The 71,456-nt window shown below is 39.0% G+C and overlaps 4 protein-coding genes, 1 long non-coding RNA gene and 3 other non-coding genes across 10 annotated transcripts; 7 read left to right on the forward strand and 1 right to left on the reverse strand.

Moving 5' to 3' along the window:
- The first annotated feature begins 8,589 nt into the window (after positions 1-8,589).
- LOC119886903 (rano class II histocompatibility antigen, A beta chain-like) lies at positions 8,590-11,728 on the forward strand. 2 transcript variants are annotated; one of them, XM_038697880.1, is made up of 4 exons: positions 8,590-8,701; positions 10,049-10,339; positions 10,827-11,102; positions 11,218-11,728. In XM_038697880.1, the coding sequence occupies exons 1-4, from the start codon at positions 8,647-8,649 to the stop codon at positions 11,355-11,357; spliced, it is 762 nt and encodes a 253-aa protein (XP_038553808.1). In that variant the 5' UTR covers positions 8,590-8,646; the 3' UTR covers positions 11,358-11,728. The 2 variants fall into 2 exon arrangements, with proteins under 2 accessions (XP_038553808.1, XP_038553809.1); XM_038697881.1 differs by having other exon boundaries at positions 8,595-8,697.
- Positions 11,729-13,303: 1,575 nt separating this feature from the next.
- On the forward strand, positions 13,304-15,564 carry LOC119886764 (uncharacterized protein C20orf85-like). 2 transcript variants are annotated; one of them, XM_038697708.1, is made up of 4 exons: positions 13,304-13,369; positions 14,415-14,496; positions 14,936-15,034; positions 15,120-15,564. In XM_038697708.1, the coding sequence occupies exons 1-4, from the start codon at positions 13,311-13,313 to the stop codon at positions 15,273-15,275; spliced, it is 396 nt and encodes a 131-aa protein (XP_038553636.1). In that variant the 5' UTR covers positions 13,304-13,310; the 3' UTR covers positions 15,276-15,564. The 2 variants fall into 2 exon arrangements, with proteins under 2 accessions (XP_038553636.1, XP_038553637.1); XM_038697709.1 differs by having other exon boundaries at positions 14,415-14,484.
- Positions 15,565-16,110: 546 nt separating this feature from the next.
- Positions 16,111-26,194, forward strand: chmp4ba (charged multivesicular body protein 4Ba). The gene is made up of 5 exons (XM_038696533.1): positions 16,111-16,472; positions 22,853-23,030; positions 23,172-23,286; positions 23,927-24,053; positions 24,187-26,194. Exons 1-5 carry the CDS (start codon positions 16,289-16,291, stop codon positions 24,249-24,251), a joined length of 669 nt encoding a protein of 222 aa, XP_038552461.1. The 5' UTR covers positions 16,111-16,288; the 3' UTR covers positions 24,252-26,194.
- A 5,018-nt stretch (positions 26,195-31,212) lies between these two features.
- ahcy (adenosylhomocysteinase) lies at positions 31,213-46,761 on the forward strand. Its single transcript, XM_038696201.1, has 11 exons — positions 31,213-31,368; positions 34,129-34,319; positions 36,569-36,644; positions 37,382-37,534; positions 38,718-38,830; positions 39,295-39,502; positions 41,636-41,723; positions 41,874-41,991; positions 42,199-42,321; positions 43,484-43,555; positions 45,406-46,761. The coding sequence occupies exons 1-11, from the start codon at positions 31,341-31,343 to the stop codon at positions 45,535-45,537; spliced, it is 1,302 nt and encodes a 433-aa protein (XP_038552129.1). The 5' UTR covers positions 31,213-31,340; the 3' UTR covers positions 45,538-46,761.
- LOC119887019 lies at positions 35,655-35,790 on the forward strand. The gene has a single exon (XR_005441600.1). It is a non-coding gene; the product is annotated as a small nucleolar RNA SNORA17 (small nucleolar RNA).
- LOC119887020 lies at positions 37,171-37,306 on the forward strand. Its single transcript, XR_005441601.1, has one exon. It is a non-coding gene; the product is annotated as a small nucleolar RNA SNORA17 (small nucleolar RNA).
- Positions 38,325-38,460, forward strand: LOC119887021. The gene has a single exon (XR_005441602.1). It is a non-coding gene; the product is annotated as a small nucleolar RNA SNORA17 (small nucleolar RNA).
- A 19,995-nt stretch (positions 46,762-66,756) lies between the features above and the next one.
- LOC119886480 lies at positions 66,757-67,076 on the reverse strand. Its single transcript, XR_005441491.1, has 2 exons — positions 67,042-67,076; positions 66,757-66,886 (listed from the first exon to the last, which is right to left on the reverse strand). It is a non-coding gene; the product is annotated as an uncharacterized LOC119886480 (long non-coding RNA).
- Between the last annotated feature and the right edge of the window lie 4,380 nt (positions 67,077-71,456).

Below are 71,456 nucleotides of genomic sequence, written 5' to 3' on the forward strand. Positions count from 1 at the left end.
AATTTTATGACAGAAAGACTCTGATTATTTCCTTTAGTGTGAAAAACAAACAAACTGTGACTGAATTTGAGCAGAAACCCACAATAGCTAATGAGAGCGAACTGACCGGGAAGCGTCACCAATCGTATGTTGTGTACTTACATAAAATGTATAAGGGGTAAATGATTTTTCTATGGAAAACAATACCAACACACAAGTGCAACCAGTTGATGAGGACAGTCTGTCTCCATGCTTTATTTCTCAAGTCACGTTTGATCACTCAAGTTACTGTGAGATCCCAATTCCCTGAAACTGCCACTCTGAAATAATTTAGTAAACGCCAAGTGTATGTGGGCCTGCGTCTTGACTGAATCATCTGGTGTATGGTCCTAACAATTAAAATATTTAAAACATTTAAATCTGTTTATCTGTCATTATTTCTGTGGTATCCCGCAGTTTTTAAAATTGGTTAAGATTTGAAAGTTCTCTAGTGTGCACCAGGCAGTGGACATTTCACCTTGGTTTCCATTGTGTCATTGGTTGACTAGTGACCTACATTATGCACTGTGCATGTCCCACAGTGTCAGATGTGGTATTTTTTGACAGTTGAAAACAACATTGTGTTTGTGTGTCTGTTTACAAGCCTTCTGGGACAAAAACACTGATAGAGCAAAGCCGACTGAACAACTTACATCAATAGAATCAATAGCGCTTGCTCAACAACAACTGATCGTGTTATTTCATGAGCTACGTTTGTGTTTTCCACTCTCCTCAACTCACGTTTCATCATCAGTCTTTTCAACTTACATTTTTGAAATCACGAATCAATGAGACAGTGATGAGAAGAACATTGTAACACAATGAAATGTTACAATGTGATGAAAAACATTTTCTCTTTCTGTAATCTGTCACCATCAACATGACCTGGCTGTGTCTGAAAGCAGATGTCCATAGCAGTACAAAATGTTTCTAAGCATTTATGACATCCTCTGATATGGTTTATGTCTGTCCTGTTTAGGAGTAACATGAGCTTATATGTTGTAAACTTCCACTACCTGACAGTGTCAAACACAAGCCAGGGTATTGTGTTAACAAGATAGAGATGTAGTGTCTCCAGTCTTTCCCGTTGTTTTGTAAGTTTGCAGCTGATGTGGCTCTAGTGAAGCAATTCACACATATCCTACAAAAACTATCATTATAATACAACGGTCAAAATTACAAGACATTAGTGATTTGGATATATATATATATATATATATATCAGATATATTTTTAGTCTTTAAGATCCTGTAGCTCTTTACTGTAGCTACTCTTGGAAAACCTAAACTTGTTTAGCAACAGTGACTTTTAAATCAGGGATGACACAGAGTTTCTGCAGTACACAATCTATATCATATCTTGAGATAATCATAAATGACTGTTTTATGGTCGGTGGAAGAAAGAGTTTGATAAGCTGGCCATATGATAAAAACATATGAAGTACAGACAGGCAATTGAATGAAAACACTATGTTTGTAAGTTCATAAAAAAGAAATGCAACACAGGGTGAATGAACTACAGCAGACCAAAATGAAAAAGGTTGATTATTTGAAAACCTACTTTTAAACAATAATGGATAGCAAAAACATAATCAATCCTTGTACATCTATTTTAATTTTACAAATGAATACTGAAGAATGGTGTGACTTTATTTTTTATTTTTTGCTAGCTGCAGAGATGATGAATGAGGATTACAAGTAGAGTTTGGCTGAGAATAAAGCCAAGTTTAAAATGAATTTATTATTGTTATTATTTAATTTAGCTGTGGTGATCATTCAGTTTCAGTTTGATTTGGATACTTTTACACCCAGACTCAACTGCACATGCCCAAGTCTTCTCAAGTCTTCACTGCAGGGAGGTCACAGAGTCCTGTGAACGTTTCTTGGTTGCTGCACCATATTAAAGTATACATTTTTGCTACTAGTTAAGCAACAGATTGCTGTGGGATTTGGGATGATAAAGTAATTGTTCACCAACTCCTGGGATTTAGCAATGAACATCATGACCAAAGAGTGAACCCAATGAAGCACAATGGGGAAAGTTGAAGGTCAGTCTTGTAACTGCCATTTTGATTTGATTAGCCTGCAGTAGGGTTGCAAGTTATAATTATTTTTATTCTGTATAAATTGGCCAGTTATTTTCTCAATTAATATTTTTGATTAATATGTTAACCCAGTCACCCATTAACTCCATTTCACACATAAAAACTACCATTATCTGTATCATGTGTTCTGCCACAAGAAGAGACTGAGCTTGGAGAACAGACAATTCAACTGTCAAAATTACAAGATGTCAGTGATTTGGATGCATTTATCTATGAACAAAAATATATTTTAGACTTTAAGATCTTTTTGCTCTGTGCTGTAGCTTCTGAGGGAGAACCCAAACTTGTTTAACAGCAGTGACTTTTCATTCAGGGATGGCAGACGGCTATCAACGCACTGTCCTTGTTTTGAAGAGGAGGTTGCATAGTTTGATGGGCTAAGGTGAGGTGCAATATTGGCAGATGAATTTATCAAACTGTGCTCACTAAAAGTCTGATCAGGTAGATTTGTTTACAGATTGTGACGCAGAGAACTTTCTTTACCTTCAGTGTCTGTGCTGCTCGAGTTAGCCAGTTAACTAACTAGCATGCTCATTTAAAAAATAAACCAGTCTCAATGCTAAAGGTAGCTTCAGTTACGACATAGACCTATAGTTTAGCTAGTATGCTAATCATATAATCATATACTCTATAAACCACCATCGTTCAGATTGAAATATCTGAACAATTATTGGATGGATTGCCATGAAATTTAGTACAGCCATTCATGTCCCCATTGGGACATTTACTTTACTTCTAGAACCACCACCATGTCAAAATTTTGAGTACATACAGTACAAAATCTACCATACTGTATCATATCTAGAAACAATTTTATTTGACTGGTTTATGGTCAGAGGAAGAAAGAATTTGCACAGTTGTGTCTGTAAACAGAGAAGGCCCAGAAAAGACAGGGTGGTCATATAAAATAAACAGGCAATTAAATGAAAACACAGGTGGTTGTAAGTTCATAAAATCCCTTGAAGTAATGCAACACAGTTGTATTGCAGGATGAATGAACTATGCCAGAAAATGAACAGGGGCTGGGACCAACATGAAAAAGGTGCACTATTTGGACACCTACATTTAAACAATAATGGATAGCAATCTACATAATCAATCCTTGTGCAAATCTTTACAGATTTACAGATACTGAAGAATGTCAGGTGTGACTTTATTCTATTTTTTTTCAAATAATACAGATTATGGATGAGAATTACCAGTAGAGTTTGGCTGAGAATAAGGTTTAAAATGAAATGTGGTTATTATTTAATTAAGCTGTGGTGATCATTTAGTTTTGATCTGGATACCTTCAAACACAGATTAACAATCAATCAATCCATCCATCCATCCATCCATTGTCAACTGCTTATCCTGCATACAGGGTCACAGGGGGCTGGAGCCAATCCCAGCTGTCATTGGGCAAAAGGCGGGGTACACCCTGGACAGGTCGCCAGTCCATCGTAGGGCCTGACTCACCTGGGTCAAGAAAAACTGCACATGCTCAACTCTAATCAAATCTTCACTGCAGGGAGGCCACAGAGTCCTTAAAAATTTTACAAAAAAGTTTCTTGGTTGCTGCACCATCTTAAAATATACATTCCTTCAGATGTTAAAGTCATTGTTCAAAAACTCCTGGGACTTCAGCAATGAACATCACACATCAACACGTTGATGAGTGAACCCAATGAAGCACAATGGGGAAACTTGAGTCTTTGTAACTACCATTTCAATTAATAATATCAAAACCTGAAAAGTAAGGTCTATGAGGTTTTTAGCGTGCTGCAAGTAACAATTATTTTCATTCTGAATTAATTAATTATTTTCTAAAATTAGAGATCAATCCAAAGCCTAATTCTACTGAGTGAAATCTTCTTATTGTTTGTTTTGTCCAACCAACAGTCCAAAAGCCAAAGATATTCAACTAATTAGTGAAGTGACGACAGCAGCAGGTACAAACCAGACTATCATTCAGCCTCGGTCCTATCCAGATCCTATAACAAACAACAGCTGCAGTAGAAGAGGTTAAAGTACCAAGTACACTGACTACTAACAATACAGGGTCTTCAGTGAAAGACCCTTTTTATCATGAGAGGAATACTGTAATACAGGGTGCAATTTGTGGTCATTAGTGACAATCTGGACTGACATCGCCAGGGAAATCTTGGAAAAATTGTGAAAACTGAATGGCTATTGTCTAGGCCTGGAAATGTTTACGAACACTGTACATTATCTCTTTATGTTTGGAAAAAACTCATTTCATCCCTCTGTCACTCCATCACTGGCTCTCATCCTTGCACCACATGCCTTTTGTTTGGTTGGTTATCACCTTGGTTACACTATATAACACTTGTCATTTCATACATTGAGTTTATATATTTTGTTGTAATAATAATTAAAATACATAGGATTGTTTGGTTTCCCAGTTTGAACATGTGTCTTTCCTTTCCTTTGTAATGGCCTAAGAACTAGGCCGTGACACTAAGAAGTCAAAATTATGTTTTTAGCAATACACAAAAACTTTTGTTGTATCATTTTCAAAATAAGCCAACACTTTTAGTAGGGCAGTGGCAAAGACTGTTGCGCTCTGGACTAGATTACAGTATCCTGCAGGTCTTCGGAGTGTGGGAGCAGTGAAAACCCATGCAGACACAGGGAGAACATGCACACTCCATGCAGAGAGCTCTAACCCCTGTTCAGATGCACAGCATAGAGAAATATACAAGGTTTATATTTCAGAGAGGCAGCTGAGCTGCTTCTTCTGGGTTATACCATGTTCATGGTGGCTGGGGAGACTCTGAGGACCCTAAAACCAGGAGGTACCTGTTCAGAGCAAAAATCCAGTAAACAAGTCCTATGGAAGAAGAGAAACAAAGCTCAGAATGAACAGGTTAGTGTCCATGTTGGAAAGACCGACAGTGACACCTAGTGGACATAAAGAGGAGTGAAACATTTACGAGAATGTGTTGCTGCTCAGGAATCACCAGAGGAGTTCAGAACAAGTCCTGTTGGAGCCATTCATAGAGTTAATTGACTCAATGTAGCAGCTAAGCCTAATGTTGCAGCCAGTTTGTATCTCATTAGCTTCTTAACTGACATCATTCTGCCATTATTAATTCCATAACATTTATCATAACAATAACAATTGTCAGTGACAAATCAATAATGAATGAGTCATGTAGTTCTTTAGATTATTGCTGTATTGAATCTTGCTTTCAAAATGACTTAAACAATTAATCAATTATCAAAATAGTTTAGTCAATAATTTATGTCTAATGATTTATTTTTTTGGCACCAGTCAAAACACACACAAATGCACACTATGCAACATGGGCTATACATACAGGCCTTTTGTGGAGACAGACCTGTGCAATACCCATGTTGTCTGATCAGCATCTTGATATGCCACACCTGTGAGGTGGATGGATTATCTCTGCAAAGGAGAAGTGCCCACTAACACAGATTATGACAGATTTGTGAACAATATTTGAGATAAATAGGCCTTTTGTGTACACAGAGAAAGTCTTAGATCTTTGGGTTCAGCTCCTGATCAATGGGGTCCAAAAAAAAAAGTGCTGCGTTTATAATTTTGTAAAAATGTGTATGTATATATAGAAACTTAAAACAAATATACTCAAAAGATAATACATAAAATAATTTGTCTGACATGGTTTGTCCACAAAAAAACTTAATTTACCTATTAAAAATTACAAGTTACATCTATTTCTTCACCCTCATTGAATCCAGAATCTATGAATAAGCAAATATTGTTTGTTCCAGTAGTAGTAATTGCTGAACACAAGATGTCTCCTACTTTAATAGACAAAAGTCTATTCTCAGTGTATGTACACTTAAGGTTTCATGTTTTCACATCACTTCTAAACTAATTATGATATCACAATCTCACGCTTGTACGTTACGGCTGACAGGTCACGATGGTTCAGTGAAGCTGGTGTATGAAAGATGAGTGTGCTCAGAGAGGACACGAGTCCAGATTTGTTTTGTTTTTTGAGTTAAAGAATGTGTGAAGCTTTGTCAGGACATGTCCTGTACCATAAATGATCAACCATACTGGGTGGCAGGGACGTGCACAGGAATTTTGAAGGGCAGTTGCTCTGACCTGAAAAAAGGCACTAAACACAGTATCCAAATGTATTAACAATATAAATGTCACCAAAATACATATGAGAAAAAGAGTTCCTTATATTATTGTTTATTGTTTTTTTTAATCATTATTATTTTTTATTTTTTTTCCTTTTTTTTTTTATTTGAAAATAAATAATCTAGATTGAATTGACAGATGGGGAAAACTCGCTTCTAATAAAATATTAAATAAAAAAACGCTTAGATTTCGGAAAAAATACAATCCTTTTTTAACCTTTTGGCTTCCCGTACATTCAGTTGCGCTTCTAGCTGGTATTCACTTCTGTTGGTACGTATCACGTATGGTAACTGGGCAAAACTACGCATGATTTGTTGTAGTATGATTGCATAAAGGAAGGAAACAGGAATTCCGGTAGGGAACAGAATCGACTGACGTGCAGGCAGCGCTGCAGCAGTGCAGCCACTTAAACAGAGTTTGCCTTTCCCCTACTGACTTTCACTTTCGGTGCCCGAATGGAAGTGAATGAGGCTTTGCGATCGCGATTATGTTTTTATTTTATTTTTTTTTCTCGGAAGGGCGAGTCGGAAGGGCAACTTGAGTCAGGAAAGGCAAACGGGCAGTTGCCCGGGCAACCAGAGCAACCCCCCTGTGCACGTCCCTGCTGGGTGGAACCACAAAGCACAAGAATTTTACACTGGGGACAAAGATTCTTTGCCGGCCTAATGTGTTGCATTCAGATACATCTAATTGGCCTCGGATAGCACATTTTGGAGTTATAATTTCATCAAGTTGGTATAATGTTCACATTAAAAATATTAAAGGTTTATGTCAACTGTTCCCCACAATATCAGTTTTTAGATTAGAGTAGATTAGATTGACTTTATTGTCCACCTCAGTGGAAATTTGTCTTTGGCGATGCACATAAACAGCTCATCATTAAAACAGAATATAAAGTATACATATTAGTATTACACATAGTGCAAATTAGCAGGTAGCAGCAAATTATAAAATTAATCTATACATTTTCAAAGCCAACAAAATAAATTAACACTTAAAAAATCTCACTACACTACATTACATTAATATTTTAAATTCAAGTTCAGTGAGTGTATTAAATCTGAACAGTTTGGCCTTTAAACCCTGTTTTATCTCTAATTTATCTTTGAAAACTGATGCTCAGAGGGGAGACACTCTCAGATGTCATGTTTGTAGCCAAATGTACTGCAGGAACAGTTATAATTTCCAATAAATCTGCAATAGAAAAAACTTTTTTCATTAACTAATGCAAATATTAGGAGTTGGGCAGATTGAGACAACATTGGTGATGCTAATTCTTCAGCTGGGTGCTGTTGTTAAAACATTACAGAAGAGGACACAACGAGATGACATAATTAAAAGAACGTCAGTCAAACCTCAAATGATGGAAAATGATGTAAAAGACATGATGGTAATATGGCACTTATGTTTGTTCGATGTAGTAATTTGCAAATTAGAGTCCTAGTGCAGACGGAACTTGGTGGTGTGGCAGTTTCATACATGAACTCTAATTTGTCAGTGATGGTCTTATATGCACAATGAAGATCTGATGGTTTGTGATGAGAATCCAAGGTTGTAAATAAAGTAGTAACATTTGCAACTTGTAATACTGTAAATAGAGTATATGTGAACACAGAGAGGCTGTCTTGCCACCAGAGGGACACTGTGGCCCAAAGATGTAGTATACAGTGAGGCTGAGACCAAAACTTTAAATTATGAACCCACATTTCTGCGACTGGCTTTTATCTGTGACTTTTTTCCTTTTTCCTTTTTCCTTTTTGTCTGTAATCTCCACTTTGACCTCCACAACATTAAAAAAATTTAAAGCCCACACAAACTGTACAGTTGACGTCTTTGCCATCTGTGAGAGTTTTGAAAGAGTTAAAGAGGAATCAGTCTCCGCCTCAGCTTCTACTTTCGGTCTCTCATTAGTGTTTGGTTTCAGCTTCCTGTGTGAAGTTAAACATATTTTTATGATCCAGAGTTTTGGAACTTGTTCATGAAAGCTGTCATTCATGATGAAATTACCAAACTTTATATTCATTGTCTTAACTCAACAAAGATTCCCTAAGAGCGCCTAAACATTTGTATGTTTTATTGTTAAATATAACAATAAAAATGCTTTAGTCCCCATGAACATATGTTATAGAAAAAACACATAAAAAACATTGACAGTTTTTTAGATGCATTCACAAAAAATGTTTTCTAATTATGTTGTGGTTGTTTAAAAATGCATTTACTGTTGCAAATTAGAGTTTTTAAGCTAAAGGTTTGACTAAATAGGAAAAAAAGGGTTGGGGTGGCTGGTTACAGGAAGTGTACTTGAAAGAAATGAATCATTTGTGAACTGCACAGCAAGGGTTGAGTGTCCACACTCTGGTCTCAGTCTCATTCTGGCTTCAACATGAAACGCTTCATGTACCTGCTGTTTCCATGTCTTTTCTCTCTGTTTTTGGTGGGTGAGTAATTCCACTGTTATCCATTGTTATGTGTCCATTGGTTTTGTATGGTCACACAGCATGTTGAGGTTAAAATAATGACGTTGATATACCAGAAGGTAATTTAGATTAGGTTATTATATATTAGCTGTATATCCAGGACTGTATGTCTCAAGCCCTTTTATACCAAATAGCCTTTACAATGTGATTCATGGGAAAAACATACATGCATACTTTATTAGAACATAATTCTATGTTACAATTAAATTTTAATGTGAAAGTGAAGGAAACACAACTGTTGTGCTGGTATGCTGGTAGTAACCTTCATTACATATTTAAATAATTGTTATGTTCAAATAAAACTTTTTGACAAGCCACAAACTATAATGCATTCACCTCCATTGTATTTGTAGTATTTTGGGGGGTTGGCATACCTTTGCAAATCTTCAAACCACAGTAGATTAAACTTAAACTATCTGCATGACTAGATACCACCAATAGTAGTGTGTGTGTGTGTGTGTGTGTGTGTGTGTGTGTGTGTGTGAGTGTGTGAGTGTAGTGGGTTCAGTGAACTGGGCAATCCAAGGTGTTGTCTTTCTGATGTCTGTAGCGTGTGAACAGATCTCTGCAGATTAAGTGTGTCTAGTTTCTCCTTTTGTATTTTAATTTTTGTGTACACTCCAGTGATCTGAATGAGGAACTTGAACTCTATAGCAACTGAGCCACAGAGTCACATGATAAGTTTTTTGCCCAGTTTAGGTACATCTCTGTGGACTGTTATAGCAATTAACTGACTGTTTTGAAGGGCATGTTTACAAATATTTAAGTCACTTAAACCTTGAAACAAGGTTTGCTTACTGTAATTATTCCTCCTGTTCATACTGGACATTACCTCCCTGCTTAATACGCTTTCAATGTAATGTAACATGCTCACACTGACAATGCTAACGTACTAATGTTTAGCAGCCAGTTATAATCTTTTATATTTTCATGTATCATTAATGTCTGTGTAACATTTTATGGCAATGCAGTCAATAGTTGTTGGGATTTTTCAGTCTGGATGAAAGTGGTTGGCTGACCGACAGACCGACAGACAGACAGACAGACAGACATTGCCACCCATGAGGAACCATGCTGCTAACTTGGCTAAAAATTACTTTGATAGAAAACAGCAATATATCTAACAGGTAAAAGTTGAAAAAAAAATGACAGGAAAAACACTTAATTGTTGTACTATTGTAGCAAAGTTCTTGCATGTAGGCCTAAACAAACCATGTATTAAATACTAATGGACGTACTGTATCTGCACATTAAAACAATCATATTAAAAAACACAGTACAATTTGTGCCTTCTCCTTTACCTGTCAGATTGTGCTGCTGATGGAAATGGATACTTCATGTATGCTGACTTCTGGTGTGCAGTGTACTCCAGAGAGCAGGCGCAGGTGGAGTATCTGGTTGACTGGTATTTTAACAAAGAGTTTATGATGCAGTATAACAGCACGGTCGGGAACTGGACGGGCTTCACTCCAGCTGGATTAAACACTGCATCAATGTTAAATGGGGACAAGTACGACATTCTACAGAGAAAAATTGAGAGGCAGCTTATTTGTGTCAACAACGTTGGTTTGGTTTTGAACATAACTGAGGAAAACAGGGGTAAATATTCAAATACTGATTACATGATCTATATTCAATCTTGTGTCTGTTTTAAGTAGGTACAGAGGTGCGGTCAGGATTCAAAAATACACCTACCAACAACTATAGCTCACCAATTAACACGTTGTATCTTGTTAATTTAAACCATACTCAAATCTGTAAAAACAACAGTGTGTGGTAAAGAGAAGCTTTGGAACAATTCTTCCACAACTTGAGTGCAGCTCTCAAGCTCTGTGTAAGTTGCCAGATAGGGTTTGTGAGCACAGGTACGATATACAGGCTTTCCAAGCCTGATGTGTCAAACCTGGCAACCTCCTTTTCACGATAAGACTTGGGGGAGCTGCACACACTCACTATTCACCAAGATATAGTTCCACCATTTAATTCTACCTAAAACTCCTATTTCATCATGCCAGACATGTGCTGTTGCTTCACAGATGGTGGATATGTCATCTTTCAGTAAAAACCTTTCATCTTCTGATTTCAGCTGAACCCAGTGTTACTCTTGTAGAGACCACCAGCTCCAGTCATGAAACCATGCTGGTGTGCAGTGCTTACGACTTCTACCCTAAATATATCAAGGTTGCATGGCACCAGAATGGACAGGAAGTGACCTCGGGCGTGACAGTAAGCGATGTAATGACAAACGGAGACTGGACCTATCAGGTCCACTCTTACTTGGAGTACACACCTGGCCGGCAGGACAGGGTCAGCTGTGTAGTGGAGCACGCCAGCCTCAGCGAGCCCAAGATATTAGACTGGGGTGAGGATTACAACAGTAAAATATCCCTTCTGTATGTTAAGTGCAGCATTATTTTGTCAATAACATGCATTGTGTGTTCTGCACTTACATGTTTCTCTTATCATTTTTGTTGCAGACCCTTCCTTGAATCACTCTGAGAGGAGCTACCTGATTGGTGGAGTTTGTGCTCTGCTGTTGGGAGCAGTGTTTCTGTCCTTGGGACTGATCCAGTACAAGCGGAAAAGCTGTGATCCACGATTTTCAAACACTTTATAATTATTTTTTAAATGTATTTCTTTTTACCTGATAACCTCTTTTTTTATAAAATAAAGCTTTATTTATGAAGCATATTTCACACAAAAAGATGCAACACAATATGCTGTGGGAGTAATTTGAAAATGATCAGAAGCACCTTGAAATCAGTTGCATAGCTTACAGGCCCATGGTGAGATTTTGGGGGGGAATTGTGTAATTAAATTACAATTAGGCTAACTAAGAAAATGTTCATGATTACATTGTAGATTACATTTGATACATTTCTGAAAAAAGCTAGGCTATGTTAATATTCATTTTGTTGCTTTACCTGTTTTTCATGTCACATGTCTTCTCCAGTTAAGCCGTTTAATAAAGTTTGATGCTATAATGATGCTTTTGATTGGTTCCTGTTTGAATTTGCAGCGTGTAAGAGCAAATGCATTTTTATTTAAGAAAATGTTTTATTCTTGTTTTATTGAATAGGTTCTTACAGTCTCATTGGTCAGTTGGTACGGGTCACTTAACCTTAAAAACAAAAAATGATTGCAAGGCATTGTGCGTTCAAAAGTATTATCATATCATCATTTTATATCTGTGGCTAGCATACGCTTCCAATAAGTTAGCATCGTTAGCACAACTTGGTGATCCTCAAAGCTGACTAATTGGCAAGTTGTGAGCTAAGCAAACAAGCCATGTATGTTGAGCACAGACACTGATATGTGCTAAATATTGCTAGCATAAATAAAATACTAGAATTTCACTCACCGAATAAACTGAAGAAAAAAAACTCCAAAAGGCACAAACATAGAGGGCTTGGAAGGAGGCTCTTGGCACACTTCCCGGCTGACTCTGGTGCAGTTTGCTTGTAATGTGAAAGCAAAAGAACCAACCACAGGATTTTATGATAGCAGATATGCATTATTTCAAAAGCTAAACTAGTAAATCAATCTGCTGATCGTGAAATATTTTCAGGAAACTATCTTATAAATAAATTATCCATAAATATGCACATCAGAAGCATTAAAGTCACCAGAATTTAATTTCCCCACATGGGTCCTGATGATGGCAGACGATGAAGGACGAGAATCACCAAAACTGTCCAATCAAAGTGTTACCTGTCATTCTGTATAACTTACTTACTTACTCCTCTTGGTTCCTTTAAAAGATCAGTGTGAACATTAACCAGAACAGAACTAAAATACAACAACGTATAATTCTTCCCCCTTGGTCCAAACCAAATGAACCAGGTGTGAAGCAGTTGTTGTGAAAGTAGCTCGCAGCCTGTCTGCTGTATTTTTGTTTCCCTCGCTGTTTAAATTCGTAACAATAGAAGTGTGAAAAAAGTGCCCAATGTATATAAGGCCCACTAGAGGTCCTCACCCCTTCTGCAATTAGCCACCAGCTCCTCCCTTGCATTGATTGATTGACATCTGAGCTGGCATAAATTTCTGACCAACATGTTCGTTGCCTTATGATTTTTGAGCCAAACAAGGAATGGGAAAACACTATATTTTAAGTAAATCTTTCACCGCTTATGTCACGTGGGATGGAAGAAACACAACAATACACATTTAAATTGACCAAAGCTTTGGACGCCACAACAGTGACTGAAAACACAGACATGTCTGAGCTCCTAGTGACCCTCCAGTGGTTTCATCCCAGCGTCACCACGGTTTCACACACAGAAGCTAGAGAAGAGATATGTGTCAGGGAACGCCATCTCCATGACGACAGTAAACAGGTCTGTCAGTGTGACTTACACACAGGTGAAACATTAGCCAGAAAGAAAGAAAGAAACCTCACACACACACTCCCTCTGCCTCACACACACACACACTCCCTCTGCCTCACACACACACACACTCCCTCTGCCTCACACACACACACACCTCTCCCTCATACACACACACACACACACACACACACACTCCCTCTGCCTCACACACACACACACACACACACTGGTCAGGACAGATGGCGGATTCACAGCGAACATCTGAACCCATCAACTTTGTGCATCAAGATGAAATCTGGTAAACTGCTTATTGTCATTAGCGCTTACTAGTATTTATTGCTGCTTTTATTAATATGTATTGTCTGTTGTAGATCTCGTGCTGTGTTTGATGCTCTGTTGATGATTGTATGTTGTTGCTCAAATGTAAGTCGCTTTGGATAAAAGCGTCTGCCAAATGTGGAAATGTAATGTATTGCTACTTTTTTTCAGTGTTGTGTGTTAGTGTTTTGTTTCAATCAGTCTTTATATAAAGGGCTGAGCATTCTTACTCAGTGTTGGTGAGATTATTAATATTTTAAAATTCTGATCTTTTTAAGAAAACATTTAACATACAATACATCATTTGTGCTTGAATGAATTATTACAATTATTGTTATTATGGTAAGTATTTTCAACATTCTCATATTTTTTTCCCCCCTCTTTCTTCCCATGGCTTTTTTCCCTTGTGTTTTCCCCTTACTTTTTATGTATAATGCCTTGTTTTTTCCCTGGGTCTGCAACATGCTATTTACTATAATAAATTAAGCTTACTAATTTATCATGTTATAACGCAAAAAGTTCCTTGTTTTAATGAGATTCAGTTTATCAATATAATGAAAGCATTATTTGTTTTAATGAGATAAGTTGATGTTGTGTAATAACGAGAGTTTAAAGATATTTACGATGATTGCAGCAATATACTGGCGTGGGGGACAGAGCAATCAGCCTTATACATTTACTCACAGCTATTGCTATTGCTGATATTGAGGTTTTCGGTCATGTCATAGCCTAATTTTAACTAAGAAACGTAATTTATTACTTTCTTTGCATTCGACAGATAGTTCCCATGTGTCTTGCTGGAAAATGATCTTCAGCTTTCTATGGGTTAAAATAAATGTAAGATGATGAGGAGGTTTTTGAGATCTGTTTGTAGAAAAGCAAGCAGTGCTACAAGTGGAACACTGGTTTCATTTCCATTTCAGTGCTCTATGAAGCAATATGTCACATATAATACAAAACCTAAACTTACTGCATGTGTGTGTGTGTGTGTGTGTGTGTGCGCGCGCGTGTGTGTGTGTGTGTAGGAAAGCACATGTGAAAGTTGAGAAGGATTCAGCTGACGTCTGGCCCAACAAGTGGGGCTTCTTGACCAAGGTCTATAAGGAGGTATCCACGCAAACACACACACAGGCACACATACATGCACGCACACATAGTTTTTCACATCAAAAATCTCTCAACTGACACAAATTAGACCATTTGGTAAGATATTGTCACAGCGTCCCCCATCTGAAGGGATTTTTGCTTTTAGATGTTTTATTACAGAAAGTGTGTGAACGCCATGACCGACATTCTGTCATTTTGTTACTTATGGATGGAATTATGGTGAAAATAAATTGTTCCCCTTTTTGCTGGGGACCCCCTGGGGATCCCCCGACCCCACTCTGAGAACCATTGCTGTAGAGGGATGTCATACACGCCCTCTACTGTTGAAAACGTACCACAGCAAGTGCATTTATTTCAAGTCTTTGCATTCACACAAATGTGATCACACATTAGTGGCCATCACTCAAGCACACAACTTCCTCTGTTATATGTATTTCAGTACATGAGTGAGAGTGTGAAGCTGAAGGAGGCGGTCAGAGTGGAGCTTCCTCATCACCTAGCAGCACGACCTCCGACCCCTCCGGAAAAATACATCAAAGTATGATTTCTATCTATCTATCTATCTATCTATGCGTCTGTCTGTCTGTCTGTCTGTCTACATCGCCATTGTTTCTTTCCTCCAGGTTGACCCCTCTCCTCCAGTTCCTCAGACAACTCAGGCCCTGATTGGTTGGCGTTCAGGTCACTCACATCTTCAGCTGGAAAAGTATGGCGTGGTGCATCACGGGAGGCGTAGTTTTCTGAAGGAGCTGGGCTGGCCTCTAGATGCTTGCAGCTGACTATAAGCAACCATTCTTCTTGGCTAGTCACTAACTCAGTGTTGTGGAGGAAAATCAGAGGGATTATGACCATATAAAGTATTGAAGTGAGCAACTATGTAGCATTAAATAAAAAAATTATATATATTTATATATATATATATATATATTTAGAAATATGTAGGCTATGTAAATATTGCTAATATTAACCATAACTTAATAAGCAGTGTTGGGAAGGTTACTTTTGAAATGTCATTGAATGTTACCCTGTATAAAATGTAAGCAACAAAATGAACATTACTCAACATAATAGCCTGGCGTTTTATTAAAAACAAATCAGATGTAACCCTCATTGCAATCATGAACATTTTCATGAGGAACTGTAATTCAATTGCACATTGTCCCAGTAGTAGTCTATATTATATAAAGACATTAAAAGAGTACCATATATTAGGACCATATATTGACAGTTTTTACTGCCTTTTTGTTGTTGGATTTAGAAATAAATTGAATTAATGCTCAACCTCATTATTTTTTACTGCTGAATTTACATTTATAAATAGGGGATTTTGCCCTTAGAATTAATACCTTTATTATAAAGTACTTATTTTACTTTATTTTAACTATTGTAAAAGTGAAATATCACATACTCCCACATCAGTGCAACATCTCAATGGTCAATGATGATTCTGCTTAAGTTTTGGAAGAGTTTTCTGGTGTAAACAAAGCCAAAAGAGGTGCAATTTTAGTACTAAAAAAACACACTGATTGCTCTTTTGTGAAATTCCCCCGTGTCTCACGCACTTTGTTCACGCATGAGTCACGTATTTGCGCTGACGTAATGACATCACGAGGCCTGAAACGCGGAAGAAGAGCGAAAAACAACAACAGCGGCAGCAGCAGACCTCTGGCTCGTGACGGTAGTTGACGAGAAGACAACAGAGCAGTTTAACGATTAACTGTTCGGTATCAGAAAGTACCAGCTGTTTGTGAACAGTTAATCCACCCGTTCTTGTTTACATTTATTAACAAAAATGTCGTTGTTTGGTAAGTTATTCGGCGGCGGGGGTAAGGGAGGGAAAGCGCCGACACCCCAGGAGGCTGTCCAGCGACTCAGAGAAACCGAGGAAATGTTGGCAAAAAAGCAGGATTTTTTGGAGAAGAAAATTGAACAGGAGCTCCTGACGGCGAAGAAGAACGGCACGAAAAACAAACGAGGTGAGGAAAAGCTCCGCAACTTCGTGGTTTGACGGGCTAGTTGGTCAAACCGCTGGTTAGTTTGGTGGTTAGCCCGCAGGCTAACGAAAAGAGGAAGTTAACAGGGAAGTTGACAGGTTGGCTAACTTACCTGAACACAGGTCTGTCCACACGGCCGCCGGACTCCATTTTTAAATGTCTCTTTAATTAAAGGAAGCACCGTTTTAATACTAATGGCACATTGTACAACAATTGAGTTTCAATCTACAACTGCCTTTGATTTTCTAAACAATTATTCAAATTGACAGGTCTAGACCGTATTCTTTGTAATATTATTTACAGAGAACCAACAATTCCCAACATGAGCAAGCACTTGGCAACATAGGCAAGGAAAAACTTTCTTTATAGAGGCAGAAACCGGAGAAGAACCATGGCTCAGGGTGGGAGACCATCTGCTTCGACCTGTTGGGTGGTGAGAGAGAGAGAGAGAAGGGGGAGCCAGCACAATATCCATACAGAAAATACAAACAGTAAAAGTAGCATTGGTACAGAAAATCAATAATTGTGCTAATAATTATAGGAATATTAATAATAGGACTCTTAATAGTTGTAGCAATGGATGTTGTGCATGAACAGGAAGGGAGCAGGTGACACACAGCCAGAGATCCAGACCCCAGAGCTAAGTTAAGGCCTATAGTTAATGTGCTTAGTCAGAGCACTATTCAGAAGATGAAATATAATCCAGCAAGTTCAGTTTAAGGCCTATGAAACACTCGTAAAGTGGTAATATTATGCTCATTTTCAAGGCAAGGCAAGTTTATATGTATAGCACATTTCAACAACAAGGTAATTCAAAGTGCTTTAAAAGCAACATAGGGAAATTGAAAAAATACAGGTTCCGTCCAGTGCAGTGTACAATCACGGTTAAAAGAGTTAAATGGAAAATAAAAACAGGCTGAGGGGTTGAGCTAATAATTGAGTTACAATTATTTTGAAAAGAGAATAAACAGAGAAGTACACTTAATCTACTCTCTCTAACTAGTCTGTACTCGGGTCCACAGCAATCTTTGGGTCCACTGAAACTCCAAAAACCCTTGGACACTACAGAGAAACCAGGACATGTCTGTCAGCAGGCGACTTTGATCCAGTTATACTCTAGACCCACCTGCGCGTTTACAGGTGGACAGAGGTTCCTGCAAATCACTCAGGCGTGAGATTTAAGACCACTTCCTTCACTCTGTTCAATCTCACTCTCATTATCTTTTCACTCAATTACCTACTCATTTCTCACTGTGTAAATATTTAATTAACAGCAATGGTAAAAAGATAAAAAAAAAAGAAAACAGGACTGTAAAAGTTACAGTGCAGTGTAAGTTATCAATACTACTTAAAGGCAGTGGTAAAAAGAAAAATCTTAAATATTTAATTAAAAGCAATGGTAAAAAGAAAAGTCTTCAGTCTTATTTTAAAATAACTGACAGTTTCAGCAGACCTGCAGTTTTCTGGGAGTTTGTTCCAAATATACGGAGCATAATAACTAAACGCTGCTTCTCCTTGTTTAGTTTTGACTCTGGGGACAGAAAGCAGACCTTCCCCAGATGACCTGAGAGGTCTGGATGGTTCGTAACGAAGCAGAAGATCAGAAATGTATTTTGGCCCTAAACCATTTAGTGCTTCCCTTAAACTGAGATGTGCCATGTTAGTTCTTCCAACATAATTTGTGTGCGTAGGATTAAGATAATGAGAATGCATATTAATACCAGGTAGAAATATAAAAGGTCAATTGTATTGAAACCTTGTACATGTGTGTTGAAGCATGTGTCTACATTGACAGCAGTGCAGTCAATGTTTTGCAGAAAACTTGTATTAGTTTGGAACCGGTTCCAAGTCAGAAACGATTCTCAATACAAGCACTTGTTAGCCTGATGATGTTCTGGGAAGCAGTACATGATGTACACTGCTTCTCAGCCAATGCATGCTGGTACAGGCTCCAGGCGTTCCTAACCATGAACAAGATAATCAGGTATAGGAAATGGATACATGATCAAATAAAAACAAAATATGAGGAAATGATTGGCTTCTTTAGCTTTCTGCAAATATAACAGCAGCATTTCTAGTTTTCCAAACACTCAAAGATGGCACAGCCTTCAGGAGCAATTTGGGATTCAGTATCATGGCTCTGGACACTTCCACATTGCGGGCTGGGGAGCAGACAGGACATGAACAACCAATCTTCCAATTCGTGGAAGACCCGCTTAACTGAGGTGACACTGTTTGAAAAGGAGACTAGAGCTTAAGACAACACTGTCATGTTAACTTTTAGTCAGAAAAAAACAACCCTTAGAAGGTTTATATTGATTGACAATGTTAGTGTTAGGTGTTAGAGATTATTAGTTGAGTACATTCAGGTGTGCTAGTATACAGCTTTTGTATATGGTGACTAGTACTAAAGATAATAACACCACCAACAATTCCTTTTACTGTGACTACTTCAGCTACCGTGTACTTGGCTTTCTATGCCAACATTAGATAGTCAACCTTCTAAAGCACGAGCAGCAGGTATTGCACTTGACTGACAAAGAGAGAACTGGTTCCCTCAACATCACACGTTATGTTCTTCGTGCTTCAACTCTAGCTGTGGTGATGGTTTTATTTCAGCTTTTGGAGAATGTGACAAACAACACATTTGTTGCATTTGCTTAGTGCAGAGGGTTGGGTGGTGTAAGTGACTTGTAAGAGCACAGTATAAATGTGCTACGGCTCATCACTGTTGCGTTCTATGTGCATTTACACAGGTTCTGCCTTTTAAAAGAAAATAAGGGCTTTTGCAGAGTCCAACAAAGTTGCATCATACAGTTCACCAGTGTAGGTTGGATAAAATCCAAGGCAAACATGGTGTGAAGTAATTTTACTATTATTTACTTAATAGTGTGTTTCAGGAGAGTTAAAAAAAAATATATATTGTGATAGCACAATTCACTTTGAGAGTTATGGCCACAATAATTGTGGCTGAGAATATACGATATGACACAAACATGTAAACACAAAGCCGTTATGGGGAAAAATACTAACACTCAGACCACTACCACTGTTAGCTCATTTACTGCTGGTTTTAAAAGTCCCTTTCTGCATTACATGGTATAGCTTCCAAACCTGAAACCTGATTTTCAACATAGTTCATCCTGTCACTTAGCCTCCCTCTAGCTGGGGGCTGAGCAACAATTCAAACAGTCGATAAATTCCTCCTACCAAAAATACCATGATAACTGCATCTGCATGGTGGATCTCACAGGTTTAACTTTGTGTTTCCATGTTTTCTGCCTATACTTCACTTTAATCTCCATGTTTGACATCACATATTTTAATAATTGTCTTTTGCTTTAATTAGCATTTTCCTAATAGGTGCATCTCACAAAATTTGAATATCATGAAAAGTTTTTTTTCCCCGTAATTTAAGTCAGAAAGTGAAACTTTCATATATACTAGATTCATTACACTTAAAGTGAAATATTTCAGGCATTTTTTTGTTTAAATCTTGATGATTACGGCTTACAGCTCAAAGAAATCAAAAATCGATATCTCAAAATATTAGAATAAAGAATGTATAATACAGAAATGTTGACCTTCTGAAAAGTTGAAAACTTCTGACAAAGGTTAATTTATGCACTCTTTGTCGGGTCTCCTTTCACACAAATTACTGCATCACTGTGACATAGCCTGGAGACAATCAGCCCGTAGAGCATTATTAAGATATCGGCTGTCAAGCAGGGAGGAGGTGAAGTATAGTCAGAAAATGTCACCACACGACAGACAAAATGGACTTCACCTGTGATTCAGACTTGAAACATAGGAACTGTCACTACTGTAAAAGAGCGGCACAAAAGGAAAAACAAAGGATCACAGAATTAAATTAGCCATATGAAATTCAAGTGGGCGGTCTGAATACAGCTGTGCCACCCAGATAATCTAATAATCATTTTTGAGATGTTGGGTAACAATGTTATCAGTCCAGGAATAGGGTCGGGTGCTAATATAATCTTATGAAACTGGAACTTTCAGCTGCCGTCTGGCTCTTGATGGACCAGACCAACCGCATACAGTAGATTTGTGTGTGTGTGTGTGTGTGTGTGTGTCTTTGTGTCTGTGATAAAGCCATCAGATTGATGTGTTTAAACCATCAGATTCTAATTACAAGTTGGGTTATCTGTCAAGACATGTTGTGACTTTTTATTTTTTTATTTCAAGTTCTTGTACAGCTGCACATAAACCAAATTATTGAACACATTAAAATGTTCAGTCTTGACTAAAGTGGAGGGCCAGTTGAGCTACAGTGCCATAAAAATAATGTGGTATAAAACACAATTATCTCATTGGCACTAAAATTGAACATTTAAATGATACCCATTCCTTTTCATGGCATTGTCCATAGTATACCACAAAATGAATTCATCTTTGAGGTTTGTGTTTACATGCAGGCAGAGATCACATTTCAGGAAAATCCATGTTAACCGGAAACCTGGTGGCCTTTTTCAGTTTAAGGGATTAAGAATAACCAGGTTAATACAGGAAGATGTTTGCTAGATGTATACTCTTACGTGTGTTTCTAAAACAACTTTTTGTGAATGTTTGTGTGACACAGTGGCAACCTCAAAGCAGGATGAATGCAAATATTATCTCTTAGAGCTGTGCAACTTTCTATAAAAAAAAAAGCATTTTCAAATGTAAAATATGCACGTCTAACTGGCTCTTTGTTTTGAAGTGTCTGAATCTGATAACAGCAGCCTGCCTTGAACTGAATTTTCCACCACGTCATTACTATTCAGAAATAATTTCAGTTACCTGTTCCTGCTCAAGAGGGCGGCAGCAAGTAGAAAGTATGACTAGCTATGTTTACTTCATCATTACCCCCTCTCTCCTCACATATGACTCAGCAGATTTAGGTCACAAGATCCCTTGATGAGGTGATTTCCCATGACAGCACCAAAGGGGAATTCCCTGTGTTAAGGTGTAGATTTTCTTTAATGTGTATTTAAATTTACACAGAGGAAGGCAAGTGCCAAACCATACTGTGGCACAGATCACAGAGAGATGCTGAATCAATTAGTGAATTAATCAATCGGTTAATTGACTGAATGTATTTGGCAACAATTTTGAGACTCGAGATTGTTTAAGCAGCACAATTCACTTGTTCCAGCTTAAAATGTGAATGTAAATAAAAATATCTTTGGATTTTAGACAGTTGGTCGGACAATAAGGTTCTTAGAACTGTTTTGTCTATTTTTTTTAATGGGCCAAACAATCATTTTATTCATAAAAAAAACAAAAATTGTTGATGAAATATATGCTATATGAAACTGTGTTACATAGGGCTGCAACTAAGTATTTTCATCAATTATTTTGTCAATTAATTAAAAGTCAGAATATACTGAAAAGGGCCAATCAACTTTTCCAAAGCTCTTCTTTAATTGCTTGTTTTGTCTGACCTACAGTTTACAATCGGTGTATTAAATCTATTTTCAAAATAGTTGTCAATTAATTTCGCTGATGATTGAGTATCAATGAATCAACTAATTGTTTTAGCACTAATGTAATGGCAATCCACCAAAGCAAGTCAGAGGTGTCCCTTCCAGTGGTTCAAATCCAAATCCAACAGTTGCCTCAGGTTTTCAAAATATTATAATCCCACTCATTTTAGACCAGACCAGACCTCTGTGAGCTTGATGAGATGCCGGTCTCGTTCCAAAGAGAAATGTTGAGGGGCCAAATTTAAAACCTCTTGACTGAAGCAAACTGCATCTGCAGGGAGAGACAGGATTTTAACAGATGAACAGAGTCCTGCTCCATTAGGACAAATACTGTAATTCAAGCATGCAAACAGTTCACTGCAGCTCATCTTACAGCAGCAAAGCCTCTTTGTGCTACTGGGTTAGCTTGCTGAACAAGTCTGTTGCTGTGCAGCGACAGCTTTAAATTAGCAAAATAAAATAACTAAACTAAAAGAAATTGGCCAAAAAAACAGCTGACTATCGACTCCAAACCTAGCTCCTTCTCCTGCTTTCTACACTTGCACAAAGCGAGCTGCTGCATTGTCGCGTAGCGCCTGTGGTCCCCTGGTCATGGCTTCTTCTTGTGGTTGTACTGTGATTCATTGCTACTTCTTCTCTGTCTGGTTGTCTCTCTCTGTTTCACCCTTCAGGCTTTACATTTTAAACACTAATTTATCCCTGAAAGAAAAAAGCCTTCTTCAAATAATAATCCTCATCAACACCCACTGGCTTGTTTTTTAGATTGAGAACATTGGCAGGAATTGTAAACAAGACTGAGAGACTACAGTTACTTAAAAAACAAGTTGTAGATGTCTCCTGAACTAACGTTGTCTCACCCTTTCTCTTCCTGTCCAGCGGCTCTACAGGCTTTGAAGAGGAAAAAGCGTTATGAGAAGCAGCTGGCTCAGATTGACGGGACATTGTCTACCATTGAGTTCCAGAGGGAGGCACTAGAAAACGCCAACACCAACACAGAAGTGCTCAAGAATATGGGCTTCGCCGCCAAGGCAATGAAGGCTGCACATGAAAATATGTAAGAGACACTTAGTTACAAGTTAGTTACAACAGGTTAGATGATTTTGTGGGTGCTGAGGATATTATAGGTAGTTATTGTAAGTATTATGAAATCTGCAGTAACTCCAAATCCCATCGTGTGTGTCCTATTGTATCACAGGGACATTGACAAAGTAGATGATCTGATGGCGGACATCACAGAACAACAGGAAGTGGCTCAAGAAATCTCAGATGTAATTTCCAGACCGATCGGATTCGGAGACGAGTTTGACGAGGTGAGAACATAGACCAGAACCATTTTTGTAACTCGGGAACCTTACATGTGTTGCATTCAGTGGAACCAGGCTTTACATTTTGTTCATCGGCCATAGTTCTGACCTGCTATGGGGGCTAATAAGTTGATGGCCCTGGAACAGTCAGGGGGAATTTGTAGAGCTAAACATCGCCAACTGCTCGGACACAAACCTCATAGCTGCTACAACTTGTGTACATCTCCTTTCACTCACCAAGTATGCACAACAAGCACCAGTAAAAAATAATAACAATAGACACAGATAAATATGGTATAAAATACCACAGCAAATGATGCATAATACATAAGGGTGGAAAAAGTAATACAGAAAATTAGAAATATCAATCGATAAAATAAAACTACACTAACATTAGTATCAATATTAGGACTCCTGCAAGTCCCATTTTCATCCAATCATTAGTCTTAGTTGTTTGGTAACTTAGGAGTAAGATGATTAGAGAAGACACTGCAATACATGTGCTGTATTATTTATCTGTGCTGAGCTGCAGACTTGAGACGTGAAGGTAAAAAGCTGAGGAGACAAATTAATTAGTCTATGTCTGTGTTGTGTTCCTACACAAATCTGATTGCTTGATTACTTGCGTATGTGTATGTGTGTTCAGGATGACCTTATGGCTGAGCTGGAGGAGCTGGAACAGGAAGAGCTCGATCAAAATCTTCTGGAAATCAAAGGAGCTGAGGATGTTCCATTACCCAGTGTACCATCTACATCGCTACCATCTAGACCAGGTATCAGACACTTTCACAAAACTTATTTTTAATTCACTAACGAACAACACTATGCAGCATACCATCCACATCACTATCTACTAATCTACACAATAAGCGTCATTCTTTATTTCTGTTTCTTCCTTTCTTTTAGCCAAGAAGAAGGAGGAAGAAGACGAAGACGACATGGCAGACCTCGAGGCCTGGGCGGCTAACTAAGCTAGCTTGCCCTGCTAGCTAGCCAGTGCCCCTCTCCTGTTTGTCTCTGTGCTACCAGGCCGGTCCCAGACATCTTGAAGAGAGACAGGGACTCTGGGCTGCTGAGCTGGCTCCTGGCATCCTGCTCTGTCTCAAAGCATACATCCCAATATCTAACCGTACCCCAGCCCGAAAGTATACACTTGTGCACATATTCACTGACTTAAAATTAAATGAACCCAGGCTTTTCTTCTTCAATTAATGTAACAGTAAGAATATCTTTGCCCCACCTGTGCACTCCTGCTTCTAAAGGGCATAGAGCAAATGTCATGCACTAACAGCCTGTGGTTTTATATATATATATATCAAAGTTCTCTTTGCAAGGAAATGGAGTGCATGACAGCACACTTTGGTCAGGAGCGCGCAAGTGCATACTTATAGGGAAGGGTGTGTGGAAGAACAGGGCGAGTTTCCAGGAGGAACGTGAATAATCATCAAATGTGGGGGTTGGGGGGTGAAAACAGAAAAACGACATTACACAGCCATTTTTCTGCTTCCTGCGTTGTCATCTCTGCTCTTTTACAGTGATGACAACAAAGGATAAATGATGAAAATGTAGCACTTTCTCATTGAAATATTGCCGTCAAACTACAAAACGATGACAGCAGTGGAAACATCTTGAATTGGAGAATCTAGGGTTTGTACTCCCTCTGTCAGCCATATCTCTGCAGGCAACTTCATTAGGCACTCTGGATCTTAGTTAAATTCCTAAAATGTCATGTGAGTACAAACACTATGTTGCAACAAGGGATATTGTTAATAGAAAGGGCTTTTTTCTATCATTGAACATTACAGTAGCACCAATGCCTACTTTTTTTACGAATACATCAATAAGGTTTCCAGTTGGGACTCAAATGCTACTAAAATAGGCTTTGCAGCTGCATATCTTTGCAGCTACATTTCTCAGATCTAAATATTTAACAACATGACAATGATATGGGGGGAAAAAAGATCCTTTTCACTAACTATCCTTTCTCAGCTAGTGAAAGTTAGCTGTTAGCTAGCAGGCTCATTTACCAATGCAAAAGGTGTTTATGCTAACGGCTAAAAATATTCAAAGTCAGAAGCTGCAACCAAAGTTGTTATATTATGACACTTTATACATCAGGAGTAGTTGACCCCCAAAATGGCTGTTAGAGGGCACAGCATAACACCTTGCAAGGCCTCTGTTTTTCAATTTAAAATTACATTTGCCTCTCACCTCCAGCGCCTTGTTTGTCTGTGGTTTAACAGCAATGTACTGTACTCTGAGAAAATCCTACATTGGTTGAATTAAAAGATACTGTGTGTGTGTGTGGTGTGTGAGTGAGTGAGTGAGCGAGTGAGTGAGATGCTTTTTCAGCCTTTTGACACAGTGACCTCTTGTGAATATTTAGTCAAATTGGTGAGTTGGATTTTTTCATTTGCTTTTGACTCACCTTTAGTGCAAAATTGATTTAAAGATTGAGAGAGAAACATGAGACATGTTGATAAAACAGCCGTAGCTACACATTTATGCATGGGCGGATTGGGGTCTATCCAGGATCAAACACATAACTGAGACTGTAATTTAAACATGACCTAAAGTCAAGTCATCATGACCTTAAATAAAATTTCAAAAGTACTGATTTGAAACTTCTGCTCATTTTTGTCATGCAAAATAGCCTTATTTGTGACTGCTAAGCCCCAGTCCTGATATTTAAAGAGAAACTATTGAGAAGAAACTTGCAAATGCCAATAGTTTGTTTTTCTTTTATTTCTGTTTACCTCAAATGTCACTCATGTTCTGTCTGGCTATACATAAACACTGTGTAATCTGTTGCCAGTTCTGCTCAGAGCTGTATAAAGAGGTTAGACATTGGAGATTTTCATTGACTGGGGCTGGATACAGTTTATCTTAATAAAGCTGGGATTTGGTGCAAGCATTGGCGCTGTTGGATCTGTTCATACCTTGCATCTAGCATCTTACCCTGGTATTCAGGCTTCTTGTTTTTCTCATGATCACCTCACATCCATCTAAAGTACTAAACTGAAGGTCCGTACACTTTACTTGTGTTTTTCCATTTTGTTCAACTTTATACTTAAACTGCACTACATTTCAGAGGGAAGGCAATGTATTTTTACTGGTTCAATTTCAGATTAATATTTTACTTGTATGACAAATGATCAGTTTCTGTGGTTATAAATGCTAACAATAGAATATGCGAGTGGACTTTCATTATGAGAGAATAGATCACTTAATTAACAGTTCAAAACTACTAGCAAGCATGGAGTCTCTGGAGATTCACAGTGGTTTGGAGCTGGACACCACCCACAATTGTAGACAGTTGTTGGCCTCCATCCACACGTCTGTCCCCCCTTTGTTAAATCAAGAGGCGTAGGATTAAACCTCACCTCTGACCACGGACACTGCTTTACTAGCCTCTACGACCCATGAACTAAAGAAATCTAGTATTTTGTGTGATTGCCGAGGTTAGGAAGTCACCTCAAATCACATTTGATCGGATATATTTTTTTATATTTATATACAGTAGGCAGGATGAGTTATCAATACTTAAATGTTTTACAGGAAGAGAAAAAGTGACTTTAAAATATAAATATGTAAAAAAATATATATATATTTATGCATCTGGCATATACCAAGAGATAACTGAATAACGCAGGCATGAAGGATAGGAACTTAAAACAGTTACTTTGTCAGCTTGCTAACACAGTAATGTTAAATGTCATCATATTATGTGAAACTAAATGTAAAATTCTAAATGTTACCCGAGACACGACTACAATGCAAAACTAGTATGTGCTATGAAGAAAATGCTTTTTTTGTAATTGTTGTTTAGATAATTCTCACATTGTTCAAATTCTGTTACTCAAAGCTGTTACTTAACACACTGAAATGTTTAAAATTCCAGCCAAGCAAAGCTTTAATATGAGCTGGGATTATGCAGTTGAAGAGTCCTTGCTTTTTACACCAAAAATCCTTTACTGGGCTCAGCATGTTGAAACAAAGTTAACTGAAAACCTTGTGATGTGGAAAAATGCTGCTTTTCTGAGCTCATTACCTTTGTGGTTTTCTTGACATGCTGCTGGTGAGCAACGGTTTAACATTGTTTCTCACTGAACTAAAGACCTAAATATATTTTATGTAGAATTCAACAGTGAAACAATTTGCTTTGTCTGTAATTTAGGAATGGAAGTCTTTATTATGGTGTGCAAATGATTCATCATACTTATACTTAAGTTCACATAGCTTCGATGCAGTTTTAATGGCACAACAATGCAGGGCCACCTGAGGTTTGCACCAGTATTATTCACTGTATTCATAAGCTACTTAATACGTAATAAAGAGGAAAATAGTCCTACTGTATAAATAATCCTACTTAGGAGGAAAAACATTATTCCCTTTGAGTTACATATTTTAAAATTTGAGTGAGTTGGTAACAGAGGAATAGTATGTACTACTACACCTCCTTCCAGACTCTGAGAGTGTTTAACAGGAATTTAGACTCAAACCCGCAAGACTTGAGACCGATTGGGTGGCCGTCTGTTGTGGTCCAGATCAAGACCACTTGAACCATGCTCTTAAATTAGCTGTAGTATAGTGTTTCTACCAGTGGGCTGAGTTTAGCCCCCTCAACATGAAGATTAGTCTTTCACTCTGTGGATAGGCTTATGATATAGTCACTACCTTTCTTGGCCACATGTAGTTTTTTGGACAAATTAGATATCTCAGAAATTTAGCATGTGAATAGTAGTGTACATTTTCTAGCATATTGTGTGACCTCCCCCCCAACCGGTAGTACAGTAAAACAGGAGAACGTAATTGTAATCTGGCTTTTATATTATATTATTCAGTAATTTGTTGCAAGTTACACTAGTTTTCAGATACATTACACCTGTTCAACTCTTCATTTGGCTTTAAAAGTATCTGAGATTCTCCTTGTACTATGCATAGTTGTGCATGTTTTTGTGTGCATAGAAAAAGTAAAATGTGTTTAAATCCTTTGCTTAAGAAGATAATTCTCAGTAGACAGATTATTAAAAGCACAAGTCCTGCATTCAAAACCTTTTGTGCATGGTTTTAGTATAAAGTTACCGAATATTGTTGAAAACAACAACTTCAGTATCATATCAGCTGCCTCCTAAAACCCACATCAATCGATTTGCAATCAAGAATCGAAATGTCAAAATCACAAGTACTGAAAGAATGTTTGTGAGGACTTTTACCCTCAGTGACACCGAGACAAGGTCCATTATAGAGGAAATACTGGAGCAAAGGCCAAGACTGGGGTCAGACTTAAGGTTGGGCAATGGTTATTTTTAGTACAGACGCACACATTTACAAGACAGTGTCTTCTTAAGTTGCATTCTTTACTATATTACCATGTAGTGTTGCATTCTGTGTATGAAAAGTGCGTATTGGTACAGGATATGATTTTTGCATATTAATCATTTTAAGTGTGTAATCCTTCCAATTTAATTGTTCCTCACTGTTTTCCATAATTTCACAAACCAACAAGTACACCCTTTGACAGGGGACACCATGTCCTTGCCCAAGCGTATAGCAGACATAGCTGCTTAACCAGACATAACTACCTTAGGCTTGGCTCAAGCCTCACTGGCTTCATTTTATTTGAATTGCCTGCTCAATTTTCCAGCTGCCATTCCTGCTTATATAGTTCATCTTATGAATAGCCACTAAGGCAAATCCTCCATTATTAGTTGTATAATTTCCCAGGTATTCTCTGATAATGACCATCTGGTGACCTGGTGCAGCCAGAACAGTCTGGAGCTCAACGCTCTGAAGACAGTGGAGATGGTCGTGGATTTTAGAAAGAGCCCAGCCCCACCCTCCCCCATCATCCTGTGTGACTCCCCAGTCACCACTGTGGACTCCTTCCGCTTCCTGGGCACCATCACCTCCCAGAACCTCAAGTGGGAGCTGAACATCACCTCCATCATCAAAAAGGCCCAGCAGAGGATGTACTTCTTGCGGCAGCTGAAGAAGTTCAGCCTGCCAAAGACAATGACGGTGCACTTCTACGCCTCCAGGACTCTGAGGCATGCAGGAAAGATTGCAGCTGACCCATCCCACCCCGGACACAAACTGTTTCAGACTCTCCCCTCTGGCAGCAGGCTGCAGTCCATCAGGACCAGAACCTCTCGCCACAAAAACAGTTTCTTCCCGTCTGCAACTAGCCTCATGTCTCTGCACATGTAAATACTGTTTCGTCTCGTGTCACAGACCTGGCACGTTGCATATATTTGTTGTTGATTGTTGATCTTTGTTGTTGTATATTTTTATGTTGTCAGTTTATATATTAAAACGTACACAATATTCTCTTCCATTACGTTACTTCTGCATGGCACAGACCCAGAATAATGCACATGTATATATCTGCAACGTTGTTCTTCCATTCTCCATCGTCAACCGCTTATCCTGTGTACAGGGTCGCGGGGGGGCTGGAGCCTATCCCAGCTGACATTGGGCGGGCGTTCTTCCATTCTATATTTATATATTTCTACATTTATTTAATGTCGACTGTATATTTGTCTACGTGTAGCACCTTATCACCACAGCAAATTCTTCGTTTGTGTAAAACACTACTTGGCAATAAAGCTACTTCTGATTCTCATAAACATACCTTTAAATTATAATAATAAATATAATTATTGATTCCTTTGAAAAATATATCAATAATAACATTTTATAAATACAAAACGTGGGTGGCTGCATCCCTCCCAAACTTGTTCAGTACTTTGAAAAATATTTGCACCAATGAACAGCCCTGAATATTTGGCTGGCCTGTGTCACATGACTGTGGAAACCTATGTGACATTAGAACTGCTCATGCAACCGCACACAGTCGCACACTTTAAACTTGTGGCAGAAAGGAAATGTAATGGGCCGTGGTGCTGCTTTTCTCTTAAAACACAGCAAGATGCACTATTTGTGACAAGAAAATGCCACAAATCATGGAAGATGCCCAGTGGTTCTTAACCTGGGGGTTGGGACCCCCCTGTGGGTCGCGACCTGGTCCCATGGGGGTCGCGAGAATACTACTATAGACAGAAAAATAGAAAATAAATTACTTAAAAATAACTAAACGGACTAGTTGTGAATGGAATCACTTTGGGTGGACACTGTAAATATTTTGCACAGTGTAATCCAGTAGGTGGCGGTAATGCCAACCGCTATAAAACGGCAAAGAAGAATAAGAATTTTAAAAAGGCAGCGTTAAGTTAGCTAGCTCATGTTGTAGGATGGAGGTGTATGTGTGTATGCGTGTGTGGTGTTGTGGGGGGGCAGTCGCAAAATATTTTCAACCTTAAAAAGGGGCCGGACTGCCAGAAAGGTTAAGCTTTATGTTGTTGGTATTTTAATTTATTGTATTCATATTTATGTTCCAATATTTATTTTATTATTATTTAATCATAGGATTTAATCATAGGATCAGGTGACACGGTGGTGCGGTGGTTAGCACTGTCGCCTCACAAACCGGGGGGTTCAAACCCCGGTTGCCCTGGCCTTTCTATGTGGAGTTTGCATGTTCTCCCCGCGGTTGTTCGTCTATGTGTGGCCCTGAGATGGACTGGTGACCTGTCCAGGGTGCCTTGCGCCCGATGTCAGCTGGGATTGGCTCCAGCCCCCCCCCTGCGACCCTGTATGCAGGATAAGCGGTGGACGATGGATGGATGGATGACATACCCATTTAAGAAATGATCAGTATCAGTATCCTTAAAATGTGGGTGTCACCCATCCCTACTCCATGTAATTAATTAATATAATTGGCTTAATAGGCATTTTTATCTGAATGCCTCAGGAATAAGGCCACGCCATTTCGTCCATTATCCAATCACATCACTCATCCAAGGGGCGGGAGCTGCTGCAGCCAATAGGAAAACAGAATAAATCGGAGTTGGACCCGCCCCGTCGTGTGAACTGGTTTGAATGTGGCTTCGATGATAAAAACGAGCCGTCATGAATTTGTCCCTCCCTCTCTGCCTCTGTTCGTCGGCTAGGCTGCCGCTGCACTCAACTCCCCCGGAACAAAACACCAGAAAAGGACCATGTCCGAGAAACTTAACTACAAAGTCGGTCAGTGTCAAAGTTTATTGTTTTAACTGTGCTTGTAACTTGAGTTCCGTAAACGGGTGGCCGTTCACTTGCTAGCTAACATGCTGTTAATTTTTGAGACAATCTTCATGTCGAGAAACGTTAACGGCTCTTCTAGGAGACGGATTTAGCTTAAAAGCTAATCATGCAACGAAACAAATGTAGTCAGATGTTTATGATTGATTTGTTACTAATCCCAGGGTTTATATTGTAACGACAACTCTGCTCTGTTTCCGTAAATGCTAAGGTTAATTTGCTAGTTTGGGGTAAATTGTATGATGTTACATTCAGTTAGCAGGTTGTTTACCATGTTTGTTAGTCGTTAGTCATTATAGCATGTAAATTTCCACTTTTCGACACTCGCAGAATGAAGAGTTTGTTTAAATCTGGGAATGAATCGACATGAAACAGTCGAAACTTACTAGCGAGCATGGGCTTCTCTGAACAGAAACGACATCTCTCTGGATATTGTAGTTTATAATCGGAGCCGGAGGTGTACTACCCCTCGGCTCGGACTGTGTTTGCATACTACAATTCCCATGATGCCCTGCACGTCACCGCCACTTTCTCCATGAGTGACGGGAGCAGGCGACTGAGGTGCGCTGTATGTAACTCGCGTACCGTAGTAATGCAGAGACTACACGTGGTCTGCACGTACAACATCTTTGAGAGCTGAATGCTCTGAATGATTGATTGATTGAATAATGTAGTTGTGGTGTTAAACCAGTCATTTTATTGCTTAAGGTGTCTTTGTTTGGCACCAGAAATGGAGAAGCATCTTTTTTATGAGGAGGGGGTAAATGTACACGCTGGAAGATGCAATGCAGCTAGAAATCAAAAACTGTGTTCATTTAAAAATATATCAGAAAATGCATGTAAAATAGGAGATTTAAATAACTGCAATTGTAATGCATCGTCATTATAAGTGAGTGTTCGCCTGCGGGTCTGTGCGTGTGAATCGGCTGGTTAGAAGCAGTTATACAAGGTCCTGATAACCGATAGCCGTGGAGCAAAGTCCACACGTTCTTCATTGACTACATGGTAATATGTTCAACCTGACAAAGTGACTGCCCCCTCACATCCTGACATGTTGATTGGTCCAGTCTTATATTATGTAATAGCAGTGTATCAGTGAAATATTTGATCTGTAGATCAATCCTTTGCCTTGGCGTTTTGCCTCGTGAATTTTCAACTACAATTCTGATTCTTTATCTTATCTTTGGTTTGCACCACAGACCAGAAATATCAAATGATCAAGCAGCATTATGTTAATTATACTGTCACTAGTGCTGCAGCTCTTTGAACATTTGAATGTCTTGAGTTTTCCAGCATTTTGGGACACTTATATAGACTAAAGGATTAGTTGAGGAAATAATCTGCTGATTAATTGAAATGATTGCTAGTAGCAACCCTGTATTCCATGTCAAGTATTACTTATTAAACATATGTTTCTTGAAATCTTAAATTGCTGAAGATCTCAGTGTGACACTGGCTTGAACAGAGCATAAAAGATATTTTAATCCTCTTTTCAAAGGACTTGGCCGATTTGCGCTTTTTCTGCAAAGTATACCTCGCTCAGAAGGGCACTCTACCTGTGGCCATAAACTACAACAGGTCTTTGTTGGATATCAGCACTTTAAATGCTAATACTTTAGTGTTTTTTTTGTAGTTGGTCTAGGATGGGGTTGAACCCCAATACCTGTCAATATTGGTGTTCTGCTCATGTTATACAGGAAATACAGAAGGAGTCACATCCTCAAGAGACTTCACTCACTGACTTTTAGTTTAGTCACTACTTTGACCTCACTGAACTTCCCTAATCCTCTCTCTGGCTGGTCAGTTCAGTGCAGGTAGTCCGACTTAGGTGTTTGCACAGGCAGTAGCCTCTGTGGTAGTGGTGGAGCTTGAGTTGTACTTGGAACTTCCATCCTGAACCCTGAGGTTTTCCTGCATTGTAGAGCTTGCAGCATCACTTTCTTTTGTAATTGTAGTTAAGATGTGACCTTTGCTATGTTCGTGCCTAGATGTCGTCGTGGTAGTGGTGAAAGTAAGTGAGGGCTCTTAGAAGTTGTTGTTCCAGCTCTTGAACACCAACTCTTGTTCGTACTTGTTCTGACGTGTGTAAGAAATAAACCTTGAACAACCTGTTGCTATGTTGCAACAGTCACAATGCAACTCAGCCGCTTACAATTAGGAACAATTGCTTATTGATTTTAGCTTACTTTGCCATGTTTCAAATGTATAATTACACTTAACAGTATAAAATAACTGTTAGTTATTATGTTTAATTGGTTATTAAATGCATCCTGGAAATAAAAAAAACTAAACTAAAATGTAATCAGAGTTAAAATGATTAAAAAAATAAAAGTTAACAAAACAATTTACTTGTACAGTGAGTTGCTAGTTCAACTTTTTACTGGCCCCGGGCCATCGGGCCACCGTTATTGTCGAGCCCTGTGTTCTTTATAATACGATTGCTATCTATCTCTTAAACGGCCTCTTTGTAACGACGCATCGACAATGAAACTTTATGTTGATAACTTCGACGTTGTTGACTAATCGTTGCAGCCCTGTTCTACAGATATGTCATATTCAAAAAGGATTAAAGAAACTCCCCTGTGAATCGAAAGCTTTAGGTGACAGACCTGCAGGATCAAGAAGCTTGGTGGGAATTTGTCTATTGTAATATTTATATTTTTGTTCACCTAACATCCCGCTGTCATCTCCCCCTCTCTATCCTAGCTGACATCAGCCTGGCCGAATGGGGGCGTAAGGCCATCAACATCGCAGAGAATGAGATGCCCGGTCTGATGAAGATGAGGGAGCTGTACGGTCAGTCCAAGCCTCTGAAGGGTGCACGTATCGCTGGCTGCCTCCACATGACCCTTCAGACCGCTGTGCTCATCGAGACCCTCACCGCCCTTGGAGCTGAGGTGACATTTACCAGCTGCTTAAACATATTTAGTTATTGAGAGAACATCCGGTGAGCATTGATGTCTTTCTACTGTAACAGCTGTGACTGGATGATTAGAGTGAACTAAAAAAAAACTATTTAATAAATCCTTCAATATTAATAGATTTGAGATTCTTTGCATTTAAAGTGTAAATTACAGTGACACTTTCAAACGTAGGAAGGATTTGGGCAGATTTCATGCTGGATGATAAAATGCTATTTAACCTAAACCCTATGACGTGTTTAAAAACTCAAGTAAAGACCTGAATTTACACACAACGTTTAAAGCTACCAGAGTCTGAACTGGTGTAGAAATGGTTTTCAATGGCAAGGAAAGATGAGTTATACAGGGGGGCATTAAAGGTCCAAAGAACAAAAACGCAACATAATCCATTCCTCTTAAATCACGCGGCCCAAACTTATTTTCTCTTGTACAGTGGTGAGAGTGGACTTTGTTTCTACTCCGTTCAAGTAGCATCTTTTGGTTGTACATTTGGGAGACAAAGTTAAACTTTTCTAGGGGTTGAAAACCCAACAGTTTGTGTTTGGCTTAGCTACTCTTTAGCTTTTTTGGTTTCTTCATTCGTGTGAAGCATCACGTACAGTTTGTGTGAAGTATAGGCCAGTAGGTTATCAAATATTACAATACCGCTAAACATTTGAACAAATTATCAGTTGTGGCATAAATGTGTTTAGATTATTAGTCGATTCATCTTCATCAGAGAAGAGAGCCTTTATTATTTGGTGTACTGATGACACCGTGCAGCTTCTTTTGTAGCAGGAGCTGCCCATTACAAGTTCTGGTATATTCTGCCTTGCTAAAGTACACTACAGCAGTAGTGACGGAGGGAACAAGTTTATTGCAACAGAGTGGGGAGGCTTCTCGCTCTGTCTGCCTCAAGGCCGCTTTGATCTGTTATCATGTTGGTTTTATGTGTCTGACCAAGACTGGTTTTGTCTTGTGGGAACCTGCGCTCTGAGAACCAACAGAATAAATAACCTGCTCCTCTCAGCTCAGGGATAACAATTAATTTGTCCTAATGTAAATGCAGACTGAGACCAGGCAAGGAAACCAGGAGACTGTAAACACTCATCCTAACTTTGTCTTCTCTCAAAGATTAACCATAAATATGTCACCTGATGCCCTATCAAAACACAGAATCTGGGAAAAAAAACAAATTTCATAGCATAGCGCCATACAAAGCACATTCACTAGCTCCTGAAAATCTAAGGTGTTCACACAGTTTAAAATATTGCGTTAAGATGAGTTTTAGATGGTAATCACCAGGTATAATTATTGCTCATTGCATGTTTTCATGCCCCTTGAGGCGTTGCAGCTCAACTGTCAGTGTTGCAGCTGTGTCATAAGGTGGCAGAGAGAAAATGGCAGTAGTCTGCACTGAGACTCTACAACACACTGAGGACTCGGAGTGATTCTCACCGCCAACAGTTTAACACACAAAGTGTACAGTTTCATCTTTAAATTAGCCCTTGAAATGCATGCAACGAGGTAGTCACTGGTACAAACTGTCATTTATTAACATGTCGTTTACATGTTTTACAAAATTAGGTTACTGCAGAGCTCATCAATAACCAGGTTACTGAAGTTCATGTAAATACACCGAGTAATTGGATGTTTCAAATGAGCTTCATTTATAGCTTTAGTTAACTGCTAGTTACTATTATCAAAGTCCTTATAGGCAAGTCATGCCTCCGGGCAGCTATGTCAGAACAACAAGACCAGGCTCCTGTCTGAGTGAATGGGGAGAGAGCCAGAACTGCACTTTCACTGGTCGCCAGGAGATAAAAACTACATGAATAGAATCACCAGTAAAACCGCTGTAAAGGTTTGACAACTTTGTGCCCCAAAATAAGGTTTAAAAAGCGTTTTTCACGAACGGTTATACTTCTATTATGCATGTGTCACTACTACAACGTATGCGCAGTCGAAGTAAAACGGACCCTTACGTCTGTGGAACCACACTGTCGGTTGAAATATGTTTCAAAAGCAGACGATTAGCTTTCTAGTAGGAGGGGCGGGATAACCGCCATCTTTGCCGTTACAGGCTTTCCCCATAGAGTTGTATTGAGGATGTGATTGAGTGGCGTGTCTCTGCTATTGTATTCCAAAGTCCAAAAATGAAGGGAAAGTCAGAAGCTCCACGAGTCTCAACTCTGTATCTTTTCTTTCGCCCCCTTCTCACACTCTCTCGTCCTCCTCCTCCTCAGGTTCAGTGGTCGAGCTGTAACATCTTCTCCACTCAGGATCACGCTGCTGCTGCCATCGCAAAGTCTGGCGTTCCAGGTAACACACACTACCTGTGTATACTGTATGTGAACTATAAAATGACCTGATCGTCAACAAGCTGTTATGACTTTCTAGCTGTGTCAGCAAAAAAATACTTTACATTCAACTAAATGTGTAAAGTGTGTCTGTGGTTTTAAGTGTTTAAATAGTGTATCCACACCATACTAATACACACTACTGTAAACAAACAAACAAATGAAGGAGAGATTGAAACGTTTTATTCAGTGTGGGTGGAGATCTTGATTAAAAGTGACATTAAAATGTGTGGGATACAATGTTTCTACTCAGACTTAGTCAGCGTAGTGTGGATATAGTCTGATGTTGTACCAGGTAATTTCCATGTGGGTGTCCCGGTATGGCAGTTGGTGCCAACTGTTAGTAGAAAGAGTCTCAAATCATAAGGCTGTTTTTAAAAACACAATTTAAAGGTTTCAGTGTCCAGCGAGGAAACAAAACTACAGGAATGTCATTTAAGGTCAAATATGAGGATATTGGTCACCATATTCTGTGTGTCAAATAATTTAATGCCCCTTGAGGCGTTGCAGCCCAACCATCAGTGTTGCAGCTGTGTCACAAGGTGGCAGAGAGAGAATGGTGGTAGTCTGCACTGAGACTCTACAACAAATTGAGGACTCGGAGTGATACTTTCCACCGACAATTTAGATTCACTGCCCCTAGGGGGTGAATATCCTTAAATGAATCTCAGACTTATTTGCTTGCTTTCTTTTATGTAGTGTATGCGTGGAAAGGTGAGACCGATGAGGAGTATGTGTGGTGCATCGAACAGACTCTGTTTTTCAAAGACGGCCAGCCCCTCAATATGATCCTGGATGACGGAGGAGACCTCACCAACATGGTCCACCAGAAGTATCCCAAGCTGCTGGCGGGTTGGTTTGTTTTACACACCTGTGCACACACAAAGTTTTAATATGAAGTAGCTGTGTATTGTCTCCCCCTGTTCCCTAGTTGAAGTAGGTTTTAGAAAAAGGCTTAAGATCTCATTTATAACTAACTGATTTCATTGTTTTATCACTGACATGTTGGAAAGGACATGGAGCCCTTAGTGGCTCCTAAATCTTGGCTTGTAGTATTGTAACCAGATTTTTGTAACTGTGGTGAGATGTCACAGTAGCTTAGTTCTAGCGTCTTCACTATTTTACCCAGTTTGGTAGTTAACCCGACACATTTCTGGGTCAGGACATTTAATGTTATAGCTGCAGAAGAGGTCTGGACACTAGATGGCGATGGTTGTCTGATGCAAGCTGGTTCATACAGCAACTGTAATTCAGTCCTGATGTATCTCAGGAATGCCTGGAAGGAATTTCTCAAGTTGATAACATATTTAACGGATTGTCATACAATGACGTGGTGACATTTGGCTTTGTTCAGACTGCAGGAAATAGATTTTCTTTCCTCAAATCAGATGTTTGAGAAAGGCTGTCAGCACTGTTATTTGCAAGTGAGCAGATTGGATATGTGTGTCCAGACATCACCAACCCATCTGCATAAGTTGCTGTGTTATGGTGGAAATGTTTTATCTTGCTTTACAAAATGTTTTCACGTTGTGGCCATTAAGGCAAAATATACCAGGATCATTTTCAAATTTTACAAGGTATTTCTCACCAGATATTCTTTGTTTGTTTATATTGTTTGGTAAAGCAATAATATGCTTGAATAAATGCCCCTTGAGGCGTTGCAGCCCAACCATCAGTGTTGCAGCTGTGTCATAAGGTGGCAGAGAGAGAATGGTGGTAGTCTGCACTGAGACTCTACAACAAATTGAGGACTCGGAGTGATACTTTCCACCGACAGTTAACACGCGTTATGTAGTATTTACATTCATAAAGCCTGTTCTTAAATTACTCAGTGAAACATGCATAAGAGTAATTATAGTAACCATCTACTTGCAATGACACTCATAGTTCACATAGTTGACATTCATGACATGAACACACTTAACTCAGCCCACTTTGCTTTACTCCTGTAATGTACCCCCTTGCGGAATATTTTTGGGGCAGATGAAAATACATGTTATAGATATTCCATACTTACGTGACCTTGTATTTTCAGGTATCCGTGGAGTCTCTGAAGAGACTACTACAGGTGTCCACAACCTGTACAAGATGATGAAAAAGGGCGAGCTGAAAATACCCGCCATCAATGTCAACGACTCTGTCACAAAGGTAACCTCCTCTTCAGCTGCATCCCGTAGGGTCAATTAGATGAGTGGGCAGAAATGTATAATAAATCTCATCTGTGGAAACATTCATTAATGAAAGCATAGTGTTAAATACCACCGCAAACATGTTTGTTGAATAAATTAGTTTGTCTGTAAAATGGTGGGTATTTTAAGTGTTTGTTGGTTTTCTTCACCATATAGGATTCAAACTGCAAAAAGCCCTCCTAGTGGACTTTTTTAAAATCTCAGTATTGCACAGTTTTGTATTGAGTGAAATGTTTACAGTAATTGTAAAGCTAAATTGAATGGCCCTGAACTAGAGGCCATGGGGTTCCTCTGATTTATGTAGATTTATGATAACATCTTTGAATTTGATACTAGGCCATTAGTTGGGACTCATCTGTCTGGAAAAAGCTTGACATCCTGTTGACTAATATGGAATATATTCTGTCTCCCTTCTCCTTGCAGAGTAAGTTTGACAACCTGTACGGCTGCAGGGAGAGCCTGATTGACGGTATCAAGCGAGCCACTGATGTGATGATTGCGGGTAAAGTTGCTGTGGTGGCGGGCTATGGTGACGTGGGTAAAGGCTGCGTCCAGGCTCTGCGTGGGTTCGGAGCCCGTGTCATCGTCACAGAGATTGACCCCATCAACGCCCTGCAGGCCGCTATGGAGGGTAGGCAATGACAGCCAGAACAACATTGTGTTGTCAGTTACGCTGGCATTTACAATTCAAATCGTGCCTTGAGCCTGAGCTTCAGAACTGACAAGAGTATACCCAACATCATTTATGTAAAAATGTGAAATTTTAGGTTGAGCTTGTTAATGATTGAAATTTCAACAAAAGCCTCACTTCAAAGAGAAACTCATTTGCGACATTTAAACGCAAATTACCGTCATTCTATAACTTGTGCAGTGTAAAGTCTTCAAATCTGCTCTTGGTTCAGCTTCTTTGCTTAAATATTCTCACTTCATTATATGGCTGGGCAATAAAACAATAATGGTAATCATCGCAATATAATTTTCCTCTAACAAATGTTCAATATCGTCTTATCTGTTTTATTTAAATTATTAGAATCACAAACAAATTAACACTTCATTTTTCTATTAAGATGTTTTATATTGTCAAGAAAAGGGACTGAAAAGATATACTAATATTTTATATTTTCTTGGAAAAAAGATCTTATAATTGTTTTGAATGTTTTACCTCCGATATGAGAAGTGATCCACTGTTTGGCATAAAGTGTTCATGGAACAAGTGTCACGTTCTGACCATAAAGCATAATTTACACACACAATTAACCATCTGGCCCTTCAGTTTTTATTGCGGGGCAAAATTTGCTTTTAAACTCAAAAGCAATAATAATTTGACATTTATCGTGATAATTATCAATATGGAATGATATGAAATGTTTTTATCGTGATAACACTTTTGGCCATATCACCCAGCCCTACATCATTATAACCAGTCCACCTCTCTCTTCCACTGCGCTCAAAGTTTTTAAACATCTTGGACTCAGAGGCTCCACAGTCGCACCTGACTGAAGGTATAAGTTCCACAGCAATGTAGCAAATGTAGAAATCACTGCTGGAGGATCACCATAAGCATTTTAGTATTTAGCCAAACACAGCATGCAACAACTTGGGTGTGTTTTTGATTTCTGTCATTTGGTGTGCTCCAGCAGATGGTGACTAAGGTACAAACAACTTTTCTTTCTCTTTTTTTTTTTTTTTTTTAAATGCCGAGGGACAAATTTATGCGTTACTGTGCGTGTTGTAGCTAGGGATGAAAGGGTAAAAAAAAATTTCATATCACGATTGTAGTGACCAAAATTATCACACTGGTATCGGTATTATCACAGTATAGTAAAAATGTGCCAAAAAAGATTAAAATGTACTGATAGACACACTGAAACCATTTCAACAAGTTTTTATATTGAAAACTGCAAATAAAATTACCATTTTGCATAAACATTAAAATAACAGCCAATACCTTTTTTGTAAACATGAAAACCATCTAAGTGTGTGTTGTCAAGATTTTATATTATATAGTTAATGCAATGACCTTCTTTAGAAGACAGTGACAGTAACTGCAATGAGCCCAACAACTGACATAAATAAAGAGCAGTCTGTCGCGTTTCTCCTGTTCTGACACTTACAACTAATTTGATACCTGCTGGATTTAAAATGCAGATTGGTTGACTAAACAGCGTAACGTGTTATCATGTGCAGTTGACAAATAGACTGCCGACACAAGACGCACACATCAGCAGAACGTTTAGCGTTTTTACAAGTACAGCTAACACTGAGAGCTTCAGTTTACACGCTCTTAGCAAGTCACACAACCCAAAGTTAACTCACCCTGCAGTCACTAAGGTAATTTTCTTCAAGTTTCCCTCAGCGCTCTCATAAAAACTAAAATACGACCAGACTTCAGAGTGACTGAAAAGTCTCTGCAGCACTGTCTTCTGCCCTTTTTGCCGAAGACCCAAACAAACCCACGTTGCATACTCTGCATGCACGCCTTCTTCTGGGAGACTGTCGCTAACTTTGGTTGATGCTGGACACTATTTGCCATGAGTTTATAATGGCATGATAATCAGGTTTGGTTACTGTGCCATTAAAATATGTACGGTAATAATAACCGTTGGGAATTTTACCGTGGGTTTATCGTTAAACCAGTAATCATTTCATCCCTAGTTGTAGCTACTGCACCATTTCCATCGCATTGCTTGTGCTTTCCCAAATGTTTTCGGGTACATCCCTAATTAGTTCACAATGTAAAACCCTCTTCTCTGTTGCACTGTAGGTTACGAGGTTACCACCATGGATGAGGCTAGCAAGGAAGGAAACATCTTCGTCACCACCACTGGCTGTGAGGACATCATCCTCGGACAGTAGGTTTCACCCTCTGATGTTTCTACTAGAACTGAAATGCTACTTTCATTAAAGTTTCATAAAGTGAAATTCAGTATGCTTGAAGTTCTTTTGAATCTATTTTTTGCACAATAACAAGTCTCATGTTAATAATTATGTGTTACCTTCAGTCACTTTGAGAACATGAAGGACGATGCCATCGTCTGTAACATCGGACACTTTGACTGTGAGATCGACATGAGCTGGCTCAACAAAAATGCTGCAGAGAAGGTCAACATCAAGCCTCAGGTAAGAGCTGAAAATGATTTATTGAAAAGTTTTAATACAGCAGGAATTTTTCATGCTTTATTTAACATTTTAAGCTCTCTGATGCTTAAATTCAGAGTTTGTTCTCTTTTGTGTTCTTGCTCAGTCTACGCTTGCCATCCATATCAATCGGAGTCTATTCTTTCACTGAACCATCACAACAGCAGTAATCCTCCTCCTTCTCCTCAGGTTGATCGCTATCGTTTGAAGAACGGTCGTCACATTATCGTCCTGGCAGAGGGCAGACTGGTCAATCTGGGCTGTGCCATGGGACACCCATCCTTTGTCATGAGCAACTCCTTCACCAATCAGGTATGAGTTTGTGTGAGCCAGAGAAGAGGAAATAAAAAGTGCTCTTTAGTCATGAGCATCATGATTTTTAAAGCAGCAACATTTCAATTTACAGCCCTGATGTCTTATTAGTATTATTAGGGCTGTGCAAGTTAACACATTAATTAACACTGACAATTATTTTATCGCACGTTAACAGTTTTTATTATTTTGAAAGTCCGTTGCTCACTGGCTCTGAATACACATACAGTCAAACGATGGGTCACAGGAGGGGTGGGATGTCTGTCAGCCTGCAAATCACTAACCTAAACATTCAGCGGAGGGAGGCTTCGGCAGACTACGTTGGATGCAGCGTGTGGGAGAAGTTAATAAACAAAAGCAAGACAAGTGAACAATGCCATGGCGAAGTTGATGGCTACACACTGCATGCTGATTTAGTAAAACTCTCAAACAGCGACGATCAGTCTCCAATCCTCCAATGATTTGTGCTGCGTGTCATGTACAAAAAGTTCAAGACAATTCAACTTCGGCGACGGGCATGTGCACGAGACGAGCACAACCGTGACCATTTCGGGGGAGCGCATCTGCTTGTCGCTACGCCTTGTGCTCGACCACTTCACCTCACTCTAATAGGGACACTTGCTCCTGAAGAGATTGTTTATGCTGCTCCCTGATTTTAAATTTTTTTTTTTTCTGATACCTGTTCAGGGAAAAAAAACAAGAAAACCGATTTTTATATGTTAACCTGTTGCTCAGAAGGTGCCTGTTATGATTGTGGCTCTGGACTATTAGCTTGTTTTAACAAGCTAGATAAAAGGTAATGCCCTGGCAGTGGCAAATAGCTTTGGTTTTATATTTGATTACATTAATGTTTAAGTTGAGATTTACAAGGATTTTTTTATTTATTTATTGCTACTGTGTAAAGGCAATGCTGCTGGCACCATAATTGTTTATAATGTTTGCAAACCTCATGTTATTGGACTTTCATGTGTATAGCAGTACATTTAAATTAAGTGTGCAATACACTACTTTAGAATTCAATTTTGCGCATAACAATGTGATTTAAAAAAAAATAAATTGTTTTTTGTTGCCCAGCACTAATGATCATAATAAAAATTATGATAACGGTGGCTGCATTCAGTGTGCTTTATTAAACTGTATGTGTCTCATCACTTTCCTGTAGGTCCTGGCCCAGATCGAGTTGTGGACGAACACTGACAAATACCCCCTGGGAGTCTACTTCTTACCCAAGAAGGTCAGAAGCCACACTATGTTAATGCGTTTGTATGTTAAACAGTACATCCCTTGGACAGCAATAAATTAAAACAGATTTTAGAAATGAATAGCTTTTGATCCAGCCCTCTCAAAGGCCTAAAATTATAAGTAGACGTTAATCATATTAGACTTGATTTCTTAAAAACAAACAAAAAAAAAAAAATCCAATTCTGCATAGACCTGACAGGGGGAAAAACTGCACATAGCAAGTTGTGGACCCTGGTTACAACTGCATGATGAAATTCCCATTGATTCAGTACAAATACAGTAGTATTTTACAAGTCGTTACATTCACATCCACCTCTAGTCTCCAGAATGAGCATGGCTAACTTGTGTAGATTAAATGCTGCCAGGTTTGCTATGCCATTTATTCATGCCTTGTGCTAAAACATACCGGGTTTTTATTTTCCTGCTTGGAGAAGCCAGTGTGGTCTCCTCTTCCCAGTTGGTTGACTTTAACAGAAGGGTCTTAAAACTTGATTCTGTGCCAACCATGTTGTAGAATCTTCACTTGCCAAAATTAATTTCCGCCTCTATTTTCCTGTATAAAATTTAATTTCAAGACCTGATTATCATCAAAGACCAACAGTTTAAGGAAGGGAAGAGTAATGTTGACATTTTTGAAAATTTTGAATTGTTTTGTTAAACAATATTCAGGGTTGTAACCGATTATAGACAAAGCTGTCACTTCCTTTTTAGAGTGAGCTTGGCAAAGTGTATTTTACTTAAGCCTGAAAAGCACAGAGAGGAAAAGAACTGCAGATTTGATTTATTTTATGTAAAAGGTCCATCAGAGGAGCGGGGTTCACAAGGTGGGCAAGAATTTTCAATCAGAGTGAAGAAACGAAACCAAACAGGAAGAAGGATCTGGTGGTGAATGCAACGGATTCAAGGTTTAATTGGTGCTTAAAAGCCTCAAAACAGTAACAAAAAAAAATGCCAAGAGAAGATGTGGCGCTTTAATAAGCGGGGTTATGCCCACAGAACATCTAAAGCCATCCAGTTTCTTCCATTTTTACACAAGTCCTTCACGTTCACTGAAATGCTGCTCCCTGTGTAACAAAATAGACAACAATCTTAAACAGGAAGGCTTAACAAATCTGTTACGCTTACTCTGAAATAGCAATTTCAAGGCATCACCTACGGCTCTGGGAAATTGACATTTGTATTTTCTTGTTTTAGAATAATGAACCAAAAAAACTAAACTATTATCCATAATGAAAACAATCATTAGTTGGCAGGTGCGTTTTCCATTTGGCGGCCAAATGTTGGAAGGCTACCCGCCACACACAAATATATTCGGCACATAATTTCTATTTGACGGTACCTATCAGCAGACCGGCGTTTATGTTAGAGGTGTGTTGCATTAATTGGTCCCCGATGTACTAAGGTATCTAAAATCATGTAACGCACGGATCAAGGGAGTTCATTAGTGTTTGTTCTTTTCATGTTACTTTTGTTTGATTGGAGTACATTTGTAAGGGGTGGGTGTTGGGACTCCGCTTTAATTTTGAGTAGCTGCAGTCTCTATTCATTCAAGTTGCACTGTAAATTTCCAGCTAAACTTTTAGAAGACCCTGCTCTCGCTCTCTCTCGCCTGTCATTCACCGGTCTTATGAGTTTTGCATGCATGCCATGCTGCCTTGATTTGCCCCCCCCCCCCCGGGGCGGAGACCATTTCTCTTCAGAAAAACCTGCTGAGACAGGGTGTTATATGTACGGCATCAGACAACTAAAATGCAATTAACAAATAGAATATGCATGAAAAGTGAACTAGTAAAAAAACATCTAACGGGAACTTTGCTCTCTCTAATGTCTTTGTCTCAATAGTTGGATGAGCAGGTGGCAGCCGCCCACCTGGATAAACTGGGGGTGAAACTGACCAAGCTGACAGACAAGCAGGCCAAGTACCTCGGTCTGGCCACCGAAGGGCCCTTCAAACCGGACCACTATCGCTATTGAGCCCCTTCTCCAACTGGGGAAGAGGAGGAGGAGGAGGAGAAGGTGTGGCAAGAAGGGTGTTGGTGTTTTGGTGTAGCAAGGTTTGGTGCGTGGGCACTTGGAGAGTTTGGCCAGGTTGCACTCAGGGTGCAATTTTTGTTTTAGACTTCCAAATTTCCACCTTTCAGGGATACAGACAATTTTGTGTTTTTTCGCTTTTACCTTTCATATCAAATGCTAAAGAAATGTATTTTGTAAGTTGCACCGTGTCTAGCCAAGTGATTTGGCACAGCTGACATTTGCAACAAACACCATGTCCTGCTATTAAGGTGAGATCAATTAATATCTGCCAACTGCTGCCGTTGAACCACTAATGTTTGGTTGAAGCTGGACTTTAGAGCCAAAAAAGTTTCCCCAGAAAACTGCATCGACCCAAAGCTTCCATTAGTAGCTTTTATATGGGAGTTTGTGGACATCAGGAGGATGCAAAAGGTTGTAAATGTTTTCTTCTTTAGACACAACTTAAAGCTACATCAAAGTATTTGAACTGAAAACACATTAGTATCTTATTTTGCTTCAACAAACCTACACACACCAATATCTTCAGTCCTCTGCTTTCTCTCTTTCTCATCAGTGCTCTGAAACACAATCAAGTACTACTGTAGAATTCCTTTGTCATTCCCTCTCGATTTATGGAATAAAATAAACCATTTTTCTATCTGAGCTCTCCTCTCCATCACATCACAGCTCAAGTTGGGAGGTGACGGAACAGTTTTTTTTTGTTTCTAAATGAATCGAGGCAAACGGTTCAGTGTACAGTGGCCTTATTCTGGTATATTCACATTTAATCCTACCCCCTTGTTGGCACTTAATGAAAACTGTACTTGTGAGAAGACTGGAAATGCTCAAAGTGCTAGGTTTTACTTTGTGTTCACTAATTAACAGGTTGATAAAGAGCAAAGAGAAGCACTGCTGCCAAAGAAAGATCATGTCTTGCCTGGTTTATAAAAGTCTTATTTCTTTTGCATAAATCTTTTTATCGTGATTTATTTAATTGACTTGAAGGGCCAAACACCCACGCTCCCCGGTTCATTTATTTCTCACTGTAGCCAGTCAGGGTAAAGTTCAAAGTGGTGGCCACAGTTCGCAGCGGTTAAAGCCGGAGTTCAACTGCTTGTAAAGGATGAATTGATTTGAAATTGTCAAGTTTGACGATGAAAAATTAAACACAACATGTTGACTCTGGATTGCTTTTGGTTTTTTCATTGTTGTGTGGTGATTCATATTTTATAACAAAGTAGAAGTCCTACTGAAAGTTAAATTGAGAATTGCAAACAAACCAAATCATATGCCGGTATCCTAAAAGGACAATTGCAACTTGGCTCTTTGTAGTCTTCATTCATATCAGTAATAACATACTCAGAGTTTTTAATAGCTGTGTGGAATCTGTGACGCAGCGAAAACGAAGTCAGACAGGTCAAACATAAGCAGTAAGGCGATAGTTTGAAACAATCCCCTGATTAGTAATTTTATTTGAAAGGGAAAAGAAACAAGCATTGTAAATGTAAGGACAGTTTAATAAATACAATCAATTTACCCACAAACCTCCTTTATAAGAGGATAGAGTTGGGTGAGTAGAGTCCTGGTCAAATCTGACTTTGTTCTTTCTATACTAAATACACTGCGTGCACAATTAAGTATTCTAAATGGAAATTATTTCTAATTGCAGTTGATTATTTTCAAGTGATATGTACTTGTGTAATGAGGGAGGGTGCGGTGAAACTAAATGACTCCTTTTATATCAAGTTGTCCATGATTAATAGGGAGCTTCATTACTTAAGGTAAAAGATTTAACTGACACTGAAAAGTCAAATTGTAAAATGCCATTCAGACAGATGTAACACTCGGCGTGGCCAATCAAACATTTTGTTGCAAATGGTCAACTGGGGTGCAAAAAGGGCCTGTGGCTGGCTCACTGGGTGGACTCAGGTGCCTGCAGGGTGGAGGAAGGGCCTCTTGTTAATGGCTGCTATCATTGAGATATTTGGACCTTTTCAGGTTGAAGATGGACTGAAACTCCACTCCCAAACCTACTGCCAGTTTCTGGAAGATACTTTCTTCAAGCAGAGGTCCCGGAAGAAGCCCTCTGTTTTGAAGAAGGCCATGATCTTTATGCCGGACAATGGTCCATCACATGCATCCAAGTACTCCACTTCTTGGCTAGCCAGCAAGGGCCTCAAAGATGCCCGAATAATGACCTGGCCCCTTTCCTCACCTGACTTGAATCCTGTTGTAAACTTGTCGGCCCTTCTCAAACTTCAGGTTTACAGTCAAGTAAGACAATGCATCTCTTTGAACAGCATTTGGGAGGCTGTGGTTGCTGCTTCAGTGAAAGCTGAGAGTGAACAGATTAAGAAACTGACAGACTCCATGGCTGGAGGGCTCCGGCAATTATTGAAAAGAAGGGTGGCTGGTTACTAAATATTTTTTGAAAGGCCAAAAAGTGTAGTTAAACATTCACCTTTGAGGTTGTTATATTTTGGATTAACAGTACTATTTGTTCAACCCTGAGGAATACAATTTGCCTAATAGCCTACTTGTGTAGGCAGTGTATAATATATAGGCTACATATAGTGAGGCATGTCATTACCCTTCTGTCTCTCCCCCCTCTTCTGGTGAATCTAGCTAAAAAAAAAAAAAGAAAACATTTTAAATATAGGGTTTCCTTAGGTAGCTGTGTAGCTACCTGAGGTGGTAAGCTAACCAGATCCTGATGCATTGGTAGAGGACCGCTTATATCATTAATTGGTGGAACTGCTGTGCAGTAGTTCCTCTAGCCCCCCATCCCCAATTGTAGAAATATTTTACTAGTCTTGTGCTATAAAACATGATAGGGAAACCCTGGAAAATCCCCAATACTGAACTCTTAGTCTGGGCAGCACAACTGAACAGGTGCTATCATCTTTAACTGAGCAAATGTCCTTACGCAGAAGTATACACATATTTAGTGCAGGAACAAGCGGCATTTTTTTGAAACGTCTTAAACTCTGAGCTTAACCCTGAGCTCTGGGTTGATTGAGCCTTAAACTCCAGGTTTTCGGTTCCAGAACAGCTGATCAGTTCAACTTATGTGCGTGGGGATGAAAAAAACAATCAAGAGCTCCTATAATACGATTCACTATGGCAATGGGTAAATAAAAAGCAGTCTCCATTTTAATCCAGTGGCGCTAGAAATATGAATGCGTGCCAATGCGGTCCATCATGACATTTATCTGAACAGAGCAAAAGGAGCGGGGGAACGAGGAAGGGTCAACAAGATTGCATTTTATTCAGCGTATTCTGCTCATTCAGCATTTAACAGACTTGAATTTCCTGAATTAGTGCTGTAGGCTGATTTAATATTGGGCTACATTTGTTTTTTTAAATAGGCCTGTAGGCTATTTATTCAGCTGTAACCTGCCGGGGACAAAATGCCGGTGGTAAGGCCTACCTGAAGATGAAAATGTGGATCAAACAGTTTACTCATGGATCTTTGATCGCAAAGTCCCAGGCTGACCCAGTAGCCATATACTCTAATGATTTGGAGTGGAAAATGTGTCTAGGTTCAAACTAGACCGTCATTTAAAAATTTTGTTCGATCGTTTGATGTTTAATGAAATGTTGTCTAAACACATTAAGACTACAAGCAGCTAATATTCAAAATCTCACTTTTAAACTAGCCCACATTTCACAATCATCTCCAACGTAACTATGACAGGTTGTTCCATCAGTGGGACTAATCACAAGACGACAAATGTCTTAATGTCTAAAGTGTTATTTAAGACAGTGTAGCCTATAGATTTTATTCTGAGCTGAGGATGAATCCATGACATCTGGAAATAACTGTCTCTGTCTTTAGGTCTACATTGATGACAGATTGATCATAGCTTAAGTTAGTTAGCTTAAGTTACTTTTTTGGACAATGCACATTTGTTTCTTGCATTGCGTGTTTTCCTTTTCCTTTTGTCAAACCATTTTCATTTGTTAGGTAACATTTCATAGTGCAAGTCATTTTACAAAACATTTTAAAAAATAGGATACAATCTAATGCAGTGCGGTTCTCAGGCATTCTGTGTTGCTTTCAGATCTTTTTCTCCTGTAGATCAATTTTTCTCATGTAATATCCCTGCTGAGGCAACACATATGCAGGGATGATTTAGTCTTCCCTCCTCTTATGTCATGTTAAAAGGGAGAGAACTGAAAGTTGGCCAAAGAGAAACTGTCAAAAAGTTGTTAATGTTCACGTTTTTGGGTCATTTTATAATCTCTAGCTTTTTGTGCTTTTTGTTAGCTGAAGTTTTTTGTTTTGTTTGTTTGTTTGTTTTTACAAATTATAATAATAATAATAATCCTTATTTGTAGAGCACTTTTCAAAAACAAGTTACAAAGTGCTTTAACAAGTGTAAAGAATAATACAAAAAAAAAGATAAGAGCATGAAAATTTAATATAAAATTAGTAAAATACAATAAAATAAAAGGGATAAAATAAAGTCAAATAAGATCGGGAAAAGCTCTCCTATAAAAGTATATTTTAAGAAGGGACTTAAAAGAGTTCACTGACTCAGCCGACCTGATTTCCTCGGGCAGGCTGTTCCAGAGCCTCGGGACTCTGGAACAGACAACAGACCTCTGCCCGAGGATCTCAAGGTACGTGCTGGTGCGTATGGGACTAAAAGGTCAGAAATATAACAAGGCGAGAGGCCATGAAGAGCTTTAAAAGTGATCAATAGAATTTTAAAGTCAATTCTAAAACATACTGGGAGCCAGTGTAATGAAGCTAAAATAGGAGTAATGTGGTCATATTTCTTTGTTCTGGTTAAAAGCCTGGCAGCTGAGTTCTGGACAGTCTGGAGTCGATCAATAGATTTTTGGGTTAAACAGGTGAAAAGGCTGTTGCAATAATCCAGGCGTGATGAGATGAAGGCGTGTAAAATGGTCTCGGTGTCCTTAAAAGTTAACATAGATCGAATTTTAGCTATATTTCTAAGTTGATAAAAACATGATTGAACAAGCTTTGTGGTGTGCTGCTCGAAATTTAAATTACTATCAAACCAAACACCAAGGTTCTTTGCCACAGGCTTAATGTGATTTACTAGGGAACCAGCAGATGGCAGTATTTGATTTGCCATCTGCTGGGACCCGATGACCAGGATTTCTGTTTTGTCTGAGTTCAGCTGGAGGAAATTATTTGACATCCATTTTTTAACTTCACAAAGGCAGTTGTTAAGTGAACTCAGCATTCCAGGGTCTGTGGATCTGACGGGCAAGTATATTTGTGTGTCATCAGCATAAATATGAAAAGAAATGCCATGTTTATGGATAATATGTCCAAGGGGAAGCAGATACAAGGAAAACATAATGGGTCCTAAGACCGACCCCTGAGGCACACCATATTTAACTGGACAGAATGAAGAGACATAGTTGTTTACAGACACGCAAAACTTCCTATTTGACAGGTAGGATGAAAACCATTCTAGAGCAGTACCAGAGATCCCCACCCAGTGCCTCAGTCTGTCTAACATGATGTTGTGATCAATGGTGTCAAAAGCAGCGCTAAGGTCCAGGAGTACAAGGACTGAGCACATGCCTTCATCAGCAGACATTAAAAGGTCATTGGTGACTTTAAGCAGGGCAGTCTCAGTGCTGTGGTACTTCCTAAAACCAGACTGAAACTTTTCAAATATTTTGTTATTTTCCAGCACAGTGAGCAGCTGTTTGGAAACAATTCTTTCTAGAATCTTTGCAATAAAAGGCAGTTTTGAAATTGGTCTAAAATTTTGTGGGAGGGAGGGATCTGAACCAGGTTTCTTTAAAAGTGGGTTCACGCAAGCCGTTTTAAAATAATCAGGGACACAACCAGTAGATAGGGAGCTGTTGAAAACAGAGATCAAATGGGGCCCAACAGAATCTATTACTTTTAGTAAAAATTTTGTAGGTATTATATCAAGTGGGCTGGAGGACACTCTCATTTGTGATACTGTTTTTAAAAGCTCAGACAAGTCGATGGGATAAAACTGGTTAAAACTCTGTTGTTGCTGGTGAGGAACCTCTGAGTAAGAGGCCACGGGGGTAATAGAGGCTCTGATTGACACCACCTTATTGGTAAAATAAGATAAAAACAATTCACAGTCATCATTACTTCCAGCTGAGGCACAAGGAGGGGTTGGGTTTACCAGCTGGTCCACAGTCTTAAACAGAAACCTGGGATTGTGTTTATGTGTAGTAATGAGTTCAGAAAAATAGTGTGTTCTCGCATCCTTAACCATTTTATTGTAGTTAATAAATCCTTCAGACTGAGGTAATGGACTTGGAGATTGGATTTTTTCCATCTGCGCTCTGCTTTCCTGCATTCCCTTTTTAGGCTGCGAATGCTGTCATTTATCCAGGGTTGCTTACTAGCTTTAGACGTAGGCCTAACCTTTAGAGGAGCAGTAATATTTAGTGACGACAAGCAGATATGATTGAAGTGATCGACCAGATTGTTGGTGTTGGAATCAGACAGGTGTTGGCTTTGGCTCTGAAAGAATGCGCAAAACTTTGAAACACTTTGTTCATTAAAGATGCGACAACACACGGAGCTTGGTGAGGCGGCATGAGTAACAGGCGAATCGCAGCTAAAAACAACACATCTGTGGTCAGATATGGTCATGTCCACTAATTCCACAGAGGAAATGCTGACACCCAGGGTAAAAACCAAGTCCAGTGTATGACCACGGTTATGTGTTTGCCCTTTGACATGTTGTTTGAAGTTAAAAGAAGTGGCCATATTTAAAAAGTCAGTTGCATTAACATTGTTGGGGTCATCAACATGAATATTAAAATCGCCACAAAGAACAATTCTGTCATAATTTAAAACCAGAGTAGATAAAAATTCAGGAAGTTCTGATAAAAATCCTCCAGGCGGTTTTGGGGGGCGATAAATTATAACAAATATGATAGGTTGCAGCCCTCCAACTTTAAGAGTGAGAACTTCAAAGGAGCTAAATTCATCACAGCGTACTTGATGACATTTAAAATTTTTCCTATACACGCTCACTAGCCCACCACCACGACCACTGACCCTCGGTTGACTAAAGCAATCATATTGAGGCGGACACAGTTCAGCTAGCTGGCTATAGTCATTCATTTGCAACCAGGATTCAGTTAAAAACATAAAATCTAGATTTGCAGACAAGATAAAATCATTTAAGATAAAAGTCTTACTTGAAAGTGATCTCACATTGAAGAGAGCCATTTTAAATGAGTTTGTTCTGGGTGCTGGAGTTGGTGCAGTTGTCCTAATCCTTAAGAGATTACTATGATTTCTGTGTGGGATGTGCACATTTCGGTTTACTGGTCTATGCGTGATGATGACAGGAATAGAAGTCTGTGGAACAGCGCTGGGAGCAGACGGCTTTACATGCCAGCAGGTGAAGGCAGTTGTTTGTGGCAGTGAGGCAGAGATCTGTTCAGTGAGCGGTGGTGTGTCCAGGTGTGCTGCATGAATGATGAGTCATTCACGTAAGTCGTGTGTGGACCGCACCACATGCTGTATGTGCGCAGCTAACATTTCTGAGCCCCGTTTGTTTGGGTGAAGTCCGTCTGTCTTAAAAAGAGACATTCTTTGCCAGAAAATATTAAAATTATCCACATAAAACACACGGTGAGCCCTGCAGGCGGACTGGAGCCAGTCGTGGAGGCCAAGGAGTCTACTGAAGCGGCCAGCACCGCGACCGACTGTGGGAATGGGACCAGAGATAAAAACGGACTTTCCGCACTGCTTACCCAGCAAGCAATAGCCGTTATTTCACCCTCTAGGTTTACTATAGACCTGACCTTAGTCCGGCTATGAGTAACCCACTTCTAGCCGCAATAACTTTACATGTGGTTACATGACGTTTTTGCCAAAATAACTTGCAATGTGTATGAAATTCCATCGTTTAAGCAAGGTCTACAGTGATTACAAGGTTTTTTGTTTAATTTCTTTCACAAGATTTACGTGCAGCCTGTGAGATAGACCATAGACACGATTTAGCTCGTAGACAGACCGGATTTGTAGCCCACTTTTAGTGAAAAAAGTAAAAAATGATTAAAAGTGGATTTTTGCCCTGGCAGCACGTGAGATGGTTGATATCCCATTATTTTTGCAATGTCAGTAATATCAACAAGATATTAAGTGTCAATAAATTGACATGGTCTATCTGTAGCCACGATTTAGCTCTTATTTGGACAGGCTACTTGTAGTCTGTTTTTAGCCCACCCCGCGAAATAGAGGCAATCAGTGGTCTAATCTCAACGGCTTGGCTGTAGCCCTGTTTCAGACCAAATTGGTTACATGTAGTTTTCATCCGATGCAGCTGTTGAGGTGCGTGATATCATTTCATCAAATGCAAGTAAACGTTTGAAACATTTAAATTATCTTTATTTTCGCTGTAACGTTCACTACATTAACTTTCATTTTAATTTAAAACAAGATGCAATTACTATTTTCAACCGATAGATGGCAGCTGTAGCCCTGCTGAGACATGGCTACTGGCAACGCGAGACTTGAAAGTTAGTAGACACCAGGGTAGACCAGATCTCGCGAAAAAAATACCCGCCATTTTTAAACGAAGGATACGTTACGATTTCGGCCTTTTAGCGAGCAACGGGCAAGAGTTTACTGCAAACACTGGAAGCGAAAAGACATTTAGTCTTGTAAGTATCTGTGTCTTTGTTTGACATTTCTTCATTATTTATCTAAATTATTTATTAATGTGTAGGAACCGGGACTTTTCAGCGGGTAACGGTGTAGAGTAAGTCACGTTGTAGTTAGCTTAACATGCAACAAGTGTAACTTAACGTTACCCCATGATACCAACAGGTTTCCTCGTGCCCTTAAATACTCTTACATTTGGTCTATTCTTGGGCTATGGTTAGACGTCTACCAAACTTTCATTGACAGCCCAAATTCAGCCTGTTTTAGCCTAGACGTCTGGGCTCTGTTTAGACGTCTTTTAACCGTGAAATTGCTTGCTGGGCCCAGCAAGACCAAATACACAGCTTTTAAATGACTACATATCTACCTCTAATAGACAACAGAATAGTGGCTAAAGGATTTTTTTTACTCAAACAAAACAGGTTCTCACAAATGGTAATTCGTCCAAACAAATTAAATATAAAGATTTTATTAAGAAAAAGGATTACAACGTAGACAACTTAAGATAATACAACATGATGACAATATAAAGGAATTATTGCTAAAATATTATAAATACAAAACAGTTCATATATATATATATGAAAATAAAAACAATTTTAACAACATGCGATAATAAAAACATAAATAATGATAAAATAAATGGGTTGCTACATCCAAATCTAGATCTTCATCTAAGCTGCTACTTGATGCAGCAAGAGCATTAGATGGGTCTCTCGGTTGGCACCAGTCTCTCCTGTAAATGGGATCCATAACTGTTGAATATGTAAGAATATGAATATAAGTAAACATTATAACTTGACTATGTTGACTGTTTTCCCATTCATAACGTTTTTTACTTTTTAATTTAAAAGCATTTATTACTGACCCATTTATCTCCATGGAAAATATAAAGATACTTGAACAGGACACCAGCCATGTTGCATTAGAACAACCAAATACAGAAAGCTGCTTTTATTCTTTTGAGAGAGCTATGTGCTGTGAATGTAAGTGTTCTGTTCTGAATATTTATTGTCGTCTTTGCTGACTGTATGCTGGATAATTTTGCAATAAATATTTAGTGTCAAAAGTCAAAAACTCATATTTTCATATCATAATGATCTAGTGAGTAAAATATGTGTGGCTTTCATTACAAATTATAATAGGTAAGGTTGCACATGTTTTATGTTCACCCCTTCTGAATTCAGATAATATAGAGTTTGTAAGGGCACGAGGAAACCTGTGGGTATCATGGAGTAACGTTAAAGAAGTAATGGGGACAATATCAGTTATTTCTAAAAGTGGTGGGGACATGTTTCAAGCGTCCCCGGTGTAAATGACACCTATGTAGAGCAAAATAATGGCTGAAGTTACAGCATATGAGAATGGCTTTCAGATGGCGCTAGCAGCTAATAGACTTATTTAGGCTGCAGCTGCACCACAGCCAACCCCGTCTCATCCCATCTAAGACGCTTTGTCAGGTTTTCTCAAAGCGTCTGTATCTGACGCCGTGGGATGAATGAGACCGTGTTGGTACAGCAGGATCCGGTTGTGAAGTCGGTAGGCTACAATGTGCTGACAAAGAGAGCAGTGTCTGTTGTGTTAATGTGAATATGTTTAATAATAAATAGCTACATGCAGTATATCGTGCTGCTTTCTGCCTAACAGTGAGCAGTCTGCATTTAACAAGGCATACTCACCGGTGTAGCCTGATGAAGACAGACCAGATTAATCACACACAAAAAAGACAAACTACTCTAATTTCATGTGGATGTGACTGATGTAATGTTTCAACCACAGATGATCTTCCTCGGGTAAAGTGAAGAAGTGAACACACCTGTATTTAATAACCAATAAATTATAAAACATCACAGCACTATCTCCTAATTTGATTTGTTTGCCAAATCATAATTTAATATCGGAGACAACAAAAATAGAATTTATAGTTTTAAACAATCTTTACTTATTTGAGTACTAACAGAATATAATAGCCTATTAATGCAATATTTTGTCATTACACATGATTGATACACACTTGGTGTATATGTGTCAGGTTATACTTTTGTTCTCTTACTCAAGTAGTTATTTTAATGACCACTTTTACTTCTGCTTGAGTACTTGTTTTTGCAAAGTAACAGTAGGCTACTTTTACTTGAGTAGGCCTACAGTTTTTGGCTACTCTACCAACCTCTGCTAATCTCTAAACTGGATTTTGATGTTTCTAAAGACTTTTGCAAATTTGCTTTATTATCGACGGTCTGGATGATGAAATGAAATGTGTGTCTGTCCACAGTAGGGGAGGAGATTGAAGAAAACACTCTCCCAAGGTGGTAAGCTTCACAGCATCAGTTGCTGGATTTACTGATCTAGGGTTTATCTGATTTCGATCTCTAAAACAGAAGACCCAGAGTTTCCCTCATCTCAGGCTTAACATACTAAGAGTTCTCACTAATCCTGCTTTCTGAAACGAGGCCCTGCTCTCTGAAGTGATATTTTGAAAAGGAAGCTGCCGTTTGGCCTTACAATCCAAACACGCCGGGGATCCCCACCAGCTGAACACTTTAGATTTGATTAGATCATCTACTGTACAAGTCCTCCAGGCATCAATCAGAGCTTCTATTTTATTATAAAAATCCAGTTAGCTGACAAAACACAAACCAGATGTCAGAGCAGCATATCTGATACAGATGTAAGCACTTTACGTCATTTTCAGAATCATTCTGAAAGTCAGCTGATTGATTAAAACTTAAGAATGGAGATGGGAGGACTTCTCAAAACCTGTTTCACATAAGGTGACACTTTCTGGAAAACGACAGATGAGGAAGTTCAGCCTATGGGATCCAACAAACAAGTGGCCTGAGCTTTTAGATAAATGATATATGGGATATATGATACAATAAAAGATTTTGATTAGCGAGAAATGGTCTGTGTTTGAAACTAAGGGATCAGCATGTTCTTGAGGATATATCCTTAAGCATAGCCTACACTTCTGTCAATCACCAGTGGAAACTATAACGTGAAAACTGTGTGACACAAATAAGTAAATATATAGTGACAAGAGTACAATGTGAATATAATGATGGAAGTGAAATAGAAAAAAGGAATTACTTATTTTAGGAACAACAATATTTGATGCTAAAGGTTTTGGTTCAGTCCAGTGATGTTCTTAAAACTAGCACCAAATGTGAATAAATCCGCCACTGAAAATAGTCCTCAAAAAATGCATCTTTCTCTTGTATGAGTAATGTTTGCTAAAAACTACAGTGCCCAGCTGCCCAAGAGAAACACAAAAACATAAAGACCAGTTGACTAGCGATGATCATTATGCTTGGCCTCACAACAAGCTCAGGTTTTACATCCAAACATGAGGTCCCCTGGTTATGTTTTAATACAAAATGTTAAATGGCAGCAGCACAGGTTAATAAATAGTTAGATGAATAAACTGCTCAGGAAACGCTTCTTTACATCAGTGTGTGTGAATGTTATTGTACATAGTCTGTAGCCATCAGCTTTGTTTTACTACATAGCTTTTCCCAGCAGATGGCGGTGTAATCTCTATCTCTGTATACTGAGACAGGGTGCCCTCATAATACATGTCAGAAGCAACAATCACATTCAGTGAGTTTGTTATATCACTTCCTGTCTTTTGCCCAGGGTGCTCAACACAAGACTGGTTTTTATATGTCAATACATGTGACCAAAATACTGATTTTGGACACATTCATTGTTGTATAAGAATTAATATTAGGGCTGGAAGAATGTACTGTACTGAACATTAGACGCAATCAAAATCAATAAATTTGAATGGAATCGCCATGATCAACAGATTTGATCGTGGATGTGAAGTAAATCTGTGTGGAGAGTTTTATGTGGGGTTCAACTTAACACACAAATATGCAATGTAGTCTTGACAGTGTTGACCTTTTGAAGGAACAGAGAGTCCAAAATACAGGAAAATATCATAAAAGCTTTGTTGCACCACCCAATTTTATATGCTCAATAAAATAAAAGCGACCCAGTCTGCAGTAAATCAGACAGCATTAATTAAGTTACTGTCTGGTTAGTAACCAACAACACGTGGTCAATACATCACCAAACTACCAGCATCAACCATTTCATGAAGACACTTTCACTTTCTGCTGTGACTGTTTCCCTCTGGTTTGGTCAGGTGTTATTTTATTCATCAATGTGTCCTTTTTTTCCCCCTTCCTATATCCGTGCACATGAAACTATTTTCCTACATATTTATGACTGCTGTCTCACGACATCCTGCAGCTGCCTCCAGGGAAGAGAATTGAAGATTACTTTGTTCACACAAAGAAAACTGCTCCTGCTGAGTTCTGTGGATTATCTAGAAAACAAAGACATTGCTGTTGAGCTTTAAATATATTAGAAAAAAATGTTTGCTTCCTGACCACTACAAGCAAATGTCCCCTCACCACCATTAAGTCTAAATCTAAGTGACAAATCTGACCCTTTAATTGTTTAAACGATATTGTTTTTCTATTATTACTACAAGATTTTGAACAATCATCTGCTGTAGGAGATGGGGAATTCATATAACAAAACAAATACAGTGACTGATAAAATACTGAACATTAAACAGTCATCAGGCAAATCCCTTTGGGAAAAAAATAGTAAACAAACTACAGAACAGAAAATAAATAATACAACTGGGTAAGAATAATACATACATTTATGGTAAACTAAGAAATACAAATGACCTAACCCTAATTACAAACTAAAAGGTCTAAATTTAGATTGTAGATGTCGATGACTTTACGGGAGAGCAACATATGTTTAGTGATTTCATATTTTGTTTTCACATTAGAGTAAGTGGCTAACACCCCTGGTTAACACTAACATAATCCAAACACATTATTTATCCACACACAGTTGACTTTATTATAAGTTCCAGGTCATTTCTCTCAGCAGATTTAGTGTCTTTTTAAAATAAGCAACATCTTCTTTTAACCATGTCACTTTAATTTAAACAGACTCATCAATGTCAGCTAAGCAGGTCTAAGCTGCTGTCCAGAGCAGCAACATTCATTAGCTTGGCAGAAACTTTGGCCCACTTAAAGTGTTAATGTACAACAGTACCACAAGAAGAAAGAAGTTGTTAACAGCTAACTGACTCCGAATTATCAGTCTTTAATAACAGTTTATGAACATCAGCTAACATTAGCCGACATAAGCTTGTGGTCATAACACACCAAGAAAGACTGTAGCAGCAGAGTGTATTTAATTGAGAATGAGTGCATTTTATTTTAGTTTCTGACTTTAATTTATCAGAGGACGAATGTGTTTGTGTCTTCTAAAGTGACATAGTTTCACTTTAAATGTGGCAGTAGAGGTTTGATTAAAGCAGAAGTGACATGATTTCGAGTTTGGTCGGGTCAAAACTGAGGCGTTCCTCAGGTACCATTTCCATCTGTCACAACCTCAGTTTGTTCTCTTGTCTGTGGTCCGTTTTTTTAAATTATTTTTTTTATCCTGGAATTACCTGTCATCCTCCATGTTTGAGTCAAAATTCAGCTTTTGTTCGTGTTTTACTGCCAGAAGGAAAAAACACTCATTGGTTCTTCTGCCTCATATTCCTGGCACTGAAAAACTACACGACAATTACTCATTACAGCAACCTAAGGCACAAAACGGAAAAATATCAGTACACTGAGAAGACTGAATAGGTGTCATTTACTGAGAGGAGTGCAGTGTGGTTTGCTACAAGTAATAAACAACCCCGCTCCCTTGACGTCCCCGACATAATATTTCATCTAAAGCCTGTCCAGTGAATGAACTGTTTTACTTGTATTGACCTAAATGTGAAATACAATCAAGTCAACTTCTCTGGTTCAGAGAAATAAGTATAAATCTGTGAAATATAATGGCACCCTTCAGGGATATTTATCGTCTTGACTTCACTGTTGAGGCCACCTGTTGAAGCCTTCGGTAGAGAAATAAAACATAAATATTTTTAACAAGATGATGGCAAGCCGCCATGACAGAGAACATACTGAAGAACTATTGCAGATTTTGTATTCTAAATAAAAAGCTTGTAAATAAGATCAGATGATTCAGAGGCCTGCTGGACCCTCAAAGTCTGCTGGCTTAAAAAACAGCACTTTTCTCCCTTACTCCTCTGGTCATTCAACCTTTTCACTTTTAAATGTTTATTATTCCAAGCTTAGAAAAGTTGCAGTGGGACGTTGGAATGTTTTGCTCAAAAAGCACCATAAAATTACTAAAAATAATGACACAACTTGGTTTGGAGTTCAGCATTCCTTTGCCAGAACTAACAACTGGGTGATCTATCAGGCGTTACAGTGGGTTTTATAAAGTCAGCAGCTTTTCTTCCCAAGAACAACACAACATTACAACAAAGGAACGAAAAATAGAAAACTAAGAGCTCCAGAACATACATGGACATGCCAGAGTGCTTTTAGAGACTTTACGGAAGCCCATGTGTCAGGAAAATAAAACGTAAAAAAGATAAATGAGACAAAAAGATTTAAGTTATCAAATGACAGGGTAATGTGAAAGCGGTCGCTCAGTATCAAAGTTAGAGAGAATTCTTCACCAATTGTGCAGCTTTCTCTGATTTGCTGTGGGTCGTGCACATGTGTTTTCCAAAGGGACAATGTTGCTTCTGCAGTGCTGCTTCTGCCAGGCCTATCTTTCTACATTGAGTTTGCCTTTGATAATGGTCATCAGTTATACTAAATTATAACTATAATACTATAATTATAATAATATAAAAAGTTAAATTTAGAAAAAAATTTCATGGCTGTGACATGTTCTACATAGTAAATATTGAAACAATAGTGAAAAATGCTGAGAAACACGCACGCCACATGGAAAAAATGGGCGAGACGACTTTGCATGACAAATCAAATCGGAAAAAATCCATTCTGAATTCACTGCAAAAACTGAATTGTGGGATTCCCAAAATTCCCACATCTAATCTCAAACATGCTGATTTTTAGTTTGATATCAGTCTGATTTGCATAATCTTCTTCAGATACGGAATATCTTCAGAAACTGAACTAGATCCTCATGCTGCTTAACTTGTGGGACAATGTGGTAAAGCCATTAGTCACCTAACAGCGTCACTATGGTGATGTGTGGCAGCTGAGATTTGGCTGATGGGTTTCAGGAGGCTGACAACATTGATGCTTTGTTCACACTGCAGGACTTCATTTTCAACTCTTGTCCGGTGGTCATGTGTAATTTTTCCCAGGAACTCATCTAGCATAAATCCCACAGCTGACTCTAATCTGAAGTGAAAATTGTGTTAAAATGACAGAATAACCATCATAACAGATGTCGCATCTGCTTTGGTATCAGTGCTTCTCCTGCTCGCTAGGCTTTGAAAGTTTTTGTATTATAAAAATTTGTTTTTGATCTAGAAGAAGCGCACCCGAGTGTGTCTTTTACCTCAGTTTCACACTAAAACAAAATATCAGAATACTTGTGTTTGGATTTTTAGTGTTTTACTACATCTCAATGTGTAATTAAGAATTAAAATGGCCTACTTTTTTGCTTAATTTTAAATAGAGAACATGAAAAAATCGTATTGTCTACTTATCTAACAAGATGTCAGACTATCAGGGTTTAGATTACAACTCTTCTTATTGATTGTGGCCTGTTCTTTATTCTTTTCATATTATTTGGAAGGAAAGCCAAAAATTGTTGAAAGCAAAAAACACCTTTATTGAAGGCATGCCATTAAAATCTATCCCTATCCATATAAAACTACTCACTATGCACGTTCACCGTTTCTACATTTATTTTTCCTTGAGCTGATTTTGCAGACTCTGGGGCATTATGATTGTGACTCTGGACATAAAAATGCAGCATTCAGTGCTTTGGTATATTGTGGCATTGTGTGCACCAATTGTTGACCTTCTTGACTGACCTCTGAGGGAACAGAGTCAAAAAAGAGGAAGCTATTATAATAGCTGTGTCAGACAATAAATTACTTTATAATCTTGCTCTGCCGTCTCTTTAGAAAGGAGTCAGGGTATGTATAAACTGCACACTCAGGGTACTGGCAAGGGGGTAACAAGAGTAACAACAAAAAGTTGGTCTGAAATGATCCTCTTTTGTTTAGTTTAAATGCCTGTTTTAAGGTTTAGAAAGAAATAAAGAGGAGAACTGGATCCTGGAGGATTTTGGGTAAATCTCTCTTAAAGTCTTATTGTTTCTCTGAAGTGTTGTTGTGGGTGTATTTCACTGTATCAATGGTGACAACTGGCCTAGCAAGAATTATTACTTCACCCTACCGCTCTGCTGAGAGAAGTTAGTCTCTGATTCCACATGCTAATGTCTGATCTTTTCCATGGCATCATGAGTTTTCTCTACTGGACAGCTTCTTTTTTTGTTTGACATGTTGATACATGACTGCAATACAGGCCATCTACTTGCTGTAATTAAGATCCAAAATATATTTAGTGTGTCATCAATCTTGCCTAGATTACCTACCATCCGTCATTCGAGGTCTATAAAACCTAAATAGGTTCTTCTACAATTGAATTGCATTTTGATTAACTTTTTTTTTTTTACGAAGCTCATTTCTTTAGCCAATTTTTTCAAGACTTTACAAGTGGCTTTGTTCAAACAGCATTGCCTGTAACTCTTTTTTCGACCCTTAAAGTTTACCAAACCTTTGTATCAGCCACCTCTGACAACTGGTTTTGTGCCCAGTCAAGTGTCTCTTACCTGTCATGATTTGCTTGATTTCTGTTTCGATTAATAACACTGTTTGCATTACATCTAGTCTGGGATACTCCAGACATTCCTACTGCTGTGCTAAAGAGGCACAGAAACCATATTTTGTATGCTACTCAGGTGAGTTTTAGCTCCTTAAAGCTGCACTAATCAGTATACACAGTTGCCTGTTTATGCACCCAGTTAAAACCAGTGCATTCTAATACAACAGTGCTGCAAGATCCTCCCTTCATAAAGGTCATAATGTTCAGTTTTTATGTTGCCAGTCTCAGTCATGTGACCGTGCTCTCTCTGGAAAACAACGCAAAGGAGCCAAACTCACGGCAACAATCTGGCAGCTTTCTTGTTGGGGTTAAAAAACATGTTCATGGGTCAGGAAGTTTAGAAACCCTTCTATAATAGAATACTAGCTTCAGTCCAGGAGGAAAAAGCTGCTGCCTCAGATGAATAAAATAACAACGTCTGCTGGCAAGTATTATTTTATGTATCAGTTTAACAGTTTAACTTATCTGTCAAAAAAAAAATTATGTTAATAAATTCAGCACAAGTCTCAGCACAAGTTCTGAGAAATCTGGAGAAATCCTCAATTGCTGTGATCAACTAATTAAAAACTTCATTAATCATTTCAGCTAAACAACATTTGCCAATGTGTGTTGCATTCAAATACAAGTCACGAAGGTTTTCTGAGTCACTTAACACATTTTGTACCACAAATACTGAAAAGTTGTGACTCCCTGCTGGTTTCTGTCTTCACTCTGAACAGAAATCATCAGATCACCACATGAGAGGGAAAAATAAAATTCAAAGAAGTTAAACTTATCAGCTGCAGTGTGAATGGGGCCCACAAGTCCACAATCTGGTTTGACTTCACTTCAAGGTTAAACAAAGACAAAACATCTGATGCTTTGTTTGACATGCTGAGGTCCAGATTTACATCAGACCTTTCAGAAACAACACTTGGTTGGTGCACAGTGAGAAGTACTAAAACACATCACTATGTGCTGCAAATATCGCGTGATGAGCAGCTCAAGCTGGCAAACCATTAACTGGATGTGTTTTCAGCAAAGACCAGTGAAAGCAGCCACCTCACACTGTTCTCATTTAAATTAGCTTAAACTCCATGTGTGTGTGTACTAGAAAAGTATCATACCAACAGTTTTTGATGGTGTTACACTCTATGGAGACTCTTTATTTCAGACCCTAAGTTACTTCCTGGAGCTCTGTTTATGCAACTGGTCAGCATCCCGAACTTAGGTCCAACACAGGAACCAAAATCACCGGCCAGTTTTCTTATCGGCCTCCATCAGAAAGCGTAGGTGGAGCTGAGCAGAGCGTCGACTGAGAAGACTACAGATTCTCCCCGTTTCTCCAAAATTAATTTCCAGTATGATTGCTGGTGGGAAATCTTCTCCACATAGGAAGTTGAGTCAAAACATTGAAATAGGTTTCAGGAATCTGTCCAGATGTAGACTGGACACTGACAGATCAACTGTTGTGATCAAAAGTCATAACAAGAAAATATTACTCAAGACCTGGAATGACACGTGAACAGTGGTTTGGTTCGCTGCCTTCCTTTTTCAGACCCTCAGCAAATTTATTCATAAAAAGTGACTATCGATAGACTATCGACTTATTTTGGGGTGAAAGTGAGAAATATAAAAATGTCTATTATATTGTAGGCTAATATATTTCCTTGTATGCTCCTCAGAGCAGAAAGTACAATTGATCAGTTGAAAATATATATATATATATATACACACACACACACACACATATACACACCAAGTAAGTCTTTATACCAGGTAGAGTCGAGGCTGTACACTTCTAGATTTTTTTTTTTTTTAGATATAGCCTATATCTTAATTAAAAAAACTAACAAACTTTCAATCCGTTCAGCGAGCATGGTTGTAGTCCTTAAACCAAAAATGAAAAAAGTAGCGGGAGAAAAAATGCCTTGCATTAATAACTGAAAACATTCACTTTTGAGATGGTGAACAAACATCAAACCCAGTTACTAAACATCCCTCAAAAAACTTCAAAATGCCTCAGTAACCCCATAAACTACACAGACACCCCTTAATAAAAACCCAGATCCAATAAATGTCTGAATTTAAACCCACAATCATGAATGGCTGAGGGACAAAACAGCACTTAAGGTTTGCTTTGGTATTTATCTTAATCTGAGAAGTAAAAGATTATATAGATATAAACAAAGGGGTTCTGTTTCCTGAATTGTAAAAAAGTTCAGATAACCTCAGACTACACAGGGCTGTGAATTGATTTTTTCTTTTTTAATTAAATGTCCCAGGGTTTACAACTAGTGTAAGGAAATAACTTAAGGTAGAAAAGCACTCCCCCCACATACTTTGTTTTAAGTCCTGGGTTTCAGACAGCAAAGTGAGAAGTTTATTTAGAAATGCCACTAACCTGAGACTCAAAAGATTTGTTCGGTAAAATCAACACATCACCTCCCCTTAGCATACACACATTCAAACACATACTTGACATACAAGGCAAAAAGTAAATTAACATGTTCAGGATGTTGAGTATCATAATTCCGTCATTTATTCGTATATAAAATCCTTTTTGGTTTTCTGCAGGGATTTTGGGCAACACATGGTATTAAATCACACTTTGATGTGTTTTATTTGAGTTTATTTACTGTGCATTACATGTAACATACAATAAATCAGTACATGTGGCTGGTAGGACAACTATGTGGCCATTTACAATCACACTGTTCCAATCATTTGTCTGTTTTTTGCACACTCAAGACAATTTTACAATTTTAAAGAATTTGAAAAATATATTTTCTAGCAACTTCTTACATTGTGTATTTGTCTGTCTGCTGCTGGTGTAGACGAGGCTCCCCATTGACATCACTGTTCATTACTGGTGGCTAAAAACAACTTAAGAAATTTGCATTTTTGATATACAGCATAATCATCATTCCATTCCTATATTTATTGTACATTATCGACTCTGGGAAGTAATTTTACGCTTCAAGAGTGAACCTAAAAACATCTGCAGGACAGGTGGTTAAATGGTAGTATGTGCTACACAGGACCAGAGTTGAAAGAAGTGCTGAAATCTCTCACATAAAGTCTCCACACTCACAAACAGGTGTTTTCACTTTTCTGATTATACCTCCTGTCTGGACAGTGTGGGCAGGACACACAAGGTTTATGGGAAAATGTGGCACTGTATATTTGTTTTTCTGTATGGATTGAAATTGATTACTAATCATATGACAACTGAATGTACTTTCTTTATTTTCGTCAGAAACACAAGGATGTACTGAGACTACGGCTGCCCCACATCTCAGTGATAAACACAAATTCACACACTGTATATTGCACGTTTTAGAAACTGCTGGACTGATCACAGCAGCCTTAGCCGCAGTTTTCACCAAACAAAGACAACTGACATTGGTTGGGGCTGGGAAAGCCAATGAGGGTTGTCATCATTGTTGCTGCACTTATCAGGCTCATTTTCGAAAATTCATCATCTTCATTCAGTCAATTTTAAAAAGGAAGAAAACAAACAGGTTCAATGGAGAATTTAAATTGTTACTTCAGTAACAGATTTTATAACAGCCATTCATGTTCCTTGTTGAGTTATCAGCAGGATTATAAAGTTTTGTGACCCTTTCAGACAAATGCACTAACACTGCTTTCAGAGGGACTCGGATCTCTTTAAAAGGAATGAGCTCCTGCAATTGAAACACTGGTTGGAGATGAAACAGTTATCCTCAGCCTCTAGTAATAAAATATCAGATTGTTATGAGACAGGACAGAACGGACCCAAACGCAACGCTCAGTGGGAAGGAGGTTTATTGAGATTTTACAGAGGGGCTAGGGGAGAGGAGATGGAGGTGAGGTGGATGCCGGGGAACGAGGAGCAGGCGGTGAGGCGAGGAGCGGGTGGGGGAGCCGTTGAGGAAGCCTGAGAGGAGAGGACCGGAGGACGAGCCCAGCCGACAGAACGGTGGACGAGAGTGAGTGAACATGGGAGGGAGAGCAGAAAGACAGAGTTAACACAGGAAATAACTGGGGGAAGGAAAAGAGAGATAATTTCTGAGGTTAACCAGAGGTTGGCACCAGGTTGGGAGCAACGACGATCAAGCGAAGATGGTGTGGAGAACCGGGGTTGATGTACAGGCAGGGATGAGGTTGATTACTGGCAGGTGTGGCAGGAAGGCTGACGAGGTGCGGGTCGTTGGCTGGGCTCAGGAGCGGAGGGAGAGAGAGGAGGAGAACACGCAGGGGAGGAGATACAGGGAGGCAAGCAGAATACAGGAGAACAAAACAGTGGGGGAAAAAAAGAACGAGAAAAAACCAGGACACTCACCGTCAGCCGGGCTGGCCCCACAACATCAGATGGTAAATGGACTGTACTTGTATCGCACCTTTCTAGTCTTCCGACTACTCAAGGCACTTCACATTAAGTGTCACATTCACCCATTCACATGCATTCATAACACTGGTAGAGGCAAGGTGTCAACTGCTCATCAAGTGTGAGTTTAGAAAGTATTTGTGAGTTTCAGATGAAAATTGAATTACGCATATTTAGAAAGATGTGAATAACAGGAGCCTAAATTAAAAACAGCTTGATAACAGTTTTCTATTCTGTTTTATGAGGTATTTGTAGGGCTGCAGTTAACAATGTTTAAGTTTACGTTTAAGAAGTACTTTTGCTTGACAGCGGCATGTACAATGATAGATGATAAATATTTAGTAGTCCTTTCAGAAATTCATAGTGTGTCATGCAGCAAACATCAGACCAACAACTAGACAACTGCTTTACCAACACAAACATCACCCGAGTGCTGTAAGTTATACTAAGGTCATGACTGTGACGTTACAACCCAAACTGGCCCACCCAGGAGAACAACAAACGCATGTGTATAAATTTACAGCTGAGGATTGTGACTTACATTACTTCAACTCGTTGTCTATGAAGATTCTCAGTCATCCAGGTCATAGTTATCCAACCAAGGTTAAAATCAAGGGCAACTGGACTTGGTTGAAGATACTGGAAGATGTTTCGTCCCTCATCCAAAGGACTTCTTCAGTTCTGACTGACTGGCAGGGAAACTCAGCTATTTAACCTCAGTGGGGTCGTTGGCCCGGGTCATCGATACAGCTGGTTCGTTAGTGTTCCTTGTTGCTGTGACGACAGTCGTTACAGTCGTTAGGACTACCTGTGGCCAAGACTGAACGACCATCGTTGGTATCTTCACCTGAGGCCAGTAGGTTACGTTTGTTGAGTTTCCTGGGAAGTGATGAAAGGACAGCATTGTAAGTGGGGGGATAAGTGGTGGCGTAGACCCCCTCCCCTGTTCAATGACGGCTTCTCAACCCTGGTGTAGATGCTTCCTTGACACCTCTTTCAAACCATCTTCTCTGTCTAAAATGTGCACCTGGTGGTCCTCAAACGAGTGTCCTCTGTCCTTCAGATGTAAGTAGACTGCAGAGTCTTGACCTGAGGAGTTGGCCCTTCTGTGTTGAGCCATGCGTTTGTGTAGTGGTTGTTTAGTCTTCAGTATGATTGCTGGTGGGACTTCAACTCAACAATCAATCATGATTTCAGTTAAATGCTAATTTAAAAAATTGCTACTGTTACCTTGTCATAATCACGTTGTGTTCACACAGGTAAGTGCGATGCTAGACAGTAATAAATGTCCGTGCGAAACAGTGTGCTATATAGTTATATGGATTAAACGAATAGCACGCCTACCGGTGGCGTTTGTCCATGTCTCCCAAAACGGCAATATCAAACTCTGTTTCCTGACTGCCCACTTCAAACAAATAAGGTGCTTTTTACCAGCAGTATTATCTTTACAAAGTAGCAATAAAATATTTCATATAAATCTTAACTTAAATATAATATAATCAAATAAAATATAAAACCAAAGCTATGTAACACTGCCAGGGTATTCATTACCTTTTATGGCTTGTTAAAACAAGTTAGGCTCCAGAGCCACAATCATAACATAACAGGCACCTTCTGAGCAACAGTTTAACATATGAATCTGTTTTCTTTTCTTTTTTTCTGAACAGGTATCAGCAGAAACATTTTTATTTTATCAGTTAGTAGCATAAACAGTCTATGTTAGCAAGTGTCCCTATTAGAGTGAGGTGAAGTGGCTGCGGTCACACACACCCCGCTGCCGAAGTTGAATTGTTGAACTTTTGTAAGCAACGCACTGCACAAATCAATTGAAAGAGAGACTGATCCTCGCTGTTTGTGAGTTTCCAGAATCTTTTACTGTTTAATAAATAGGAAATCAACAGGAGGGAATTCGCGCGGCAGAGCTTCCCTGCAAAACTAGATGAAGGACTATCAGGTAAAGTTATGTAGCCTATATTTTTAAGTTAAGTTAAATAGGCTACAGCTGTGTAGCCCAGAGAAGCCATTGCCACGGTTACTCTCCATAGAGTGGCTGCTGTTTACTCGCGGAGCGCTGTCTCCCTTTCTGATCACCGGAGCAAAGAGCAACCCCGCAGGGCCGACTACGTGGTGATTTTAAGAACATTGCTAATCATCATGCAGTGTGTAGCTATCCACCTCACTATGGCATTTGATTGCTTGTCTTGCTTTTGTTTATCTACTTCTCCCACACACTGCATCCAGCGTAGTCTACCGAAGCCTCCCTCCGCTGCTTGTTTGGATGGCTGATTTGCAGGCTGATCAACATCATGTCCCCCCCCCGTGACCCACGGTTTGACTGTATGTGTATTCAGAGCCAGTGAGCAACGGACTTTCAAAATAAAAAGCCCTAAAAAGCCCTACAAAATGACCTCCAGCAGGCTACTGATGTGCATGTTTCTGTCCAAACGGGCAGTACCATGCAGCTTGATTGGCATTCACCAGAGAACACCAGTATTGGAAGGTCCACCATCGGCCACCTGTTATGTTCACAGATGAGAGCAGGTTCACATTGAGCACATGTGACAGACTGAATGAGTCTGGAGACGCCATGGTTAACCATATGCTGCCAGCAACATCATCCAGCATGACCGGTTTGGCAGTGGGTCAGTGATGGTCTGGGGACATATCCTTGGTAAGATCCTTGGCGAGTCGCACAGACCTCCACATGCTAGCCAATGGACCCTGCTCCAATTTCTCAGCCAAATAAAAATCACAAGGACACCAGTGATAAAGATGCAAGGCAGCTGGTGTGACTATTGGATTAGTCCAAATTGTTTTTTTTGAATTTCCCAGAAATCCTTGAGTGAGGACACAAGCATTGTCCCAGTTCAGGATCCTCCAAAGTCCAGATTTCTGGGTGGAGTGCACCATTAAAGGGCTGGAGAGGTCTCCCTAAATTCAAGGGACTCCTTAACATTGTTTGCCAGTTGTCCATCCTTTGTTGAAGTGAAATAGCACAGCCTACCATTAAACACGGAAAGATTTGATTTATGAGTTGATGAATATCCAAGAGCACCATTAGCACTCTCTGTGAAGCTACACGGACTCATTTTTTCAAAGGCAGAGCAGAGTGAGCCTGAACTGCAGGACACACACAGGCAAAGTACCACAGAGGATCCCGCTCCTGTATTGAGACACAGTGAGAGGGTGGAAAAGATTTGTAATGTATCACGCAATAAGAAAGCTGCCCTCAGATGGAGCTTTAATGAGCCATTCAGGTCTGGCCAGTGTTCTTAGACAGCTCATTATTCCCTGTGTGGCTGGCATCCCACCAGATCTACATCTGCAGCAAAACTGGCTTTCGTTCTCACATCTTGGCCGTCCTTTGTCCCTCTCTGCCCTAGTACAACTGTCAGTGAGCAAAGCCCGCGTCTTATATCGGGTTACACAAAAACAATCTTTCTAAATGAAAAGTGAATGCAGGCCTTGGAAAAAGCTCTGGGGTATGGGGGTTATTATGAATGAACTGTGGAAATCAAGTGAGCTGTTTTAAAAGTGAGAGACTGAAAACCCCATTTTCTTATGTTTTATTGTTTTTTATATGATGAGTGGGGTGCACTTTACATCAGATGTTTCATGTGTGGCGTAATTTAAAGCATGAATGTATTCGAGTTAACAAAATCGGGGGCCAGACATACAATTAAGTACGTCATTAATAACTCAAAAGTGCATTTTAGGCCAAACTTCTCTTCTACTTCTCTGTGTAAGGGATTCTGCTAAATAATCGTATTTTAAAAATAAATGTAAAGGCAATTCTCATAAGAAAGGTTGTAACTAGGTCAAAGGTAGTTTTGAGCAGATTTTTTTTTTATTATCTTCAGTAATTTCAATGTCTTCAAAACATTTACATCTGGTCTTTTAACAAATTTGTTCTTTCTCAAAACCAAACCTTCCATTCCATTTCATAATTTCATAAAAATAACATTTTCATGTCTCATTATATATTCTGACATGTTCCTGTTGCATCAGAGTCTCTTAAACAAGTGTCAATTGACCAAATGTCCCAAAAGGAACTGAATGGTTTCTGTGTGAGAGTGTGTATGGGGAATTCAGTCTCAAACTGATGAGACTGGAGGGTGTG

The sequence above is a fragment of the Micropterus salmoides genome, unplaced genomic scaffold, assembly GCF_014851395.1.
Source record: "Micropterus salmoides isolate LMB-PRFRI ecotype aquatic unplaced genomic scaffold, ASM1485139v1 Ms_hic_scaffold_4, whole genome shotgun sequence".
Taxonomy (NCBI): Eukaryota; Metazoa; Chordata; class Actinopteri; order Centrarchiformes; family Centrarchidae; genus Micropterus; species Micropterus salmoides.

Excerpts from the sequence above, each read along its gene's own strand:
- LOC119886764 (XM_038697708.1), top strand. The coding sequence starts at position 13,311 with ATGGCGGATTCACAGCGAACATCTGAACCCATCAACTTTGTGCATCAA. Across the intron at positions 13,370-14,414 it reads GTGCATCAAGATGAAATCTG|GAAAGCACATGTGAAAGTTG; the intron begins GTAAACTGCTTA and ends GTGTGTGTGTAG. Across the intron at positions 15,035-15,119 it reads CTCCGGAAAAATACATCAAA|GTTGACCCCTCTCCTCCAGT; the intron begins GTATGATTTCTA and ends TCTTTCCTCCAG.
- ahcy (XM_038696201.1), top strand. The coding sequence starts at position 31,341 with ATGTCCGAGAAACTTAACTACAAAGTCG. Across the intron at positions 34,320-36,568 it reads TCACCGCCCTTGGAGCTGAG|GTTCAGTGGTCGAGCTGTAA; the intron begins GTGACATTTACC and ends CCTCCTCCTCAG. Across the intron at positions 41,992-42,198 it reads AGGTCAACATCAAGCCTCAG|GTTGATCGCTATCGTTTGAA; the intron begins GTAAGAGCTGAA and ends CCTTCTCCTCAG.
- chmp4ba (XM_038696533.1), top strand. The coding sequence starts at position 16,289 with ATGTCGTTGTTTGGTAAGTTATTCGGCGGCGGGGGTAAGGGAGGGAAA. Across the intron at positions 23,031-23,171 it reads AAGGCTGCACATGAAAATAT|GGACATTGACAAAGTAGATG; the intron begins GTAAGAGACACT and ends ATTGTATCACAG. Across the intron at positions 24,054-24,186 it reads ATCGCTACCATCTAGACCAG|CCAAGAAGAAGGAGGAAGAA; the intron begins GTATCAGACACT and ends CCTTTCTTTTAG.
- LOC119886903 (XM_038697880.1), top strand. The coding sequence starts at position 8,647 with ATGAAACGCTTCATGTACCTGCTGTTTCCATGTCTTTTCTCTCTGTTT. Across the intron at positions 8,702-10,048 it reads TTTCTCTCTGTTTTTGGTGG|ATTGTGCTGCTGATGGAAAT; the intron begins GTGAGTAATTCC and ends TTTACCTGTCAG. Across the intron at positions 10,340-10,826 it reads CATAACTGAGGAAAACAGGG|CTGAACCCAGTGTTACTCTT; the intron begins GTAAATATTCAA and ends TTCTGATTTCAG.